Source organism: Mercenaria mercenaria, chromosome 19 (genome assembly GCF_021730395.1).
Source record: "Mercenaria mercenaria strain notata chromosome 19, MADL_Memer_1, whole genome shotgun sequence".
Classification (NCBI taxonomy): domain Eukaryota; kingdom Metazoa; phylum Mollusca; class Bivalvia; order Venerida; family Veneridae; genus Mercenaria; species Mercenaria mercenaria.
Window position 1 is genome coordinate 36,636,650 of NC_069379.1, and position 72,089 is coordinate 36,708,738.

The window sequence follows — 72,089 nt, forward strand, 5'->3', positions numbered from 1 at the left end:
CCCCAACCACGAAATCAGCGGAAAGTAGTCCACAACCCACAATGGTTGAATATACAATACAACCCTTAAGTAAGGGTCAGTTTAAGTTCCTGGCCATATATTATGCTATAAAATGGATATAAAATCAAAGGACAGTAGGTTCCGAGGGGCGGCTTCACATACATGGAATAGCGCGTGTACTGAATAAGGAATATTCAGTGTTGGTTAATGGCCTTTCATTTTACAAAGAAAGAGTAGTCAGACAATCTGGCGAGTCAAAAATATACAAACGCCTTAAATCGAACACTTTTCTTGTTATTTTATTTACATTGATTACATTTCAATATCAAACATCTAGCGAAATTAAAAAAAGGAAAAACACATATACAACCATGTAAAGATATAAAAATGTAAACGGGTAAATAATAATAAGTGGAGGTGTAAAAACAACATAATCGCCAGTTATTATATATCTAGATAGTCATTGATGTAACGTTGGCTTACGAATGGGTAGGACTCTCAATTGTCTCATAAAATGAAATGATACATTCCAGTCTGTGTCTAACCGAGACATGCCGAATTCACGTTTTACATTTATATCAGAATACATAATTAAATCCTTTTAAACTACAATTTTTTAATGATTCACATCAAATTCGAATAATATTATTTTCAAAATTAATGAAGTGCCCTCCCCTGATAAAACCTAAGCTGAAGTATATGCCAATCGAATGTTTCTAAAACTTTGAAATGTCTTTAATGCAGTACTGCATAGCTGGTTCAGTCCATGGAATGTTGACCTATATATTGTAAAAAAAGCTGTAAATAAATTTGCATATGTTGTAAGTATTTTATTGCACATCAGTTGAGGATGGAATAGATTGCATATGCGATAGGTACATTTTTTCACATCTGTTGAAGTGTAAAAATGGTGAAATAAAATTCCACATGCTTTAAATATTTTATTTCGAATCAAAACGTAAATCTGTGTTATTCGTCATTGTTCAGCATTCAGTCTTTTTCATATGTATCTTGTCACAATTAAAATATTTATATATGTGAACTTTTGTCACAACTATTATATTCATATATGAGAAATTTTGTTCACAACTTGTTCATTTTTGAGAAATCTTGTCAAATTTGAAATATTCATACATGAGAGACAGTTCTCATCTAAAATTTCCAAAGTGAGAATTTTTTTCACAACTAACAAATTCATATCTGTATATCCTATTCACAACTAAATTTGTGTGAAATCGTGTCCACAACTAACATATTCATATCTGAGAAATTTTATTCACAACAAAAATATTCATATGTGAGAAATCTTGTTCACGTCTGGCATATTCAAATGGGAGAAATCTTGTTCACAACTAAAATATTCATATGTGAGAAATCCTGTCAAAACTAAGACATTCATATCTTAGAAATCTTATCAAAAGTAAATCACAGAACAATCATATATTTGTGAAGTCTGATTCATTCAATGGTGAATGATTGTGAACTCACATTTATCTATAAATTCATCGTTCTGATGATCCCGATTATATCTACTGATCTTAATTGACCAACAATTCTTCTGAAAAGAAAGTAAAAATAGACCTCGACATAATATTGCACTTTGAATACACTTCAAAAATGGAGATAACTAAGCAGTAGAAAGCAAACTTTCTTAGGTAAAACAGTTATATAACATGGCTTAATGTAGTTGCCGGCAAATCAACTATTATTCGGCATTTTACCGGTTTGTGCGCGTTAAGCTGTTTTACATCCGAAGCATGCCGAATTGCACAGCCAGAATACGTAATTTTACGTAAATTGCCGAGTGTCTTTAGGAATATGACACATATATACCTTAACTTGGACTCGATAGCGTGTTTTGCAATTATAGAAATGTGAATTATATAAAGACAAAATACACACACATGTATTCACACACAATATGTAAAATATGTAAAATAACTAAAACATAACTCTCACAATCATGGGTCGTTAAGAAAGTGTTTTACAACGATTAACTAATTTTATACCATCAATCTAAAGTTGTATATTCACCACATTTTGGTAGCTGATAGCAAAAATATTATAGAATTAAACATTTTCACGTGATTTTTATTTCATGTTTTGACACTGTTTGTGAAAATGTTGCTAAATATATAATTTACAGGTGGTTCGATTTCGAATTTCAAATCGTGGAAATAAAACGATTTTAAAGGTCAGCGAACAGCTTACCAATGATAAAATGTTGCTTAAATGCATGCTCTTAGTGATCTTAATTTTTAGCCCCAGTTCTCATTAAAAAATACATTTAAAAGCTTGCGGTATGTTGGCATGGAAGGTGGTCAATTAGTATATTTTATTTAAATCCTTGAAAAAAAAACCTTGTGGCTAAAAGCTCAGCCTGAAGTTTACTTTAACGAAATGCCAGACAGCTTTCTGTTACAAATGCTTCTTTTCTGTACTACAAAGACTTTTTCTTTAATTTAATATTTGCTTAGAATAATCAGTATTTGTATTCTTCGTCCACTGTAAACATACTTCGGTAAAGAGAACTTTGTGTTTGGTAATGCTCGAGATATTATTCCCTCGTTAATCAAAGATTTTAGCAAAAACATAATACAAGTACTCCTCTACCCGCATTTATAAAGCATCTTAGTAGACATTGGTATAATGTTAAATTTCGTTTTGGAAACCGTTCCTATAGATTATTTATTCGGTTTGTTATTCTGCAGTAAACTTGAATCTATATCAAATCAATAGTAGTTCGATAGAAAATGTATTTAAACAATAGAAAATGTACGAATTTCGATGAAAATGTTTTAAGAATATCAGCCCAAATAATGCCCCAATGTGCCTAGATATACCCAACAATGGACTAAGACATGACCTCATGTTTTTCCTTTTACACTTTTCACAACGTTGTGAACATAAGATTCCGTTTCTGTGGTGTGAAAAAGCCAAAACAAATACCAAACTCTTAAAATGGGTTTAAGTCAGAAAATGTATGCTTACTGAAAAGCAGGCGTAAGTTAAAGGCTCGATTCATTTTTTGTTTTGTCAAAATGTTTTAAAAACATGATGTAAAATCCAGATAAAAAATAAAGCTGTTACAACGTAGACTATCATTGCACTATAAAGTGTCACAACATTAACAAATACAAAATAATTAATATAAAACTTACAAACAATTTGAAAGAAAAGTTGAAAATTCATAAGATAAAATATCAAATCTTTGCAAACAAGAAACAACAGTATGAACGCTGTATGGCCGGATTCTAGTTTATTGATAATCTTATATTGGTCCAAAGAGAGAGTTTCCGGGCAAGGACTGATCATCCGAAGTAAGGTATTCTTTCCAAAGTTTAGCAAAGTCGTCACGTGTTATACCGTTACTCTGTCCCTGTCCCTACAATATATAGCAACAAAAGCAACAATTACAACATAGTACAATTTATACAGTGTCACACATTCTTTTTGGTTTTATGAAGAATCTTATACAATCTTATACATCGTAAGGACGGTGTACGACATATAAATACAATGTACTGTAAATGGTTTCCGTTGAAATACTTGAATTTCCCTCTTAAGTTAATTAACAAAACGTGAACATGCACTATTATTTGTTTCAGTTGCAATACTTGAATGTCCCTCTTAAGAAACCGGAACATGACTGTTAATTTCTTAAATGAAATACTTGTTTGTCCCTCTTAAGCTTAGTGAATACTGGTTTAACTGAAATACTTGAATGTCCCTCTTAAGCTTACGAAACCGGAACTTGTTAATTACTTGTATGTCCCTCTTAAGCTAAGTAAATACGAAACTGGAACATGAAAAGAAATATGCACTGCAATATTTTTAATTGAAATACTTGAATGCCCCTCTAAAGCTTACCGGAACATGAAATAATATATATATTGTTTAATACTTTTATGTGCCTCTTAAGCTTAGTGAATACTGGTTTAATTGAAATAATTGAACGTCCCACTTAAGTTTATGAAACCGGAACATGAAATAATATATGCTCTGTTAATTAATTGTATGTCCCTCTTTAGCTTAGTAAATACGAAACTGGAACATGAAATGATATATGCATAGCAAATTGGTTTCATTTTAATACTAGAATGTTCCTTTTAAGCTAACGAAACTGAAACTTGACATTGATATCTGCATTGTAAATTTCTTCACTTAAAATAGTTGAATATCTCTCTTAACCTTAGGCTGCTGGCGGCTAGTAATTTTACCTTTGCGACCAGTGCGGACTAAGATCAACCTTTTCAGTGAACAACCCTTTGATTGATAAATTTTACTGTTCAAACTGAATAATGGACCATTCCATTTTAGAAATATAGCAGGGTAGAGGTTAAGCAAACGCTAGTGGGACATTGCAATAGTATATTCAGAATGAATAAGTATTTTTTTTTTACTGAAAAGATTTCTAATGAATAAAATCTAGAAAGTAGATCCCTCCCAGGGAAGCACCGAGAACAAGACAAACAGTGAAAATTGCAGACTCGGTTTGATTGAGTCTGTTCATGAGCAGTAATGGAAAAATGCAACACTGCCCACGCCCCCTAGCACCGGCTTTAGCAGTATTCAATCTTCAAATCTAAATGAGTTGAAATCAATGCTCCCGAAGGACCAGAAAATATAACTACACTGAGATGAAGTCGGGCGACTTTTTACGGCCGCCACACAGCACTTAACACTTCGTCCACTAAGAACGTGAAACAGTGTCACACATTCTTTGCATGTATTTGAGAGTCTACAACTTGGATGTTTTCCTAAAGAAGCACTCAAAGGGTCATATGCCTTTTTTTAAAATGTGGCTGCCATATATTTTCACTGTGGAGAATCACATGATCAAAATAATCTCTAAATCAAAATTATATTTTGAAGAACATGAATAAATTTCCTGCCATGATAAGGTATGAAATTTAAACATAGCCTAACATACGACTAATGAAAATTGTTAAATTAGTATGTAGTTAACAATAATGGTAGACAGTCTGTAATTACAAACACTAAGGAAAATAAGAAATCCCAGTTTTATTTAAGTATTCCAGATAACCAGAAGGTAATTGTGATTGAAATCTATGTAGTTTTAGGACACATCTATGTTGCCATATGATAGGTTATTTAAGATTTACAGCAAATATTTCTTCAATATCATCCCATATTACATAAATTCATTTTAGTTTAGAGATTATTTTGATCATGTGATTCCCATCAGTGTAGTTTAATATTAGTATCATGGTAAATCCTATCTTCAATAACTTTTAACACATATATTTTTGAAAGGTCTGAATATTTCATTAGCATAATAGAACGTATTATTAAAGCCATTGTTTTGATTTACGGCTCGGACTGTCAGATTCAGATTTTTTTCTAAGTATTTAATAAGGCATATTTTCTACTTGTACAACTACATCCTTTGTCTCCGAAATGAAATTAAATGTCTAATTGAACTTTAATTGTTTCCATACAGACGTATTGTCTAAACAATATCATGTTAAAATATCTTACCCCAGCAGAAATTTTATCAAATGCAGCTTTGCATTCACTTTCCTTTATAAAGTGCTTCATGAATGTTGTGTATTCGGATTGGTCTATGCAATCGTCTCCTACAATATAAAAGAAATAATATTATGGTATATCCTGCATTCTAATATGCTTGTTTCTTTTAAAACACGCTTGAACTAAAGTGACGTCACTTTAATGTGCAATGACGTCAATATATTTGTTGCGACAAAGAAAGAGCGCTGCTATATTTTATCTACTGCTTTAGATTAAGGACATATTAGAATCAATGTATTGCAAAATAGTGTTTTACCTAGTAAATTAATACACTCAAAATCGGTTATTCGTCGCCGGAATAATTCACTCTGACTTCGCTTTCGTGCAATTATTCTGCGGACGTATAACCTCTTTCCGTGTATTAATAATGTTAAAACACGTTTTTTTTCTACATATTATTTCTTAAATATAAACGTAAGGCTTCGGCGCGTTCTACGCAACCATGTAAAATATGAAGGTAATGTTTTGGCTGCACTTTGCAATAATCTCATATTGCATAGAGAGAGCACGTTATTGCCGATCTATCTATAGATATAAATGTAACGTAAATAATGACCATACAGTGTAACGTTATGAATGCGTAATTAGTCCATATGGTATAATGATCTTGTTCTGATTGGTCTACTCGACCATCTCCTACAATATAAATGTTAAGGGTCTGCGTATTCACCTCCTTTGTCACCTACGTTTTTTTTAAAGAATTTGCAATATTGTTTTAAGAAGGAAGGGCTTTGCTACCTCATACAGCACTTTACTGGTTTCAGTAAACACTTGTTTCAAGTTCCTTTTCGGCTTATTATTTCTTAATCACAATGACTGTATAACAATGCACATATATTATCCACCAGATCTAATGGAAGCTAATTACAGATTGGTACGTAATATCTCTCCAATCTTAAAGAAATGTAATATATTCTTTATAGACAAGGACTTTCAATCTCCAGTCTTAAAGAAATGTAATATATTCTTTATAGACAAGGACTTTCAATCTCCAGTATTAAAGAAATGTAATATATTCTTTATAGACAAGGACTTTCAATCTCCAATCTTAAAGAAATGTAATATATTCTTTATAGACTAGGACTTTCAATCTCCAGCCTTAAAGATATATCTAAAAGTAGAATAAAAAGTAATTGTAACAGATTGGTACATGACTTGTCAATGAATAAAGAGTTATTCTAACAGATTGGTACCTGACTTGTAATTGAATAAAGAGTTATTCTAACAGATTTGTACTTGACATGTCATTGAATAAAGAGTTATTCTAACAGATTGGTACCTGACTTGTAATTGAATAAAGAGTTATTCTAACAGATTTGTACCCGACATGTTATTGAATAAAGAGTTATTCTAACAGATTTGTACCTGACTTGTCATTGACATCAAACATAAAATCCATGTATTTTTTCTGCCAGTCCGGGAATTGCCCTTTCTTTACCTCTTCTATGCAGCCTCCCCACATCGTCTCCCATTCAACTATGGTTATTTTTGCATCCTTAAAAAGCAAATGTAAAAAGTTTTTTTTAACCCTTTACCTGCTAAATTTCTAAAATGGACTGCTCAATTTAGGCAATATGAATTTTTATTAGAAGGGGTGTTCACTGAAAGTTTACTTGATAGCGAACAGCGCAAAAAATGACCAGGCTTCACAGACGTGCAGGCTGATCTCGGTCTGCATTTGTGGCAAAGGCAGAATCAATTGCCGCGAGCTATTTAGAAATTTAGTAAGGTAAAGGTTAAAAACATGCAGAAGAGGACTTTCGCAGTATGCATAATAATTTGCCTGATTTCTAATATGGGAAGATCTATATTTTTTCCCCTCAGACTGCTGGGTTAATGTAAAAAAAACATGAACAATTAACTGCAAAGAATCATTTTTGACGTCGTATATTAAAACAACTTTCCACTGACACTAGTTGAGACTACAAAATCTGAGATACGTTTTGTCGCCATAAATAATTGGTACTAGGAGTAACTTGTCTTATTCCTGTTTAAGAAAAAAATAAAAAAGTGTTATATGTATATACTGTTTAACGTTTATCATGCTGGACATGAATAACTCTGCCTTTGCATCCAGTGTAGATCATGATCGGTCTAGTTTGATCATGATCTGCACTGTTCGCCATTCAGTCAGTATCCTTTTGGTAACCATTCCTTTTATCAGTTAATAGTACTGTTCAAATTGAAAGACGGACAAGTTCATTACAGAAATTTAGCGTGGTAAGGGTTTAATAACAGAAATCAAATATCCAATGTATAATCGTAACAGCCGTTTTCTTGCAAAACACTTTTAAAATTAGAAATAGAAATTGTCACGCAGAGCGTAAAAATCGTACCATTTACTAATCCCATGTCAATCAGTAGCATCATAAAAAGCATGTTTAATTCGTAGCGGTGTCTTTAAGAGTCTTCAGTTCCTAATACTTTACCGAGCAAAGAACCTTAAGTCCCTAACACTTAGAATGGCATTATAATCATTAACATCTACATTCAATTTGTAGTTTTGATATACACTGAAAAAGGCGAACAACATTGGTGCAAATATGTTGGTGCAAAAGTGTAGCCCTTAAAGCTAGACTGCATGCGCGATCTGACGTCATTCGCAAAAGAAACTAATAAAATGATGTCGCTCAAAAACATCTTTCAAAATTGGAAATCAACGTTAAATAGTAGTTATAACTTTTTTTTTCTGACGGTAGAGATCAAAATTGTCTATATGACTATACGATGATTTATTTGATTTAGAGATACTTTTTAATAAAATCAGGATTAAGAACTATTTTTATCGGAGGGTTGGTATTTTTGCTGTACTACTAAAGGTTAAACAGATCGATATTCTGTCATTCATTTTGATAATCTGATGCTCATAGAAAGTAAACCATTTATTTTTGTATCAAGCTATTGCATAAATGTAAATAAAACGGTTGAAAAACAACATATGTTTGCGTTTTGACGTGTGTAAACTACATCGGGACTTCTTGCAAATAGACCAAGAATCGCTAATGCGATTCATGGATTAGCAGCAAGTCAGAAAGTGGTTCATACGCGTCTAAACGCGCAAAGTGTTTATTACTTACACTGTCAAAATCAGCTACTTTTACGAGTCCGTCCCAGACAAGTTGTAGCGTGCTCTCGGCGTTTTTATATTTAGGACTATTCTTTTCCCAGCCTAATATGCTTTGTATTTTCTGAAATAATATAAAATTACCGTGTTGTTACATGTATGTTGGGTTTTATGTCACACCGACACAACTGTAGGACAACTGGCAACTTTACCAACATAAGGACTATCCACAGTCCAAAGAGAACAAGTATTCACTGCGAGCATGTTAACAGGCTATGTCAAGTTAATGGACATATTGCTATTGCAGGACATTAAAATATATCGGGTAAATGTGGTAATAATCGAAAGTATACACATTCAAAAGAATCCACACAATCATTATTTGCATATTAATAATACGAAATGTCAGGGTAATGAGCATTGCATTGCTATTTCAGGACATTAGTATTAAAATTTGCAAAGTTCAAGACTATAATCGTTTCAGAGGCATCATGTTTACTTATATAGATTAAAATTAGCATTTTGATAAGAATGAAATGAAAACACTGCAACAATCATACACTTTGCAAAATGCCTAATTTGTCACCTCTTATTAACGCATATATTTCATGTTTCTACGGTTAAGGTAGAATTCTTCCAGGATGCAATCCAACTGGTTTCACCCAGGGTCCCGCCAATACTTTAAGTAATTCTTGAAAGTCGCCATACGACCTATAACTTTCTCGGTGTAACCTAAATCTGAATTGTCCGATCAGACAGTTAGAACATGGAACGTTTAAATTACAACAGTCGTATGGTGTGCAACCTAGTCTTAAAAAGTCATAAAGACACCCGCTGTTCGCATTGCAAAGGCTAGGGGTACGCTGTTTAACAGTTAAACATTTTCTAGTGCCATCGACACAAATTGCAAATAAGCGCGTGTAAGACATGTTTACTTGGTATTCAACCCACTAAGGATGTCTTGAGGCGAGGAATTGTACTCTGTTTTATAGCAGACACACACGTAAGGTTATTTTCTCATTAGAAATTATTACTTAAAACATGTGTTGATGGGCAATGCATATGATGCACTTTTTTCTTGCATTATTATGTCGTATGTTGTTCAGTCGACTACATATAAAATAAGACGAAAAATGTATGTATCAATGAAGTATTATTGTAACATACATTTTTTAAAGTCATTAACGTGTCGCCCATATTATGTGTTAATAACAATGTGCTATACCTATAAAAAGTGACAGTTTGAAACCCTTATCTATTAATAGAGACAACAGAAGGGTTGAATTTCACATCTGGACATCTACGTATGTAGTAGGATTTTTCATAATTAATGACGATAAACATCGTCGCTGTTCGATTTAGAACGTTGCACTTCGAACGAACACTCAATAAAATCTGTAAAATGATCCTTTGGAAGCATAGAATGCAACCAAGCAGAATAATAGCAGACTCGGTTTGATTGAGTCTGTTAATGAGAGGTAATGAAATATGCAACACCTCTTACGCCCGTAGCCCCGGCTTAAGCGGAACTCTATTACACATATATTGAACGAACTCCATGATCCCGAAGGACCAGGAAATATAACACTTGTACAGGAATGTACACACGTTTTGGAATGATCTCGACAACCTGTCAAACATTATTTTAATATATATATTTTTAAACGGCTTTGATTAGTCGCCGGTTTCTACCGGCGACTATATTTGATTCCCTTTAGTATTCTGCAGCTGGTAGGAGAAGTTATTAAAATATGACAATGAAAAAAATGATATTGTAAGTGAGAGAAAAATAAGGCAGTTAATGAAAGACTCACATAAAGGAATTAGGAGCCTAAAATTGCTTAAGATTTTTATTATTTCAAAAGATAGCTTTTTAGGAAAATAGAAAACATGTTTAAAGAACTTATCCATATACTCCGTATCAATAGCTCTATCACGTGAAACAGGTTAACATTCTCACTACACTGCAGAGAGAATGCCTTTACAATGGGTTTACAACCATGTCTGATTAATAACCACAGTTAGACACTCAACATACACAGAACCCTAATTTAATCCCAGTCTTTATAAACATTCTACAGATAATTTCAGAAATGGCCTCTAGTAGTTCTTGGAATTGGAGTAAAAAATTAAATGGAATTCTAAAATATTGCTGATTGCATAAAAGAAAGAGGAAATAAAACAGAGTCTTTAAAAAAGGATACATTTTTTATTGAAAGTTATGTACACGATGCGTGTATTTGTAAAACAAACAATAAATTCCTTCTAAAAGCAAAATGTTGTCGAAGTCAGAGGAAAAATGAATTACCACATACATTGTCTAAAAGAACCAAACGTTCTTGACGGACAATGCAGTTATATTGCTGGGTAAATGAAAAAAAATGTGTACTTTCATTTAAACAATTGAAACTTCATTAAATTTTTGTGTGTTATTTATTTAAGATAATACTAATTAATCTTTGCAATGTGTACATGTGGTATGTATATAAACACACTGGCTGGGAAACTCTCTGTTTACCTGTTTCGGATCACGTGATAAATTTTGTCGATATGGAGTATATGTATATAATTAAATTTCGTGATCATTTTACTTTATTGTAAATTCAGTTCTCCGGCGATTTGATGCTCTGCATCAAAATTTTACTTGTTTATTATGATGTATATCATAAAATAAATGATACAATTGTAATAATACATAAGACAAAACTTACACCCAATAAAATGTCAAAATCTTCTTTCTCAATAACTCCATCGCCATTGCTATCTACAAAACAGAAAGATAAAACATAAAACCCGTTCTATTTTATCATCACAGCAGTGTTGTTTGTGCCGTCTGGCGGCCGTACAATGTCTACGTAACCTCAGATCCCCTTTGTTTAGTTTGTCCATTGTTTTCACGTTTAGGGCAAGCCCATTATTTTAACTGGGGACCATATGCCTCTTTTCATGGTTATTACACGGAAATGTATCATTGAAGGTTCCATGTGCACCGCCGTATTAACACATCTGTGGATGTCTCTAAATTGTTTTTGTTACTTGCAGGGATGTGCCTAATTATAATTGTAATTTAATTAATTATAATTAATTACAAATTTTGATCTAATTGAAAATAATGAATAATTAAGCACAAACTAAATTAAAGTAATTGAAATTAATTAATTACTGACTTAGATTTGGTTGTATTTGTCAATTAAATCTAATTACTTTCAATTACCTTGGCTTTTTTACTGATCAAAGGGCGTGTGAAATGTTCACAGTGACAGCAAATAGCTGACAGGTATTGTTGTATCAACAATCAGGTGTTAGAGGTGTTAATCCCTATTCAGTTCTGTGAAGTGTGATCACTGGGTGAACATTTTAGTCACTAAACCTAATAATTAGGAATGTACAGAAAAACTGATATTGAAGCTTGTCATTCTGTCGTGGTATTACACATAGTGCACATCATGAATTCATCAGCTCTCAAACATTTTATCCTTCCAAATATGTTTTCTTGCTGACATTTGCTGATATTAACATGCATGTGTTAAGTAAATGATTGAATTTGCTGCTTTTATGCACATTTTTTTTTCAAAAAAGCTTTGAATTGTAAATAATTATGTTGAATAATAAAAATTGTTTTGCAAATGACTGAATTGTTAGAGATAAAATAATTATTTATAATTAATTATTTTGGGCAAAATAATTGTAATTAATTAATTACTTTGGGCAAAATGGTTGTAATTAATATAATTTAATTAGCAATTTTCTCAATGTAATTGGAATTAATTAATTATTTTTGAAAATAATTGGGCACATCCCTGGGTACTTGTAAAATGTGTAAATATTGAGGTCTTCTCAACCCGGGGCTAGAGGGTGTGGACGGTAGCATGCATTTCCACTACCGTCCATGAACAGGCTCAAAAGCAAATTTGTATCAGTAATATAAGGAATAACAGCGAATTCGCATGAATAAAACGAAACGCAAATTATGCACTCGTTTTTTCGCGGAATAGTATTGCGCTCCAAGTCGCGCAATATCTCTAATGGATAACTCGTGCAAACTGCTGACGTATAACTGTTGTCTTTTAGCGAGGTTCATCTTTTGATTGACAACAGCTAATAGTTAAAAAGTTACTGTATATGGCGTCACCTTTTATGACGTCAGAACATTATGACGCCAGTTCTAAAGATTGATATTTGTTTTCGATGTAACTCATTGCAGAGTTGGACCGGTCTTCTGCGCATGCCCGAAAGTGATTATCAATTGTAGCGCACGGCAAACATATGCATATTTTTGCATGTCCGCACGCATTTAGTGTATCATATGCATAATATACTGGCTAAAGGTTAGGGTTAGTATCACCGTGGTTACAAAATATATACATTTAAGACATTTTTCGTCCAAATTTAATTAATCCGATATATACCGGAGTCTGTAATTTATACCGGCGCTCCAAGTCTGCATTGAGTCACACTCATTCGTTTTTGACTAAAGCGTGGAAAAGTACGATAACTCTTCAGATATGTGGGAGAACTGTGCACAGAGATTTTACAACATGAAAAATACACTGCATTATTATGTTTCAAAATATGTTATATCGAAATAAAACGTTCAGATAGTCAGAGAACATTTTTCTTATTTATTCAACATTGATGACAGGTAAAGAAGAAGAAATATATATATTATATTATACCAGATTTATATAGCGCCCTTTTCATGATAAACACGTTCAAAGGCGCTTTACATAGCAACTGCAGCCACACAGGGCGCGAAATCATCCTCTACTAGCGCAGACACAGAGCGATCTGACCAGAGAGACAGAGTGAGATAAAGCCCCCAGAACAAACAGAGAGAACTTTTCAGATACAGACGTGTCCGGCTAACTTAGCCTAGCTCTTTTCGAATAGACAGTCTGGTTCTTTAACGTGCCCGGTGTATAGCACCGATACACGCGAAGCCGTATTTCCTGGGAAGAACCAGTACAGGCCTCTAGTTAGGTGGGAGACACTCAAGAGCATCTCAGAAATTTCCAGTGTCTGGACCGTATCAAGTATTTCATATTGTAAATTCTTAGGTGTAATGTATATATATTAAACTAAGAATGTAACATCGTTCTTACAGTACATGTATATCTTTACGTACCATATAACATACTGAAAACTTTTTCAAATTTCTTTTTCTGGAATGTTGTTAAACCTGCCATCGTTGTGTTTCAGCTGAAAAAGACAAAAACGAACAGTTGGTTTATGGAGTGGTTATTAGTCTGCCATTGCAGTGCTTTTTCTGAAAAATATAACGTGGCCGAGTGGTTAAGGTCGCTGACTTCAAATCACTTGCCCCTCATCGATGTGGGTTCGAGCCTCACTCGGGGCGTTGAATTCTTCATGTGAGGAAGCCATCCAGCTGGCTTACGGAAGGTCGATGGTTCTACCCAGGTGCCCGCTCGTGATGAAATAATGCACGGAGGGGCGCCTGGGGTCTTCCTCCACCATTAAAGCTGGAAAGTCGCCATATGACCTATCATGTGTCGGTGCAACGTTAAATCAAAAAAAAAAAAAAAAAAAAAAAAAAAAAATAGGTTAAAGACTGCTGTTTTATATTTCATTGTTGTGCTTCAAATGAAAAATATAAAAACGTGAAAATACATATTTCAAGAAGGCAGTTGTAAAGGACTTGAAAATGTCTTCGAGATAACCGCAATTTCGAAATGACAGTTTCAACTCTATTTTATCTTGTTTTGTTAACGTTTGCAGCCTCGCATCAACATTTTAATACGAAACTGTTTTTTCAGTATTCTATTGACAGCTCGTTAAGCCTTCTTCTAACAAAACTGGACATAAACAGGAAAGGAAACAAACAGTGTAACGACGTACATCTTGAGTGATTGTTGATAGTGAAAACAGATCTGATATGTTATTTGCAATAACATGTTACCATCGCTCTTTAGTTGGGTCTGAGAGTGTATATTGTACTTATAACATATAGCTGCGGACTTAAAGCAATCAGAGTTAATCATAAGAGTGCCGCAGGGCAAACTTCAACGTTAGGGCTCTGCAACAAGTTTGGCGGATCTGTATGATCAACCTGCACATCAATACAGTCTGGATCTATACTCTTCGCTTATTAGTTGCGAACAAGTGCTGAAAATGATAAACGAGCAGTATGGGTGTGCGGATAAACCGCAATAATCTAAATCCTTTCTGGTCGCAAAAACCTAAATTTTGTGTTCAAAACAGCACTCATTCATTCATCTATTAACTTCTTTTAAAGATGCAAATGATGTTCCTTAAGGTGTGTGCGTGTGTGCATGTGTGTGTGTGTTCGGGTTTAACGTCTTTTTCAACAATTTTTCAGTCATATAAACGACCGTGTCTACTTGTAGCAGTGAGCACAATGCCCAACTTTATAGTGCTGCCTCACTGGAATATCACGCCGTAGACACGAGGCATGATACCCCACCCAGTCACATTATACTGACACTATCCTCTTAATGCTGAGCGCCAAGCGAGGAAGCTACTAGTACCATTTTTTAGGTCTTTGGTATGACGCGGCCGGGGATCGAACCCACGACCTCCCGCACTCGAAGCGGATGCTCTACCACTAGGCTACCGAGGCGGTATGTTCCTTAAGGCAGGTATAAAGTAAACCGTGTGCACCAGTATCTACCAAAACGACTTATGTTTTTAACAGAGCTGAACTGGACCTGTTCAGTTCGATGTTGAACCTGTTAGGTTCGATGTAAATATCTTGCGTTTAAGTAAAAATGATTATAATTGCAGTTGGACTTTTGTACCGGATGGAAATGCTTGATTTTAGTAATATTGATTATAAGTACAGTTGGCTAATGTAAATGTTCTTTTAATTTGTTTTCTCTTCAGCTATTTGGTTCATTCGTATACGTACGCCAAGACAATTATTCTAATATAATAATGAATTCTTCGAATACTGTATATTTCATATTTGTGCCACAGTTTTTTTTGCTGAATTAGATTGACAAAAGAAGTTGCCTAGTCACATATTTAAATATGCTGTTCTGGACATTTGAGCGGTTTCAATGTTAAGAAAAACTGAGAAAGACATCAGAAACAAATTACAAAATGAAGGAACGCAAGAAAAGCTCAAGATATTTGACGCGAGGCTATGACCATTTCTATTTCTAATTGAAAACAATATACTTGAAGCAACCATTATACATGTATTTCGTGCTCAAACTTTATTAATAAATCAACTGATAAACAGGTTTTTAGTATCATATTGGCTTCATCAACAGAACATTGACCCAGTTAAAGACATCTGCCCTATTAAAAGGGCACGTGACAGTGCTTAAAATTATCTTGAACAAGCCGCGGCCTTAATACAATGGGATTTGTTTTAATAGTTATGAATGTTATCAGTTGATCAAATAAACCCATTTGCGAGATATTACACGAAACCTTAAGGCCTCGATGTTAGTGATTGTTTTAATTCCCTTGATGAAACTGAGGTTAGCTACAAAGCTAAGTTAATGACATACTACGAGGGGTGAATGCGTAAAAAATCTAGGTGCATATAGATAAAGTAGAACATGAACAGGCTCAATCAAACCCAGCCTGTAACATTTTCGTTTTTGTCGTGCTGCCCGACTTGTGGCGTTCCCACTTTTCTATTCTCTTGCATTCACCCATTATCTAATTAATTAGAGCCTATCATCCGTGTTTCTGTAGTGATTTTGTGTTGCCCTTTTCTAATCTAATGACTAATATCCAGCTCTGTTAACACTTAAACAGAGGCATATCACAAATTGAATCTGTGTTTTGTAATGTTTGTTATCTAACGATGTACATGTTGTACAAGTTAATAAAGAATATGTTCTGTTCTGTTCTGTTCTGTTCTGTTCACACATTATCTAATGATATGTCATTACAGAATGGAACTCTGCCCTGTAAACTTGCAATGTGCATGAAGAATTAGATGAATATTTATGAAGAATTAGAGTTTTATAAGGAAGAACTCTCTTGACAAACGTGATGTAATTCCGTTTTATTAAGACGTAAAACATTGTTTGTTTTCGGTATCCTGATCTACCCTAAATTTTTGGCCCGAACCTAAATGTTTAATAGCCTTGGAAAATATTTTGTTTTACATCTGTTTTATAAAAAATTGCAAAACTGCTTTAAACATGGTCAATGATGTTACAAATCTGCGCTATTAAGTGTAACCACCTTATTTGTATTCATTTTTGACACAAAAATATGTTCCGAAAAATCTCAATTAATAATAAAAAAAAATCCGACCTACCTACCCTATTTTTTAGCATGTTACCAGAAGCAAAGAATTCTTTTAGGCCTAAACTAGTTTGTAAGAGATTTTGGTGTAAAGATGTTTTGTCTTTGAACAAATTTGTAGCTCAATAGTATAGTGTGTTAGGTTAAGAACAATACTAACATAAGAAACTTTAAAATAACCAGCCACATACTTAAATATAACCACTGTAAAAGTGGCAGATCTGATTACTATTGACTGTTACTATATGGCAAAAACTGCATATGTCTTTTTTTTCATTACAAAAAGTCAACACTAAAAATGATTTAAAACAACAGAGCTTAATGAAATGATCAATTAAAGGTGCTTTACTAGATTATACTTAATTTCCCATAAACAGTGTAACATCAAGATTTTGGCTAAAATATAATAATGTGTGTAATCATATTTCTTTGTCTCGAAAGAGTAATATCTTGTTATGATATATCCATAAACAGAAATAATTATGTCTTAATTTGTCTTATTACATTACATCGCAGTACAGTGGCAGGAAGGGTTTCTTGGACTGAACTAAATGAATTTCATCACGGAAATAAATGGACAATACCCATTAAATAATTTTGTTTTTATAATGTCTATTCTAAGAGTCGCTTAATTAGTTCTTGTGATTGTTGTAATAAATGTTTACAATGTAACAATATTATGTATTCTTTTTAGTAAAAGATTCACATATACTCGTATTTCCAAAGTCACGAGAGAAAAATAAGATCTGTTGCTCATATGTTCATTTTACTCTGTCAATAATTCATTTAGAAACATGCAATGATGAAAATTTGTACTTTGTATAATTCTTTTGATCACAATGGTAAGTGTCATAAGAACTGATGATGGAATGATGGATTAGACAGAGATAGAATATTTCGTCAATTTTCCAGGCAAAAGCCTTAAGATTACGGTACAATTTTCCTAAAAAATACTTTCTCCAAAGAATCGATTCAATTTGATCATTGCTACATATCGCAGTGGTAAATTAAATAATTTTTATCAGTTCATTTAGTTATTGCTCCGGGTCTGTCGAACTTTGATATATTACGTAGACTTTAAAATATCGTTAAATCTAAATGTTTTTTTCTTGACTAACACTTTTCACTTTGATTTGCGCAATAATCTCCTTAGACAATTTAGACAATTATGGCATAGACTGCATACAGTCGCTGTAAAATATAAAAGGGTTGCAAAATGATCAAAGAATTAGGTAATCTGCTCTAGTTCAAAGGGTATTTTACTGCCAGTTGATTAATTGCTAGCCTGATAACAATGTTTCCGGGTAACTATGATAGTGCAGTTGTAAGTATGATTTGTATGCTTTTATATTAGACAAAAAATTAAATTTGTGAAAATATACGTTTGAAGCTTAGAGCGTAGTCAAGAGACGGCGTAAAACTAAAATTTAATAGACATGTTTGTCACAAATAACTGAGTGCTGAAATTGATCTTATATATAATATATTTATTGATACCGATTTATCTCAAAGTGTTTCAGGCGCTAGACTATTCGACAGTAAATTAACACTGTTTATATTCCATGAGAACACATTGACTTTGCAATAACACGTTGTGCAAGACAACGTAAATTTTCTGATTGTATTTGATTGTTCTGTTAGGCTAAGATATACCCCAACTTCTTGAGTGCTTAAGATCCGTGGAATCAAATTGTCCCATATCGCTGTTATTTCTAAACACAAGTTGGAGGTAGAATTCCTTGATGTAATAATGCTACCAGAGAGACTTGCTGAAGTTCTTCTTGACTCATCTTAGTGTAAAATTCACAGTATAACATTCACTCTGAACTTTGACTATATAGCAATCGCATATCGCGCAAAAATCTTATCTTGGAATAAACGCATCGCACTGTAAGTCTTAGAGCATATACCTCAAAACCGTTCGATAGATATTTAATGAGGCGGGCCTCTTTAAGAAAGTAATATTGACAAGTCTTGCATGCTGCCAACTTGATAATACAATAAATTCCATTTTGGTTGGATAAAAAGGATATGTAGTCATTATCTTTATCAAAATAAACGATAGATGAAACAATTGGTCTGCAGAACCAAGACAGCTCCTTTTGCAAATGACTTAAGTAAGGGTTTGACTGTATTTTTTTTTTTATATAATTTTACACAGTTATAAATGATATGTCAGTCTTCCTTAGCAGAAACATGGTCATCACTGCGGAATTGATGTATTTCTGTCAATCATTTAAACAATAGGTATATACGTTTTGCAGGTATTAGGTAATACGATTTATTGTTTATTTCCCAATTTTTGACGTTGTCAATGAGCTTTTGTAAAATGTAATCGCAAATCTTGTATTTCCTGAGACTTAATTATCCGTGTGACATCTTTTATACACATTTTTTTACTGCCATTCGATAACCCTTTCTTATCTATCAACAATGCTACCGCGAATAAATGAACAGATCACATTTCAGTAATTAATTAGTGTGATTGATTAACCATAGTTATTGAAGACAACCCTTCTGATACATTTTCCATATTTGATACATATACTACAAAATTAATCACATCAACTACTGAATAGACAATAACAGGTTTTAATTTTATCAGACGAGGTTGTTTGAAAGGCGAGTCTTGTCGACTGCTATTTAGAAATGATATGCAATTTTAGCAATTGTAAAAAAAAAGACAAACATAATGTAAGGGTATACATGTAAATGCTGTACAGACAATTTCATTGTGTATTGAAAATTTTGATTTATTTGGCGTTGATGCGGAGGGCTGCTGCGAACAAATATCCCAATTGCTTCTTATTTAGGAAAATATTTAGGAAATTCTAAAGACAAAAGAAGCAAAAAATGCCGATACATTTTGCTCAACTGCATGCCCTACATGATTAAAGGAGTATTTGAATATATAATGATCTGTATGTTGTAAAACAGCCATTTCGGTTTTCGGTTGATAATGCAATTCTATATATTGAGCTTTCTTTACTAGTATCATGATATTAAAATATTCAACACGAGCTTAACAAACGGATGAGTCTGTGACCCTGGCTGTGTTTCTTGCTCTCCTTTATTTTCAACATGTAGGAGTTTTAATGCCGTACAGATTTTCTTTTTAAACACTGTTATTTGTCCGACGTTCATCTGGAGGCCTTCTTGGAACTCATATCTTATGGGGTATGTAACAATATATTACTCAGCTAGTGTTTGATGATGAGGTAGATATCCAGCTTTCTGAACCTGGCAAATGTGATATACATTCAGACCAACAGGTCAAGGTGAACATCACCTTGGTTCGGTTCATACACTTGGATATTCACTAATATTATCATACAGTATTTCATTTTATGACTACTTAGAAAGAAGTTAGGGAAGGTTCTAAAACAAAATTGTCAGCTTTTTCATAATTAAAAAAATCTGTAGCAAAAGAGTGCTTTAAAACTATTTATACTCGATGAGTGGCTGTACGTCGGGCGTAATAATTTCACGAGGGTGCAGCCCAAGTGAAATTATTTGTACGACGTATTACCACTCGAGTGTATAAAACAGTGTTAAAACACGGTGTACTATAAATTATTTCGATTTTAATATGCCTTTAATCTAAAACAGTAGATAAGATATAGAGGCGCTCTTTCTTGGTCGCAACAAAAACATTGACGTCACCGCACGTTAATGTGACGTGATTCTAGCTTAAGAGTATTGTAACAGAGACAAGCATATTAGAATAAACAGTACTTTAAGACAGTCAAGCCTATTCTATTAAAACGCCAACAATGAAGTACTACACTTGCAAAATAATATTGTCAAAAAATTATATCTCGCTAACAAATGCTTTTTGATCCTGTACAATGTAATTTTCATGAGATATGATAAAGAGCGTTGGTTTGTTTTCAAGAATATCACGTTTTTTTTTGCGAAAATATCACTTCCTGTTGATCTTCATGTGTCCAATAATTTACGAATTATAAAATAAAACTCTTTGTGATGGTATAATCTGTAGCCGTATATGAGAACGCATTCACATTAAACTGTTCAAACGACCCTATAATCCTATTATCATCCTATTGTCAGATTTTTAGCCCGCCCGCTTAGCTCAGTAGGGAGAGCGTCGGACTACGGATCGACGGGTCGCGAGTTCGATCCCCGGGCGGGGCGTATGTTCTCCGTGACGAATTGATAAAAGACATCGTGTCTGAAATCATTCGTCCTCCACCTCTGATAATTCATGTGGGGAAGTTGGCAGTTACTTGCGGAGAACAGGTTTGTACTGGTACAGAATCCAGGAACACTGGTTAGGTTAACTGCCCGCCGTTACATGACTGAAATACTGTTGAAAAACGGCGTTAAACCCAAAACAAACAAAAAATATTGTCAGATTTTGTGGCTGTAATATTCCACTAAATTAAAAAATCCCAACAAACAGATAAAGTTTCCATTTATTTCATCTTTAACAGTTGATTTCCGGAAATTCATATCCCAACGAAAACGCCTTCTTATCCAACACATCCAAACGTTATGCCAACAAAATCAAATTATTTCACAGAATACGCGTCAAAACACTAATATGTCTAAAGATATTTGAACAATTGTCACTCAAACTGTTCAAGGTAATGAAATGTCAGGCAGGAAAATAATGATAAGAAAAGATGAAAAGGTAATTGCAACTTGAATGAACCTCTATAACTGTTATAAGCGACGTAACTAATGATATAGTATATTGTCAATATACTGTCAGTAAATTGCCTGTATCTTTTGATAGATTATACCGTGATTGGTTGATTTTTCCAATCTTCCACGATAATGCCTGTTCAATCAGTTGAAGATTGTCTCTAAATCAGTCATTCAAAGGATCTTTGCTCTTATATCATCCAATCATTGCATAATCAGTCACATAAGACTGACAATGTACCGAAAATACTTTTTAGTAAACAGACGTTTAAAAGACTGTACCATCAATATACAATATCGAAACTTGTACAAAATATAAGGCCAGAAAAGAAAGAATTAGACAAATTACCACTTTTGTGTTGTAAAACAAGAAAATTTGATTTAAGTTTGATATTTGACGAAAATAGTATTCATAAATTCGACAGCATCTCCACAGTGTCTCCATATAGTTAATATTCTCTTTTCGGATCATTAACTTTTTCAAACCAGGAGGAGGCCGTATTAATAAATAAAAATAAAATTGTTTTATTCCAGAATTTGATTTAGTTTTCATGTCAATGAATTAAATAAATAAAAACAAAACAACAACAAAAAAAGAAAACAAAAAAAAAAAAAAAAAAAAAAATAACAAAAAAAAAAAACATTTTAAACGAAGAAAAATGTCGACAACTTAACAACAACTACAATCATGTTGCGATTAAAATGCCCAATATATTTTCTACTCATGTTATCGGTTTCATGTAATACAACCGCATATCCAAGTGTTCTCTTCGCACAGTAATAACATATACCACAAAACCGTTAGGCGTACGTCTTTTAGAAAATCATATTGAAAAGCCTTGCATGCTGGCAACTTGAAAACAAAATTAACTATATTAGGAAAAAGGAAATGCAGTTATTTACTTTATCAAAATTCACGATAGATGAAACAAATGGTCTCTAGAGCGAAGACGACTCCTTTTGCAGTTGTCTTAAGCAATGGCTTGAATATGTTTGATATAATGGTACACAGTAAACTTTTAGAAAGAAGATGTCGGTTTTCCGTAGCAAAACATGTTCATCACTCTAGAAATTATATAACTCGCCCAATAAATGAAAAATAGGTATATAATCCTTGCAGACATTAGGAAATATGATTTATTGATTTTTTCCCCATTTTCACCCCAGATTATTGAATTCAAAGCAGCGTTCATGGTTTTAACATTTTTATGAGCTTTATAGGAAATGTGATTGCAAATACTGAGACTTGGTCATCGGTGTGATATCTTTTATCAAAATACTTTTCACTGTCATTCCATAATCTTTTCCAATCTATCAACAATGATATTGCGAATAAATGAACAGAATATATTTCTTAAATAAATTTACTGTGATTGATTAACCATAGTTATTGAAGACAATCCTGCTGATATATTTTCCGTATTTGATACATATACTACATATATCAACTGCTGAATAGACAATACCAGGTTTAAATGTTATCAGGCGAGGTTAAGTTTGAAAGGCGAGTCTTGCCGATTGGTATTTAGAAAGGATATGCAATTTTAGCAATTGTAAAATATAACAATGTAAGGGTATAAATCTAAATGCTGTACAGACAGTTTCATTGTGTTTTGAACTTTTGATTTATATGTCGTTGATCCGGAGGGCTGCTTCGAAAAAATATCCCAACTGTTTCTTATTAAGGAAATTCTAAAGAAAAAAGCAAAAATGCCGGTACATTTTGCACAACTGCATGCCTCACATGATTAAAAGAGTATATGAATATTATGAATTGTATGTTGTATATACATCAACTTTGGTTTTCGGACGATAAAATTCTTTATATTGAGCTCTCCTTAAAATCATAATACCGATATTAAGATATTCAACCCGAGATATACAAATGGCTTCTTGGAACTCATATTTTATGAAGGTATGTAATAAAATATTACTCAGCTAATGTTTGATGATGAGGTGAATATCCAGCTTTCTAAACCTGGCCAATGTGATATACACTCAGACCAAGGTGAACATCACCTCGGTCAGGGTCATACACTTGGGTTTTCACCGATATTATCGTACAGTATTATTTCATTTTATAACTATACAGAAAAAAAAGAGCAATTAATAGGTTCTAATAAAAACGTGCCAGCTTTTTTCATAAAAAATAATGTTTGCAGACAGTCAACCCTATTCTATTACAACGCCAGTGAAGTACTAGACATGCAAATTAATATTGTCAAAGAGTTATATCGCCCGCTAATAAATGTCTTTTGATCCTGTACAATGTAATTTCCATGAGGAATGATAAACAGCGTTGGTTTGGTTTTAAGAATATCACTTTTATAGCGGAGAATACCACTTCCTGTTGATCTTCATGTGACCAATAATTTACGAATTATAAAATAAAACCCTTTATGATGGCATAATCTGTAGCCGTATATGAGAACGCATTCACATTAAACTGTTCAAACGACCCTATAATCCTATTATACAGCTGAAACTGTCGTTTAATATATGCTAGTACAAATAATAAAATAATCCATCCGGTGAATGTTGTTTTGATCGATCAGGCCAAGCTAGTTTCAGCCGGAAAAGCATTTCAAACATTAATATTGCTTTGATCAAATGCAGTATGTTATGTTAACAATAGATCCAGCTATGGAGAGGAAGTAGCATCATTTTACATGTCAGAATATGTTCTTCATTGCCTGCACTGAGTAATGTGGAAACAAATATTGCTGTAGACCTAAATTCACAGACTTCATGGGTGCATTAACACGTGAAAATAAAAATTACGTTTCCATTTATTTTATCTTTAACGGTTGATGTCCACAAATCCTCATCCCCATGAAAAAGCCCCTTATCAAAAACCTGCAAACGATATGCCAACAAAACCAAATGGTTTCGAAGAACACACGTCAAAACACTAATAAGTCTATAGATGTTTGAACAACTGTCACTTAAACAGTTAAAGATAATGAAATGTCAGGCTGGAAAATAATGAAAAGATGAAAAGATGGAAAGATAATTGCAACTTGAATGAATCTCTATAACTGTTTCAAGCAACCCAACTAATGATATTAGTATATTGTCAATATATTGTCAGTATATTGCCAGTATCTTTTGATGGATTATACCATGATTGGATGATTTTTCCAATCTTCCGGGATAATACCTGTTCAATCAGTAGAAGTTGTCTCTTAAATCAATCATTCAAAGGATAGGTTTAGCCTTCTGCACAGTTTCTTGTCAAATTCATTTGGACATTGCTTAGGTTAGGCAATATATGTACATTCATCAAATCTTCACTTGCTTTCTCTGCTCTTATATCATCTAGCTATTGCATAATCCATCACATAATACTGACAATATACCGAAAATACGCTCCTGAAATCAAACATACTTAAAGAAAATAAACCATCAATACAATATCGAAACTTGTACAAATTATAAGGACAGAAAAGACAAATTAGACAAATTTCCACGGTTGAGTTGTCAAAGAAGAAAATTCAATTTCTGTCTGATATTTGACCAAAATATTATTATATTATTTATAAGATCGACAGCACCTCCATACTGTCTCCTTATAGCAGACATTCTATTTTCGGATCACTAAAGTTTTCAAACCGTTAAATAAAAAAAATGTATTATCGCATGATTGGATTAAGTTTACATTTCAATGAATTAAAAAAAAAAACGTTATAAACGAATATATTTACTCAAAGATGTTTTAAAGATACATGTATTTACAAAAATGTCGACAACTAAACAACAGCAACAATTGTGTTGCGATTGAAAGCTCTATAATCTTCTACTCTGATGCTATCGGTTTAACATGTTTAATGTGAAACAACTGCATACCCAAATTTTCTCTTCGCACTGTAATAACATATACCGCAAAGCGGTTCGATAGATACAGAAGCGTACCTCTTTAAGAAAATCATATTGAAAAGCCTTGTATGTTGACAACTGGATAACAATATTAATTCCATTCCATTTTGATTGGAAAAAAGGTAATGCAGTTATTAACTTTATCAAAATTCACGGTAGATGAAACAAATAGTCTCTAGAGCCAAGACGGCTAATTTCGCAGAAATCTTAAGCCAGGGTTTGACTGTATATTATAATTATACTGTTACACAGTTAAAAAAGAAAATATCAGTCACCCGTAGCAAAAACATGATCAGCACTGTGGAATATATGTATTTCTTTAATAATTGAAACAATAGATGTATAATTCTTGCTGCTATTAGGTAAAATGTTTAATTGAATTTTTACCATTTTTAAAATTCGAAGCAGGGTTTTAACGTTATTAATAAGTTTTTAGGAAAAATGTAATTGCAAATATTTTGATTATCGGTGTGACATCTTTTATACAAATACTTTTCACTGCATTTCCATAACCCTTTCCAATCTATCAACAATGTTACTGCGAATAAATGAACAGAACACGTTTCTTCAATGAATTCACTGTGATTGATTAAACATACTTATTGAAGACACTCCTGCTGATATATTTTCAGTATTTGATACATATACTACATATATCAATTGCTGAATAGACAATAACAGAGTAAAACTTTATCAGGCTAGGTAAAGATTCAAAGGCGAGTCTTGCCGATTGGTATTTAGAAAGGATATGCAATTCTAAAAATTGTAAAAAAATAACAGTGTAAGGATATAAATCTAAATGCTGTAAAACTTTAAGACAGTTTCATGTATTCTAAAATGTTTGATTCCTCTGTCGTTTATGCGGAGGGTGGTTCTTAACTCAAAACCCAACTGCATGCTACTTAAGAAACCCTAGTGAAGAAAGCAAAATTACCGATACATTTTGCACAACTGCATGCCTAACAAGATTAAATGTGTATATGCTGTATATTGTAAATACATCAACTTTGGTTTTCGGATGATATTGCAATTCTATATATTGAGTTGTACTTAAGTTTATAACATAGTATCGAAATATTTAACCTGAGTTATAAAAATGTATGAGTCTGGAACCCTGGTTGTATTTCTTATTCGCCTTTGTTTTTGATATATACGAGCGTTAATGCTTTAAAAACCTCTTCATTTTAAGTAGTTTGATATGTCTGACGTCCATTTGGAGTCCTTCTTGGAACTCTCATTTTATGAAGATATGTAACAAAATACTACTCTGCTAATTGTTGACGATGAGCTGGAAATCCAGCTTACTGAACCTGGCCAATGTGATATACATTCAGACCAACAGGTCAAGGTGAACACACCTTGAGCAGGTTCATACACTTGGATATTCACCGATATTACTTGTATCATACAGTTGTTTTTTAATTACGGCTACACAGAAAAAAGAGCTGTGTGGATAGGTTCTAATACAAATTATGCTAGTTTTATCGTAAGAAACAGTGTCTGAAGTCAGTCCACCCTATTCTGTAGAAACGCCAGTGAAGTACTAGATATACAAAAAATATTGTCAGAAAGTTATATCCCTCGCTGACAAATGTCTTTTGACCCTGTACAATGTGATTTTCATGAGAAATAATAACGAGCGTCGGTTTGTTTTCAAGAATATCACTTTTGTGCGGAACATACCATTTCCAGTTTATCTCCATGTGTCCAATAATATACGTATGGTAAAATTAAACCCTTTGTAATGGTAAATATGTAGCCGTACATGAGAACGCATTCACATTAAACAGTTCAAACGGCACTATAATCCTATTAAACAGCTGGTACAAATAATAGGTGAACGTTGTTTTGATCGATCAGGCCAAAATTAATCTTGTGTTGTTGAAATGGAGTATGTTAATAATAGGTCGATGAATGCTATAGAGATGAACATGTCTAAATGATTTCGTTTTTGCCTGTATTGAATAATGCGAAAACATGTTACCATGGCTGTATTAATCCACAAAATGAAAAGTCCCAAGAAAAAAAAGTTTCATTTATTTTATCTTCAACAGTTGTTTTCAACGAATTTATATCCCCACGAAAAGGACCCTTATCCAAAACCTCGAAATTAAATGCCAGCAAATCCAAATGATTTCACAGAAAGCACGTCTTAAACACTAATCAGTCTATAGATATATGAACAACTGTCACTCAAACTGTTTAAGATAATGAAATGTCATACAGGAAGATAATGAGTATGAAAAGATAATTGCAACTTGAATGAATCTCTATAACTGTTTCGAGTGACCCAACTAATGATTCAAGTATATTGTCAATATATTGTCAGTATATTGCCAGTTTCTTTTGATGAATTATACCATGATTGGATGTCTTTTCCAATCTTCCGGGATAATGCCTATTCAATCAGTTGAAGATTGTCTCTAAATCAATCATTCAAAGGATATAGGTTTAGCCTTCTGCACAGTTTCTTGTCAAGAGGAATACTGTTTTTTATGTCCAATTTATTTGGACATTGCTTAGGATAGGCAATATAATGTAATCTCGTCAAATCTTGTAACACAACACTTGATTTTCTTTGTTCTTATATCATCCAGTCATTGCACAGTCAATCACATAATACTGACAATATACCGAAAATACGTTTTTGAAATCAAACACACTTAAAGAAAATAAACCATCAGTACAATATCGAAACTTGTACAAAATATAAAGACAGAAAAGACGAATTAGACAAATTACCACTGTTGAGTTGTCAAAAAAGAAAATTTAATTTCTGTCTGATATTTGACAAAAATATTAAATAACTTAAAAATTAGACAGCATCTCCACCAGATACAGAAAATACGCATTTGAAATCAAAGACACTGAAGACAAATATACCATCAGTACAATGCCTAAACTTGCAGAAAATATTAAGACAGAAAGGACGAATTAGACAAATTACCATTGTTGTGTCGTCAAAGAAGAAAGCTTAATTTCTACCTAATATTTGACCAAAAAATTATAATACTATTTTTTTTTATAAAATAGGCAGCATCTCCGCCATGTCTCCTTATAATTGATATTCTCTGTTCGGAACATTAACTTTGAAAAACAATATTTTCAAAGATATATGACCTTTTTCTTGCTTCAAATCTTGTAGATTTTATTGAGTATAAAAGAGCTTGAACCCGAAAAGCTTGTTTTAGTACATATTTCTTTTACGTTTATCATGTTGCATATCTTTGTCTATCTATTACTATATTTAGAGCTTTGCTATATTAACAATATCTGTCATGTGTTTACGAATCGGATAGAAATATCCGTCCCGAGGGCACCTGCACATTGGGCGGTAATGGTTTTGCCGGCATGGGTAAAATCACCGGAAACGCCAGTCTGATGTGCAAGAAAGAAAATTCTAACGAGGTACCTGGCATTGCTTGAAATAAGCCCCGGTCTTTCTCCTCCATTTAACCAGAAAGTCGCAATACGACATGATTCATGATGGTACGTCATAATTTTTCATTACATTTCATTACCTCTCATAAACAGACTCAATCAAACCGGTTCATTTTACTTGGTTGCATTCTGTGCTTCCAGTAGTTCTTATTACAGATTGTATTTACACAACAGAAGTCTTTAAGTGCCTTGTGGCGGCTGTAAAATGTCTCCCCATACTTGGATTTAGTGTTGTTTTATATTTTGATCTTTTGGGATCATGGAGTCTATTCAATTTTACTATTACTATAACCTAATTCCGTTTAAGCCGGTCTCAGGGGGCGTGAGGGGTGTTTTTTTTAATTACATCCCTTGAACAGACTCAGTCAAACCAAGTCTGCAATTATTTTCCTTGGTTTCGTTTAATGCTTCTAAAGGCTCTTTTTAGATATTTTATTAATTACAAAACAAAATAGAAAAATACAATGGTCAGTAATTACTCTTGAATGTTTTATTATCGTTAGAACAGCTGTAAGTAATAAGTTGACCTATTTCAATAATTGTTTTGTCTACAACAAGACATATTACTTCATCATTTCATATACTATATAGTTATGATGAAAAAAATGAGACAAATAGCGTGAAATATATCATACGAACCAATGATAAATTAGTATACATTTTGGAAATTCTGGCAAGTGATTATTCCATTGAATACGACTGTATTGTTTGCAAAGATAACAGGTTGTCATCTAATTGCACTTAAATAACGTTACTTCATAGAAATGACTAACAAATTTCGCTGACTGCATAAAAAGAACAAATTCAGGCGTAACATTCATCAATTACAAACAATCCGCTAAATATAAGCAAAATTATAACTTAATTTTCATAGGGCTTCCGTGGGCGATTGGGTAAGGTTGCTGGCCCATCATGATCACCGATGTTGGTTCAAGCCGCTCTCGGCGTGTTTAAATTTTTATATCAGGAAGCCTTCCAGCTGGCTTAAGAATGGCTGGTGGTTCAGACTAGGTACCCGCCCGTGATGAAATAATGGACGGAGGGGTAACTGAGGTCTTCATCTACCATCAAAGCTGGAAAGTCCCCATACGATCTATAATGTTGTCAGTCCGACGTTAAACCCAACAAAAATGATAATCATAGGTATTGTCCAAATAGAAACGTTGTCAGCAGACTCATTGCCTGTATTTCATTATAACAAGATGTTGCTATTGAACTAATTTTCTCAGATTTCATGAGCGTATTAATCCACAAAATGAAAAATCCCAACAAACAAATTAAGTTTCCATTCATTTTTTCTCAAACAGTTGATATCAACGAATTTATATCCCCACGAAAAAGTCCCTTATCCAAAACCTCGAAACGATATGCCAACAAAACCAAATGATTTCACAGAATACACAAGAACACACTTATAAATCTGTCGATATTTGAACAACTGTCACTCAAACTAGTAAAGATAACGAAATGTCAGGCTGGAAAATAATGATAATGAAAAGATGGAAAGACAATTGCAACTTGAATTAACTAATGATATCAGTATATTGCCAATATATTGTCAGTATATTACCTGTATATTTTGATGGATTATACCATGATTGAATGATCCAATCTTTAGCGATAATGCTTGTTCAATCAGTTAAAGATTGTCTCTAAGTCGATCATTCAAAGGATAGGTTTAACCTTCTACACGGTTGCTTGTCAAGAGGAATACTGTTTTTCGTCCGATTTATTAGGACATTGCTTAGGATAGGCAATATAATGTACTCTCATCAAATCTTGTAACACCGCACTTGGTTTTCTCTCTCTTATATCATCCAATCGTTGCATAATCAATCACATAATACTGACAATATACCGAAAGTACGTTGAGTTGTCAAAGAGGAAAATTTAATTTCTGTCTGATATATGAATATTATATTACTTATAAAATAAACAGCATCTCCACCATGTCTCCTTATAATTGATTTTCTCTTTTTGGACCATTAACTCTTAAAAACCGAAATGAGGCCGGTAATGTGAAAAATACTATAGGATTGCATGACTTGATTTTGTTCACGTTTCAATTTATTACAAAAACATTATCAAGGGAAGTAAAAATAAAAAAGTAATATTTACTCAAAGTTATCTTAAAGATAAAAAAATGAACAATAGCAATTGAGGATTTGTGCAGTTCAATTAGTTTAACCCAACAGGTAAATGCCAATAAATTAAACAGAGAATAATTCCTAATATTTTCCCTATTCTCTAACATTCTAACGAAACTTTTCAGTTATCTTAAAATTATATGAACATTTTTATTATTCCAAACCTTGTACATTTTTATTTTGTATAAAATGTTTCAAGCCGAAAAACTTGCTTTAGTCCCAATTTCATTTACAGTTATTCTTTTACATATCTTTTGAATCTATTTAGTACATTTAGAGCTTGATATATAGAAGATTCTACCGAGGCACCAGTAATTGCTTGAAATAAGTCCCGAGGTACCATGTGGGGTTATTCTCCTCCATTTAAAAAGAAAGCCATAATAGTAATATGACATAATATATGTTGGTGCAACGTAATTTTTCATTAAATTTCATTATTTCTCATGAACAAACTCTATAAAACCGAGTTTTGCATCATTTTTATTGAATGCGTTTTATGCTTCCAAAAGATCCTCTTACAGACTTTATTTGCTATGGCAACAGCGGTCTTCAAGTGCCGTGCAGGGGATGTAGAAATTCTCCCTTTTATTTTTCTAGATTTTCTAGAGCAAAGACAGCTCCTTTTGCAGATGTCTTAAGCAAGGGTTTGACTGTATTTGATATAATGTAACTCAGTTAGAAAATATCAGTCTTCCGTAGCAAAACCATGTCATCACTGAGAAACAATAGGCGTATAACTATTGCAGGTATTAGGTAATAGGTAAAATGAATAACTGAGTTTCCCCATCTTTGCTTCAGATCATTGAATTCGAAGCAGCGTTAAGGGTTTTAACGTTATTAATACTGTGATCGCAAATCTTTAGGTAAAATGAATAACTGAGTTCCCCCATCTTTGCTTCAGATCATTGAATTCGAAGCGGCATTAAGAGTTTTAACGTTATTAATACTGTGATTGCAAATCTTTTATTTCCTGAGACTTGATTATCGGTGTGACATTTATAATAAATAATTTTCATTGCCATTCCATAGCCCTTTCCAATCTATCAACAATGTTACTGCGAATAAATAAACAGATCACATTTCTTTAATGAATTTACTGTGATTGATTAAGCATAGTTATTGAAGACACTCCTGCTGATCAATTTTCCGTACTTGATACATATACTACAAATATCAACAATTGATAGACAATAACAGGTTTAAATTTCATCAGGCGAGGTTGAGTTTGAGAGGCCAGTCTTTCCGTTTGGTATTAAGAAAAGATATGCAATTTTAGCAATTGTAAAACAATAACGACGTAAGGGTATAAATCTAAATGCTGTAAAAACAGCTTCATGTATTTTAAAACGTTTGATTTATCTGACGTTGATGCAGAGGGCGGCTCTAAACTCAAAATCCAACTGCTGTTACTTAAGAAATCCTAATGATAAAATTAAAGCCAAATAACTGATACATTTTGCATATCTGCGTGCCTCACAATATTAAAGGTGTATATGAATATATTGTGATCTGTATGTTGTAAACACATTAATTTTGGTATTCGGATGATATTGCAATTCTATTTATTGAGTAGCAGTTTATTACATATTAAATATTTACCTGAGTTATAATAAAATATGATACTGTGACCTTTGCTGTGTTTCTTGATCTCCTTTTGTTGTTAATATATATGAGTCTGAAGCTCCCCATTGGTGTTTTTGCCACTGACCGTTCCAAGGCGATGTCCCACTGTATTCCTTTGTTTGTTCGTTTTGTCCTCTTGTGTAGGCTTTGTGTGTGTGCGCGTGTATGTGTGTGTGTTCCTTTGTTTGTTCGTTTTGTCCTCGTGTGTTTGCTTTGTGTGTGTGCACGTGTATGTGTGTGTGTGATTGTGGTGTGCACGCCTGCGTGCTGTAGGTTTCGTTTTTGGGAGGCTGTGATTTTGGTACTGGCATTCCCTGTTTGATATTTGTCTTTGTTTTAATGTTGTACAGATTTTCATTTTAAACACTGTGATTTGTCCGACGTTCATCTGGGGGCCTTCTTGGAACTCATATCTTATGAAGGTATATATCAAAAAATTACTCAGCTAATGTTTGATGACGGGGTGGATATCCAGCTTAGTGAACCTGGCCAATGTGATATACTAGTATCTTCAGCCAACAGGTAAAGGTGTACATCACCTTGCCAGGTCAGGTTCAAATTGGATATTCACCGATATTATCATACAGTATTTCATTTTATGACTACATAGAAAAAAGAACAGTTAAGGAAGGTTTTAATAAAAATAATGCCAGCTTTTTCATAATAAATGATATTTTCAGAAAGTCAAGCCTATTCTATTAAAACGCCAATGAAGTACTGCAAAATAACATTGTCAAAAAATTATATCTCGCTAACAAATGCCTTTTGATCCTGTACAATATAATGTTCTTGAGAAATGATAAAGAGTGCTGGTTTGTTTTCAAGAATATCACGTTTTTTTTTTGCGAAAATATCATTTCCTGTTGATCTTCATGCGACCAATAATTTACGAATTATAAAATAAACCCTTTTGTGATGGTATTATCTGTAGCCGTATATGAGAACGCATTCACATTAAACTGTTCAAACGACCCTATAATCCTATTATACAGCTAAAAAGCCGTTTGATATATGCTGGTATAAATCATAAAAATATCGATTCGGTGAATGTTGTTTTGATCGATCAGGCCAAGCTCGTTTCAGCCGGAAAAGCATTTCAAAATTAATCTTGTTTTGATGAAATGGAGTATGCTAACAATAGGTCGATGAATGCTATGGAGGTGAACATGTCTAAATGATTTCGTTTTTGCCTGTATTGAATAATGCCAAAAAATGTTATCATGGAACTAATTTTCTTACATTTCGCGAAGGTATTAAACCACAAAATGAAAAGTCCGAAGAAAAAAAAACAAAGTTTTCATTTATTTAATCTTCAACAGTTGTTATCTACGAATTCATATCCCCACAAAAAGCCTTCTTATCCAAAACTCGAAACGTTATACCAACAAAATCAAATGATTTCACAGAATACACGTAAAAAGACTAATCAGTCTATCTTAGATATTTAGAGAGAAAAGTGGAAACTTCACAGGTCGCTCAACACGACAAAAACGAAAATGTTGCAGGCTCGGTTTGATTAAGCCTGTTCATGGACGGTAGTGGAAATGCATGCTACCCTCCACGCCCTCTAGCCCCGGGTTGAGCAGAACTCAACAGTCACTCAAACTGTTCAAAATAATGAAACGTAAGGCAAGAAAATAATGATAATGAAAAGATGAAAAGATAATTGCAACTTGAATGAATCTCTATAACTGTTTCAAGCAAACCAACTAATGATATTAGTATATTGTCAATGTATTGTCAGTAGATTGGCAGTATCTTTTGATGGATTATACCGTGATTGGTTGATTTTTCCATCTTCCGGGAAAATGCCTGTTCAATCAGTTGAAGATTGTCTCTAAAACAATCATTCAAAGGATAGGTTTAGCCTTCTGCACAGTTTCTTGTCAAGAGGAATACTGTTTTTTTTGTCCAATTTATTTGGTTTATTTGGACACTTCTTTAGGATAGGCAAATTTTGTAACACAACACTTGATTTTCTTTGTTCTTATATCATCCAATAATTGCATAGTCAATCACATAATACTGACAATATACCGAAAATACATTTTTGAAATCAAACACACTTAAATAAAATGAACAATATCGAAGCTTGTACAAAATATGAGGACAGAAAAGATCAATTAGACAAATTACCATTGTTGAGTTGTCAAAGAAGAAAATTTTATTTTTGTCTGATATTTGAATATTATATCACTTTGAAATAGACAGCATCCCCACCACGTCTCACCATATAATTTACTTTCTCTTTTTGAATCATTAACTCTTAAAAGCCGAGATGAGGCCGTTTATGTGAGAAAATAAAATTGCATGATTTGATTTTGTTCACATTTCAATGCATTTCAAAAATATTATAAACGGACGCAAAAAACTTAAAAAAAACATATTTGCTAGTTATTTTAAAGATGTTTACAAAAAAAAAAAAAAAAAAAAAAAAAAAAAAAAATGAACAATTGTGATAGTGGATTTGTAGAGAACAATTAGTTTGACCCCTGAGTAAATGTTAATAAATTAAACTGAGAATCATTCCTAATATTTCTCAAATTTTCTAACGAAAAATTTCAGTCACTTTAAAGATGTAGAAACTTTTTTATGATTCCAAACCTTGCCGGTGGTTCTACAGAAGCACCTGTCATTGCTTGAAATAAGCCCGAGGTACCATGTGGGGTCTTTCTCCTCCATTTAACTAGAAAGTAGCAATATGACATTACCTATGTTGGTGCGACATATATTTTCATCATCTCTCATGAACCAACTCAATTAAAAAATAAAAGGTAAGGGTAGATTTCCCGGAAGCACAGAACACCCTGTGCAGCCACAGAGCTATGCACACGCAACAAATAGAAGCTGTAACGGAAAAATATAGCAGATGGGTTGCTTCTTAAATCCAGAAACAAGTGCATTTAAACTACATGCAAAATATAAAAAATGAATAAGGGTTAGATAGAATGGTGGGGGTGTTCGAGGAACAGAGTCTGTTAGCTATTATTGTTCTTTGCTGCGTTTTGTGCTTGCAAAAGATCTTCCTAAAGATTTTAGTTACTAGCACAACAGAAGACTTTAAGTGCCGTGTGGCGGCTGTAAAAGCTATTCCTATACTCGGATTCAGTGTTGCTATATATATTGTCTGATCCTTTGGGATCATAGAGTCCACTCAGTTTCACTATAATAGAATTCCGCTTGAGTCGGTGCTAGGGGGCGTGAGTAGTATTATATTTTATTACCTCTCATGAACAGACTCTGCTATTATTTTCCTTGGTTGCGTTCTATGCCTCTAAAGGATCTTCTTACAGATTTTATTAACACGAAACAAAATAGAAAAAGAAAATTGTCCGTCATTCCTACCGTGGAAGAACAGCTATAAATCATAAGTTGACGTGTTTCAATTATTGATTTTTTTTTGTCTACAACAAGGCATATTATTTCATCATTTCATAACCTATATAGTTATGATGAAAAAATAGAGACAAATAGCGTTAAATATATCAAACGAACCAATGGCGAATTTGTCTATATTTTGAAAATTCTGGCAAGTGATTAATCTTTTGAATACGACTGTATTGTCTGTAAAATATAACAGTTTGTCATCTGTTTGCACTTAATCAACGATACTTCATAGAAATGACTAACAAATTTCGCTGACTGCATAACAAGAACAAACTCAGACATAACAGCCATCAGTTACAAACAAATGGCCTCTAAATATCAGCAGAATTGTATATAAACGTCATACACATAGTATTACAAACTTAATTTTCATTGGGCCTCCATGGGCGATCGGTTAAGGTTGCTGGCCCCTCACCAATGCTGGTTCAAGCCTCACTCGGCGAGTTGAATTCTTCATGTCCAGAAGCCATCCAACTGGCTTAAGGATGGCCGTTGGCTCAGACCAGGTGCCCGCCTGTGATAAAATAATGCACGGAGGGGCAACTGAGGTCTACCTTCATCATCAAAGCACGACCTATAATTGTGTCGGTGCGACGTAAAACCCAACAAAAACTTGATAATCATAAGTATTTTCCAAATAGAAATGTCAGCCGACAACTATTACATTTATAGCAAATATAAAGCTATTCGGCAGTCCGTACTTTACCGTCTGACAAAACTCAATATAATTTCATAATACTGTGAGATTATTTCTAATCTTGGGAAATTAATTTTCGTGGGTTTTGTGGTTGCGCCAATGTACGAAAATAAATCTCCCCGACCAAAGAAACTACCTCTTCATTTTATCTTCAAAATCTGACATTCAAGAATTGAAATCTCCACGAAAATAACTTTTTTCTTTCCAAAACCGCGAAATTTCAACCCCTAGAAATTTTAGGATTCAACAATATCTTTTGTTTTTATTCTATATTGTAACAAAGAGACATCTTTGATGATTTGAAAACCAATATAGCTGCATTATTTATAAACATCATAGTGCATTTAGTTATGAGTCAGCCGTTATGCGGAACAGTTGATCTCTGATTATTGTTAGATACTTAGTATTCTTGCAGACATACCAACGTTTCTCTGTTTTTGCTGATCTGACATAACACTAAATAATCTAATATGACTGCCCATTTTGAACACGATGTATACAGTCCCGCCTATATGACAATGGATACGCTCAGACACATACATCACAATATGATGGATGCATATGAGAAATCGTGCAATTATATTTTTTATGGTAGAAGAACCTGTTCTATTTTATAACGAAAATACGCTCCATACAATGTGAAATAATGAACGGAAAAGACCGTGAGCTTTGTCCAAATATAAGTAATTATTTTACCAGTTTTGAGGGGATTTCAATTGATGGGAAATTACAGTTACAAACTAAATACCTTTCTGCAACACATGAAGTCATTAGTATTCACTGTCAATCGGTATTATGACTAAGATCGAGTGTCAATCATACATTTCAAAGATTATAGACAGAGTCTATTGTTTACATTTTTATCGTAGCCAGTGCATTTGTAAAGATCACTTTAGTTTGAAAAATCAAAGTATGCGAAGAGCTATGGTAGGTCTCTACTATATGTAAAGCGTGTTTATCATGAAAAGGGCGATATGTAAATCTGTTATAATAATAATAATAACAGTAGTAGTAAACAATTCCAAAAATACGATTTCACCGCAGGCTGAAGTCTTATTTTTCATCTATCTTAGGAGATTTGCCGAGTTAATAATATTCTTGCCCACCCAGATGTTTAGGTAGTATATCACCTTTCCTTGCGTACCTAGTGGGGAAAGAAATGGTATCACCTGATCTCCTTAGAGAAAAATAAGCTACACGTGCGCATATTGACGTCATTACTCGACGTCATATTATGACGTCATAGTGTATAAGCGATATTTTTACAATAATAATATTTGAAAATGTTGCAGTGATATGAACGGTTGGCAATTGATCTAAATGTCTGCCTGAGTTAGGAAGGCGATTTCCAACCCTCGGGACAGCGTGAAAAAAAAACAACCTCACTTGCGCTCTGTTAATAAATTAGCTATTCGTGCAAAAATAGAGCATCTAGATTCTATATGTAATAAATAATTCGAACAAAAGATATTTAGTATCAGTATTCTCCAATGCAACCTAAAGATTATGTTTAACCCTTCCCTGAGTACAGTTATACTCTGCAAAATGCACTTAATCAAAAACAGATAAATGCCAGCATTGCATTGTTGGCGTTCAGTAACATGATATTCACTGTTGTGATTGCTTTTAATGATTATTTCAACGTACAATAATCTTTCTAGCGTCATCTTCATCATACAAAAGGAATTAGATACTAGTAGTAGTGCGTCGTAAATTTGATGCATATTAGGGCAAAAAGATTGCTAATGGAGAAAATTGCGTTGTCGGTTCTGATAGAAGTATGAAGCAAAAAAATCAACATTTAAGATACCAAGTGAAACGGAAAAGAATGAAATTTCATAACTTTTTCAAAAAGTCCTTAAAAGCAGTTTTAATTCTTTTGTTATTGGCTGTGACTAAATACAGAGTTGGTGCGACTGTGATATATTACAGACTCCGGTAAATACCGGATTAACTAAATTTGAACGAAATATCTTAAATGTATATATTTTGTTACCATGGTGATACTAACCCTAACCTTTAGTCAGAATATTATGCATATTATACACTAAATGCGTGTGGACATGCAAAAAAATGAGAATTTTTGCCGTGCGCGCCAATCAATAATAATGCCGCGCATGCGCAGAACGGTTGCACCAACTCTGCAATGAGAACCATTCTTTGTTATTTTGCTACGCCATACATTTGTTTCTTCTTCATTATAATGTAAAGGTGTTTGGGAAATAACATTCATTTCATCTATGATTGAACAAGTTGTAGATAGGTATCAACAAAAACACTCCGACGCCAATCATCCAACCAGAAAGCTTCGTCTAGATCAATGAAGGTTTCGTCTAGATCAATTCCAAGAGAAATTTTGACAGTGTTAGACAGACCAAACCGTCAGGAAATGAACTGTCGGTACTTCAGACAGCAATATAAGCTTTGCATTATCCATTGACATTTTTACTGTCGACTGAAGACAAAGAAATGTTTCTAAAGCTGCGATACCTTTTCGATAACTTCGAAAACGAACTGTGATATTACATGAGTGTCTTTTAATATTGATGAGTTGAATAAAATAATAAAATGCGAGGCTCTGTCGAGTATTTTATCACTTTTATTCAACGAGTTTGATAAATTCAATGAGGAAAGTCAAACATGTAATATTCTTTTTATCACATGTTAGCCTTTCCTGCCGAAACATAAAAAAATTCTACTTTCTTTAACTATTAAAAACAAGTCAATTTGATCAACGTATCCTATACTATAAACGACGTGGACGTCAAAGCTTTATTACACCAGTGTACGTATTATCAATTTTATTTCACAACCGCGACGTCAAACACGTGACAAAATGCCGGTTTTCTTTAAGGCTTTAATTTAATGATATTTTCATATATTACCTTTAGTTGCACATTGTATTGAACTTTCTGTCACAGCTTTGTTTGCCAAAATCTCATTGTATTTTAAGAGTGCTTGATACCATGAAAATGTCTCCGAAAACGCAATGCGGTGATTAAACTTACATCATGGCTTTCCGCTTATATCGGTGGCCGCTCCGAAAAGCCTAAACATGTTCTACATCAATATGGTATAGGACCGAACAGCGTTCCGTGTCACGTGACGGCGGAAATTCAGGTCTTGGTTCATATGTTATGATAGTATGTGCTTAAAAGGGCTGTGTACTACAGCAGGACAGCGTACTATTTCATTTCATTGACAACAATTAAGACGACTATTCTAAAGTTTTAGAACAATGTTCGGAGCAGACTACGGAATATGAAATTTTACACAGACATTCAAAGTTTACCTCTGTTTGTACAAACAACATAAAAAACCATGTTTTAAGATTTTCATAAGTATTGATCATTACTTATCAATAAAACACGGAATAAAAAATGTTATATTTTTTTAAAAGATTTCTAGCACAAATGTTCATATAGTTTTCATCTCTAAGCGACATAAACAGTAATGGAAGCTTCCATAATTGCTTTCATCTTAGGTTTGTGGTTAGGACAATTATGCGTTTACATATTTTTAACTGTACTTCAATCATATTTTAAAATTCTGTATACTTTGACATATTATGAAGATTTCAAGTGCTTAGGGAATATAGGATTCAATCAAATGTCCCCGTATGATAAATCGCGTGTTGAGATTACAGTATTTAACTACATTTTAATCTAGTTTTAATATTCTGTATACTTCGACGTATTTCGCAGATTAGATTTCAAGAGGTTAGGGAACATTCCCTGTATGAGAAATTGCATGTTGAGTATTCACAGTTCATATTAACCCTTATCTTGCTGGATACTGGTGCTGCCTTTGCGGCCAGTGTAGATTATGATCAGCCTGCACATCCGTGCAGTCTGATAAAGTTCTGCACTGTTCGTCATTCAGTCAGTATATGTTTGGCAAGCACCCCTTTTTAACAGTTAATGGTACTGCCCCAATTGAAAGATCGACAAGTTCGTTATAGAAATTTAGCAGGATTTGGAGTTAATATATTTTCACAGTCAGCAATGTTCAGTGCCGTTAGGTTGTTCAGAGCAATGACTCTGTAAGTTGATAAAGAGATATTGTTGGCACTTATTCAATGCAATCATCTGTCCCGACATAGAAAACAAATTAAAGATTCAAGCGATGTCAATAGTATTTTCTTTTTATTTGGTTCTAGTAAAATCGATGGCACCATTGCAGCAAAATCTTTGTCAATACCTTACTCAAAAGGGAACATATTTCCATTTGTATGAATATATTGTAACAGTAGCACAACCGATAAATGAGCCGTGCCATGAGAAAACCAACATAGTGGGCTTGCGACCAGAATAGATCCAGACAGCTGCGCTATCGCGCAGTCTGGTTCAGATCCATGCTGTTCGCTAACATTTCTCCACTTCAAATAGCTTTAAAGCGAACAGCTGGATTTCCTGACAGACTGCGCGGATGCGCAGCTGGTCTGGATCCATGCTGGTCGCAAAACCCTATGTTGGTTTCTCATGGCACGGCTCAAATGTAGATTGGTTTGAAAGTTTTTTTGTTGTTTAGGTGCTATTCGCCAAAATACTGTTCAATTTTCATGCCTAGGCATGAAATATACACTAAACTTGTAAGCATTGTTCATTTAAGGAATGGATCTCTGTCATCGTGGATGAAATACCAAAAAATCTCTATGGAAATTACTTAAAATAGCGTTTTTTTATTAATTTTTATATTTACGGTTTTGTTTTCTCTTTCGTCTTATCCCATGTTGCAAACTTATGAATTAAAAATCAAAGGCCATCTCTTTATTAGAATTTTGAATACGAATAAGTATTGAAATACAGTTTTCACTTTGATATTTTACATGATTACTGTTTTAAAAATACAAAGAAGAATCTTTAAAAAATAATTGCCGTAGGTTTTGACTTGGTTTATCTGATGCCTTTTGAACAGGTTGTGCTAAACTTTTGCTGATAAAAATAACTGTTCAAAAAGATTTATCTTTGAGAATTATGACCACAAAACTATAAAAAAAATGTCATATATAGGCATAAATTATATATTTATAATATATAGATTATTTTCATTGGCTATAAAGACCTTTTCAAACACCTACAGATTCATTTTCGTTGATTATTAACTGATCACAGCCAAACAACTACCTTAAAATAAAGGCAAATTATTTAATAAAAAAAAAAACAAAACAAAAAAAAAAAAAACAAATGCATAATTAAGTAGTTTCATACGTTTCAAGCCAAATTCTTTCACGACATGTACGCGGAAACTGCATCTTCTGGGTCAGATTATTATCCTAGAAACAGAAAAATCTAATGAAATTAATTAAGACAGATAAAATTGTAATAAAAAAAGAAGATTACACGGCACTCAATGAGTTCTCTGATAAGAGCACGTAACTCTCGTGCTCAACAGACTGGACTGTAATTAGGAAAATAAGATAAAAGGACTATTACTTTTGACAAGATTGTCCTTAATGCAGATATATACCAGATGTAAACCTATTATATCTTTTATCACGGTATCTACTATCTACGGTGTCTCCTTAGCGCCATCGTAGAATGGTTAAGGCGATATAGCGATGCGAATACGCTGTCAAATCTCGATGACACGATAATACGATGCAACAGCAGAAAGAGCACTATATGAATGTCGCGCACTCGGGTCGTGTTCTCACGTCTTCCTATCGTTTCATCATGTAAACGCCCCCTTCGACATAAGGTGATTTACCATATTTTGATCAACGGCAATTCTTACGAGCCGCCGTACTTTTTTTCCGGAAAATAAATGTATAGACGGAGTTATTTATATGATAAATACTGATAAAAATTAAGGAAAGATGACAATAGAACTGTTCACGTAATGACCCATTTGGAAGCAAATTAAAAGTTAAGAACTAATTTCTCGGAAGCACAGCAAACACAGCTGCAAAGATGGCCTGCCACAAAAAAAAAAACTATAGTGGAAAGATATAGCATACCTACCTTGAACCATTGTCCAACAAATGAGCCGCACCATGAGTTATCTGGTCAGGATCCATGCTGTTAGCGCAGTCTGGTCAGGATCCATGCTGTTAGCTAACATTTTCCCTAATTGCAATAGGCTTTGAAAGCGAACAGCATGGATCATGACCAGACTGCGCGGATCCATAGATCTGGTCGCAAACGCACTATGTTGGTTTTCTCATGGTGCGGCTCAAATATCAGATTCTTGGGCGAAGTATATACTAACCTAAAGTATTATAAGTATTATCTCTCCATAATATTGTAATTTTGTTTAGAAACTGTGGTATATTTTAATTCTTATGTTCATATACACGTGAAAACATACTGCAATAAAAAACACACGGTCATGAGACCGAACCCTTTATACAAAAATGTCTTTTGTGTAATATCCATGTGCATTTATGTACGAAAAAAAAAGAAGAACATTTATAAGTAATGAAAGGATCTATTATCATTGGATGAAAAGCTTTTTATGTAACGATAAGAAATGAAAATATCTTATATTATTGGATGAAAAAGCTTTTTAGATAACGAAGATTCAGCATGGGTATTTCCCTAGTATCATATTAAATATAAAACATGCAATATTGCATGTGTGTATCTAGTTCACTGACATGCTCATAATAACAAAATTATCCTGTAGGGATTTGACAGATTCGAAATTTCTATAAAAAGGTTTAAACAAGTCTATATATGGAACATTAATCAAGTTTAATATTCTGTGGGAGTCTGATTATTAACCCTTACCATGCTGGACACGATTGCTTCTGCCTTTGCGAACAGCGTAGATCATGATCAGCCTGCACATCCGTGCAGTCTGATCATGATCTGCACTGTTGGCTATTCAGTCAGTATCTTTTTTGGTAAGCACCCCTTTTAACAGTTAATGGTACTGTCCAGATGGAAAAGTTCATTATAGAAATTTAGCAAGGTAAGGATTACAATGTAATACAGTCAGGTAATCATGTGGTACTTCACGTATTCTCGCATTCCTTTCGAAGAACGAGCGACCGTTAAATCCCCGATGAAATGTTTTAGTATGCCGCCCTGTCATTGGTCATTTTCAGATATAGCGTTTTAGAAACAGCCAATTATATGACTGAGTTGTTGCATGAGATGTTTGAGCTGTAAGAGATGTTGAGATTTTGATTTGTTGCATGAGATGTTGAGTTGTTGCACCAGGTGCTTGAGTGGTTGCATGAGACGTTGAGTGGTTGTATGAGATGTAGAGCTGTTGCATTAGATGATTGAATGGTTGCATGAGAGTTGAGTTGTTGCATGAGATGACTGAGTTGTTGCATGAGATGATTGAATGGTTGCATGAGATGCTTGAGTAGTTGCATTAGATGTTGAGTTGTTTCATGAGATGTAGAGTTGTTGCATGAGATGATTGAGTGGTTGCATGAGATGCATGAGTGGTTGCATGAGATGTAGAGATTTTGCATGAGATGCATGAGTGGTTGCATGAGATGTAGAGTTTTTGCATGAGATGCATGAGTGGTTGCATGAGATGTAGAGTTTTTGCATGAGATGCTTGAGTGGTTGCATGAGATGTAGAGTTGTTGTATGAGATGCTTGAGTGGTTTCATGAGATGTAGAGTTGTTGTATGAGATGCTTGAGTGGTTGCATGAGATGTAGAGTTTTTGCATGAGATGCATGAGTGGTTGCAAGAGATGTAGAGCTGTTGTATGAGATGCTTGTGTGGTTGCATGAGATGTAGAGTGGTTGCATGAAATGCTTGAAAAGTTGCATGAGACGTTGCATTGTTATTGCATAAAATGCTCAAGTGGTTGCACAGGTTTCATCCTATTTGCCCTGGAATTTTGACAAAAACTTGGATAAGTCGAATAGTTCAAGCCTGTCCATAACAGTTTTCGCTCGGGTGAATGTGTAGTTGAAATATTGTGCTTATCATTACGTTTATTTCTGTGACATCATGTCAAAGAGTTTGAACTGAACATACTAATCTTGTCTTGTTCAGTTTGTAGGTTACAGATTTGTTTTTCGTGTACACACGTAAGTATAAATGAGCTGCACCATGAGAAAACCAACATAGTGGGTTTGCGACCAGCATGGATCCAGACCAGCCTGCGCATCCGCGCAGTCTGGTCTGGATCCATGCTGTTCGCTTTTTAAGTCTATTGGGATTGGTGATACCGTTAGCGAACAGCATGGATCCTGACCAGACTGCGCGGATGCGCAGGCTGGTCTGGATCCATGCTGGTCGCAAACCCACTATGTTGGTTTTCTCATGGCACGGCTCAAATAATGATAATAGTTTCGTTTAAGATGAAAAGGTTCAAATACTAAAGCATTTAAAATCAGGCAGTAATGCCTCGATGAGGAAGCATAAATATCATGAAAACATCCGATGGTAGATTCAGTTAATAACTTCCGAAATGTTTGTCTATGTCTTTGATAAATACTGATTATTTCTGAATGAACTGATATTGATCACCTAGAAGTTGGATAGCGACTGTAAATATTTCTTGATATGGAACGACGAAGCTGTCTAGACACGCTTGAATTTCACATCCTTTATTTTCCGATTTGCAAAGTTTTTCTTAATCAAAACTTATGAATACAGATATTCACGTGAGTCCGATTATCTCATGGCTGTTATTTTTCATGAGTTTATGAACGTACAGACATTGGAACATACTCACAAGAACAACGTAACAGTGGGGAATCACATGATCAAAATAATCTCTAAATCAAAATAAATGTAGGAATAATATGGGATAATATTGAAACAGCTTTTGCTGTAAATCTAAAATATAGCCTATCATATGGCCACTTAGATGTATCCTAAAACTACATAGATTTCAATCACAATCTCCTTCTGATTATCTTGAACACTTCAAGAAACTGAGATTTCTTATTTTCCTTAGTGTTTGTTATTATTGTCAACTACATAATAATATAACAGTATTCATTAGTCATATGTCAGGCTATGTTTCAATTTCATGTCTTATCAAGGTAGGAAATTTATTCATGTTCTTTAAAATATAACTTTGCTTTAGAGATTATTTTGATCTGTGATTCCCAAAAGTAACGTAAGGTAAAACGGAGTTTTGTTTCACTGTCCGTCAATTATTTTTCTTTGTGCTTAAGCATCATTCTCATATATGCAGTTCAAGAAATCTCTTAAATATTTTGTTCCATACACGTTACTCTGCAGATTCAAAAGTTAAGATTTAAATCTTACGGGTTAAATGCGTATTACTAGGTTTTGACATCTAAGAAACGCTATTGAAATAAGAAATGAAATGCTGTAATGGTATGAAACTGAAAACTCTCTAATGTTCAACAAATTGATTATCAACTTCAATGGAAGTAGAATGTACGCGAGTCATTTAAGACGCTATTGTATGTACGAATAATCATTACGCAAGGAAAATACAACTTTAATATTGTTTTAGACGAAATTATAATTACATAGCATGATTAAGGAGCTCGCCGCGGCAAACGAATCTTTTTAGAAAATGCCTGTCAGACAACCCTATACCAAATACAGCAAGTCATACGTGAATCACAATTTAACGTTTTATTAACTCAGTGTGGCCGTACGACGTGATCAAACGGGCACGATCACACAAAAATCGACCTTGATTCAAGTATGGTATTTTTCTCGATTTCTCAGCTTATATAGGACCGATTTTGTTTAGATAAAGTGCAAAGTACCTGGTATTGTAATAGCCAATGGTTGATACAGATTTAAAAAATGTCCCTGTGATTTTGAGATTATTCGTGCATATGGGAACATGTGACACTAAGCAAACGCATGGAGTAAAAGTTGCAGTTTCTGGTGTATTTTTCTATTTTTTGCTCGTCAGTCCCATAACAAAAACTTGTTTTTTTTTTTTTTCATCTTGTGACTGTAGCATAAGTGATGAGCTGGTACTTTCACTGATTTGACTCGCTTTAAAAGTTATGCGGAAATGGTACGGAACACGTGGATTGAAAAAAATACGGAACACATGTTTCTTTTCCAAACAAGCTCGAATCAATATGTTAAATTAAATGTATTTTAATAACATCTAAAATATTTGTATTCACTGACATTCTTTTCATATAAGTCCTTAAAGTTGGTTAATCGGGGTCAGGTGATGGATGTGTTCAAAAACTGATCATTTACACCTATTTGCGTTCATTCAGTATTTAATACACATTAAATTTTCACAGAATGCAATTTTTTAAATTTAATGTTCCTATCCTTGTTGGACAACCCAGAAAGAGTTTTTTTTAGCATAAGTATAAATTTATTAAACATACATTGCGTTAATGTACTATATTTGTCAAAATTTTGCATTGAAAATTATACATTTAGCAGAAATTCGTATAAAATACAAGTTTGTTTAATGTTTTATTATCTCCCTTTTCCTATCTTGGTTTCGCGACCATGATACACTTGAAATAAATTAATTAGGAAGCTACTGGCTATTTTTTTTAACAATGTTTTTTATTTTCGTTCATGTTGTTTATATATCACATTAGCCATCAAACGCAAATGTTAAATAAGAAATTATATTGGAATCAAAAGAAATAAATACTTTTAAAATACTTTAAAGAGGTTAGTTACAATCTGAAAAAAGAATGAAATGAAATAATAAAAAGATAAAAAAAAAATAAATACAAATAAAAAAAAAGTCAGAATATACGATAATCGAAATATTTATAATGTGATAAATGGTGTTTAAGTGTGACTGACCACCTTTAACTTTACTATTGTTTACTAAAGAAAATAATCGGCCCCGAAGGCATAAATTTAGTACATTTGTATTGTGTGTTATTTAAATACCCGCGGTCAAGCACGGCCATGTGTTGAATTAGACCGCCTTAAAACGCTGTTAATATTTCGATATAATTTTCTTTGTGTAAGGTGCACAATACATAAAATATGTTATTTAAAGTGTCAGTAATTGTACAGATCTATGTTTTTAACGGAATAGTGTTATAACTGAAACGATTTAAAAACTAAGTTACAAATTTTAGAGTCAATGCAAGAAATGATGATTACGAAATCAGAGGTTTAATACAAAGTGCAAACAATTTGAAGCAGAGCATTCGAAAATGGCGTCATGTATGGTAGTTGTGATAGAGGTATTGTGCATATTTGGACTAGTATCGTCTCAGATTGTGACTTTAGGGACATGTCCCCAAGTCAAGGTTCAGGAAAACTTTGACCTTAATAAGGTAAGTATAAGACAATATTAGTTTCCGCAGCAACACAGGCGCTTAGTTCAATACTAGGTTGATTTGAATAAAACGTTTCAAAACAGTTTTGCTTACAAATTACGTGTAAGGAACAATTAAAATATTTTTATTTTTTTTTAATTCTAGATTAAAATTGATACAAGTTTATATCATGGCTTTATTAGTTATATTTTGTATAACTAACACTTTTAAGTATGTGCGAGTTATTAACATGGCTTTGCACGTGTCGGAAGATCCAGACATATTCAAATCAGTAATAACAATATTTTTAAGATCTTATTTTTTATTCTTAGTAAAATAAAGTACAGAAACTATTGTAAAATGTTAATATACATTTAAAATCTGCTTGGTTATGCTTAAAAATCTGTTTAAAGTACTTGTTTTGTTTAGTACTTAGGGAAATGGTACGAAAACCGCCGCTATGCAAACTGGTTCTCGTTGTTCTCAAACTGTGTTACGGCCGAGTACAGCAAGCTGTCAGAAACTAGCGTTAAAGTAAACAATACTGGATGGCTGTATTTGTAAGTAACTGTTCTTATTTGTATGTAGTTGTATATTATCACAAATTTTGACTAGTTTTCAATTCAAGGATTTTAGCACTGAACTCAATTGAATATGTGCTTTCTGAGACTGGCTACGAAAAAACCTTGAATTTAATAAAACTGAGCCCTATTGAACCGGCGCTAACTGAGACTGATCTCTAAACGAAAGTCTTATAGTGTTGAACTTTCCACTACCTTTCAAGAACCGAGACTACTATCATTTTGCTTGCTTTTCCAAAGGATCCTCATACAGATTGATTGTATTATACCCTTGTACTTAGTTGAAATAGCGTTCTCTTAAAGCACCAAATGCCGCATGTAAAGGCAATTTTTAGAACATCAGGTACGAGTTTTATTGAATACAGAAGTCAGTTCAGACAAAAAAATATTATATATGTACCATAAAAAGCACGAACCCCTCAGTTTCATAATAGAAACTCCTTATTTACAGGTAAATGGCCACTGTGGGATATGTTTACAACAGGTTAAATAATTTGACATTATGGTATCTGCAAATAAAATGATTTAATTCATAACACTTAAATTACGCGCAGTGATCATTGCAACTATATTTAGATATGTATTTGACGATGTTTTTTTTGGGAAATATCAATCGTATTCCGGACCTTTATAAGGGCTTTAAACATGTCTCCAAGCTGATTTTTAGCAATTACCCTGCTAAATTTCTATAATAAACTTGTCCATCTTTCAATTTGGACAGTACCATTCACTACTAAAAGGGGTGCCTACCAAAATGATACTAACTGAATGGCGAACAGTGCATACCATGGTCAGACTGCACGGATGTGCAGGCTGATCATGATCTACACTGGCCGCAAAGGCAAACTAAATCGTATCAAGCATGATAAGGGTTAAACTAAATTGTTGTAGCACTGAACTTTATTAAATTACCGTGATGAAACACCAACAAACGCTTTAAAACAGAACATTTTTTCTTACAGGTCTAATGAAATTAGCACAGCCATTGGAAATGCTGTTGTGCAAGATGGGGCAAAGCTTGGAGTCCGATTTTCCGAGTGTAAGTGTTTCACTGTGTTTACTTGGATTAGTGTACCATGATTGATTAAATATCGTTATCCATTTTAATAATCCATAAAATAACATCATTCGAAAGTAAAATCGTACTTGCATGTATGAATTAAGATTTGCCAACGTAATAATGAAAACTGTTTGGTTATTTAAGTATGTATGTTTATTTTTCACCTGTGTTTTAACTGTGTATGTTAGACATGAGATATTTTCAATATAAAAAAATCAAGAACAAATTAGGACTTATTCATGTGGGGAGGGTTGGGAAAACAACATATTATGTTTAAAAATAAAAATATCCATACAACTTTGTTAAATTTCTCAAATGTTGCATTCTGAAACTGGTTTTAAAATTCAGTTTTTTAAAAGTTTGCCATTCTTATCAACTAACGATACCTTTTTAGTCTGTACTGAGATAAAACAAATCACACTGTACAATTTTTCTTGTTTACAGTTGCACCATTTGGTGCATATTGGGTGCTATCAACAGATTACACTTCGCACTCTATAGTATGGTCCTGTGAGGAGTCACCGAAAGGCGCAATACAGTTCAATTCACGTAATTATTTACTTTGTTCCTTCCAGTTTTTAGCTCGACTTTTCGAAGAAAAAGTAGAGCTATTGCACTCGCCCCGGCGTTGGCGTCGCCGTCGCCGTTGGTTAAAGTTTTTGATAGAGTCAAATATCTCTGTTACTGTCAAAGCTATTGACTTGAAACTTAAAATAGTTATTTACTATCAAAGTCTACACCAGAAGAAACAATCCCCATAACTCTGATTTGAATTTTGACAGAATTATGCCCCTTTTTAACTTAGAATATTTGGTTAAAGTTTTTGATAAAGTCAAATATCTCTGTTACTATCATAGCTATTGACTTGAAACTTAAAATACTTATTTACATTCAAAGTCTACACTAAAAGAAACAATCGCCATAACTATGATTTGAATTTTGACAGAATTATGCCCCTTTTTAACTTTCTGTTACTATTAAAGCTTTTGACTTGAAACTCAAAATAGTTATATACAATCAAAGTCTGCACCAAGAAACACACTTCCCATAACTCTGGTTTGAATTTGGACAGAATTATGCCCCTTTTTAACTTAGAATTTTTGGTTAAAGTTTTTGATAAAGTCAAATATCTCTGTTACTATCAAAGCTTTTGACTTGAAACTTAAAATATTTATTTACCATCAAAGTCTACACCAGGAGAAACAATATTCATAACTCTGATTTGAATTTTGACAGAATTATGCCCCTTTTTAACTTAGAACTTTTTGTTAAAAAGTAAAAAGTTAAAATATCTCTGTTATTGTTAAAGCTTTTGACTTGAAACTCAAAATAGTTATTTACTATCAAAGTCTACACCATTCCCATATCGGTGATTTGAATTTTGACAGAGTTATGTCCCTTTTTAACTTGGATATTTTTACTGGCAAAGCTGTAATTCAGAGTCAAGCACTGAGAAAAGTCGAGTGCGCTGTCTTACCGACAGCTCTTGTTAACATTTCAGTTATTTTTGTCCGGTTTGCTATTACTGAATTCGGCCTAAATAACAATACGAGGGGTAATTCGGTAATATTATTCGTGGCAGTCATAACATGTGTACAGCTAAATCTTGTAAACTTATTTTTTGTTTTCTTGGAATTTTCAATTATTTTTAGAATCGAAATCCGATTTCGGCTTGAGTCTAACATACATATTTACTAGCGGATTTTATTTCTTCAGTTATTTTTCATGTAAATTACCTATTTATTCTAAATTTGGTGAATTTGACGATGTCAAAAGATGATGTTTAGTATGAATCAGTTACTTAATATGCATGTATTGAATTTCAGAATATCTATGGATTTTGACTAGGTCGCCAAAGGGCGTGTCAGAGACTGAAATGGACAGGTTATTTGATATTCTTCACGGATACGGCATCAATACGGACATACGCAAACTGAAGCCAACGAAACAGACAAATTGTTTTGGGAGAAACATGAAAATGTAAAACAAAATCTAAAATAAATCAAATTCGTAAAATATTGGAAATGAAGCAATTCTTTGGAGACATGAATACTGAAATACAAAAACCAAAGCCAACAAAACACACCAATGGCTTTGGAAGAAACATCAAAATGTAAACAACTAAATAAATCAAGTTCGTGGAATATTGAAATTGCAGCGACTTTTTGAAGGCAGAACAACTGAACTGATAAAAACCGAAGACAACGAAACACTCCAATGGCTTTGGAAAGAGCATGAACATGTAAAACGTCTAAACATAAATCAAGTTCGTGAAATATTGGAAATGCGGCTACTCTTTGAAGACTGATTTACACAAACTGAAGACAAAAGAATTCCAGAACTCACAAATTACAAATTGGAAGAAATATGAAAATGTAAAACATCTAACAATGATCAAGTTTATAAAACATTGGAAATGCGGCAACACTGTATCAAATGTATATGATTTTGCTAAATGTGAAAGAAAACTGTATTTAGGGCTGCAACCACAATTAAATCCGTGACATGATATATGTTTTATGCATTTGTTAGTGTGTATTTTTCACACCTTATACATGTAATAATTATGTGTACACACAAATAAGTGAATTTATGTGTACATAGGTACTGTATTTTAATTGTATATACTATATCCAGATATAAAAAGGGTTTCATTATTTTTAAACACTTTTGTATGAGCTTTGATTCAAAAGGGCAAGGGTATTGTGTGTGAGGAGTAATTGGAAGGTAACTATTTCGTATAGAAAACCAATACGTCCGTTAATAAACCCTTTGTAAAAGTTGTCGGAAAAACGTGTAATCATTTTGTTCGCAGCACGCTGATCTGCACGTTCAAAACTTCAAATTAAGCTTTAATATGTAAATTTTAAACGTGCACTGCTAGATTATATGTTATGAGTACTGACACCTCCGATGCTTATTGAAACAAGGCATGATATGCTTCATGTGCCCGTAACGGTACAAGTATGTAATAAAACGCCCCTAATGTTCAACACAAGTGATAATTACCTTCATGGATTAGTATATTAAGACCGCTGTTGCATGTGTGAAATATCATTACGTACATACAGTAATTCAAACGAAATCGGATATGAGTTGTACATAAAAACAGATGAGAAATATTGGATAAAATTAGTCATGATTAAGCGATCCGCAATGGCATTCTTTGAAAAAAAAGCCCTATGAGACAACCCTATACCAAATAGTATAAAGTTCGCGATTGCATTTACATAATGTTGTTTAAATGGTAATTTGTATTGTATTGTTTGTATCATGTTGTGAGTTGTGATACCTTTTGTATCGACCCAGCCCAAATATTCCTTATTTATTACAATGTACCTATCTTTACCATTTCCTCCAAAATACGGCTCCATTTTCGGAACGTGGCTTTTCCTGTAGGATATTTATCCTTGTGCTTTTTAACATAACACAGTGATATAACACCATACGATAATTTGATTTATACTGAGTGTGCAACAAAAACAAAAGTTATCAGAAACCTATCAAAGGAAATCCAGTTTCGGGATAAAATACCGAAATATTAGAACAGCAGTATTTCGTAAACACATGGAGCAAGCAAATCGCATATTTAAAGAAGAACTGGAAAGAAGACACCGAATCTTCGATGAGGTTTAATGTATAAATGCTTTAACTTTACCTCTGCTCGCTACAATCAATACAGGCCTCAAGAGTTTATAGTTAGTGCATTTGTACTATGTATTATTTACATACCCGACCAGCCAAGCATGGTCATATGTTATAAAAGAACGCTTTTAAAAGCAGTTGATATCGATAACATTTTCATTGTGTAGAATAGAATTGTGTTAATACTATCTACATGGTCAATAATTGTGTACAAATCTATGCTTTAAACGGAATATTGTTGACTATATTTTCCGTATTTTATAACAATTTATAAATAGAAAAAGATATTTGGGTCAATGCAAATGATGTTGATTGCGAAATCAAAGGTTTAATATATAGTACAAAAAACTTTCGAACCGGAACATTCGAAAAAATGGCGTCATATACGGTAACTGCGTTGGGAATTTTGTGCACGTTTGGACTAGTATCGTGTCAATTTGTTTCTTTAGGGAGCTGCCCCGAAGTCAAGTTGCAGGAAAACTTTGACCTTGATAGAGTAAGTATAAACTTTCAATCGTCTCCGAGGCATCATAAGCTTTCAGTTCATAAGTAGGTGTATTTGAATAAGCAGTTGCAAACCAGTTTGAGTGTGCACTTGTACACATTACTTGTACACATTACGTGTAGCAAACATTTTAGCCATTAGCCTGCTAAATTTCTAAAATGGACTTGTCCATCATTGAATTTGGGCAGTACCATTTATCATTCGAAGGGGTGTTCACTGAAAATTTACTGACTGATGGATGTGCAGGCTGATCTTGGTCTGCACTGGTCGCAAAGGCAAAATCACTTGCCGCTAGCAAGCTAAAGGTTAAGATACCTCTTAGAAGCTGTTCATTCCAAATTAAAGTTGATAAATCGTGTATGATTTTTAGTGAAACTGTATATTGTTAATACTTTTATGAAGTTGCATCTTAATCAGTTAAGATCAAGTTTTGAATGATTCAAAACACATTTAAACTGGTGATAACATAGTTTTAAAGATATTTCCTTTATTTTTACGCAAATTAACAATACAGAAATTATTCTAAATAAACAGATGAACATTACAATTTGTTTTTTTTTACTGATAGAAATTAGATATTTGATATCAAAAATGATATCAAAGAATTGTTTAATCACTCTATATTTTCTTTTTATTGCAATTGCCAAGTAATGAAAGCATTTTCTAAATTTTGAAAAAAAAGTGATATAAAACTAAAAGCATGCAGCTTTAAAATTTGTTTAAAGTACTTGTTTTGTTTAGTACTTAGGAAAATGGTATGAAAACCGCCGCTATGCAAACTGGTTCTCGTTGTTCTCAAACTGTGTTACGGCTGAGTACACAAAGCTGTCAGAAACCAGCGTAAAAGTAAACAATACTGGATGGCTGTATTTGTAAGTAACTGTCTAAGAGATTTTGTTATTTTTTTGTGCCATTGAATCTTTTCTTGTTATTGTTTGCAAAACGTTGATACAAAAAAAAAAAAACAAAACAAAAAAAACAAAAAAAAAAAAACTACAGCATGTAATGGGGTTCTCCTAACAGTTTCATTGCTTATAGTGACGGACCGATGTTTTGGTTTTTACTTTAGAGGTTCGATTGTGCACTAATAAAACTAATCTGCCATGTTATAATAATAAAACCTATTTTTTCCATTCGATGTTTATGTGTTCATAAAGTAAAAAAAGATTGTAAAATGGACTTATGTTACATTACAAAATATCTGAAGTTGGGGTTTGGCACTGTAGCTGAGTTGAAGGCACTTTCAAGATTCAAGATAATATACTTGACAATGTAAAATAATTTCATTCACTACAAGACTGTTGATGAATATTTGGCTAAATTCTTTGGTTATTGACGGGCTTAAGTAACTCGCATGCTTTATACTATGCATACATGTTAAATATAGAATGACAGCTAGAGGTCATCCCTAAGCAGTGGGGAGGGGTGGGGGCGATTGTTGACTGGTATACAGATTCCAGGTTTCTTTCACCCAGAACTCGGGTGAAATTAAACGCTACCTGAGACTGGTTACTAACTAAAATTTTGATAAATTTCATCCATGTTGAACTGACGTTATATTAAACTTGTCTTCAGACACCAAAAAACGTGATCGAAGTCGAAATTGTGTTATCTTAGACATGTCTCCAAATTTCAGTTGTTAACCTTTAATCCAGTTAAACTGGCATTATCCAAGACATAACTCCGAATTCAAAATATTCAGCGTTTTATCTAAATAAATTAGCGTTGTCTTAGACATTGGCACTATCCAAGACATGTCTCCGAACTTTTAATCCAGTTTAAATGGCTGTATTTTAATTTAGACATGTCTCCAAATTCAAGTAATTCAACGTTTAATCCAATTAGATTGGCGTTATCTTAGAAATGTTCCCAAATTCAAGTTCTATATTTACCTTTAAAGTGGAAATGGCGCGATCTTACACATGTCTCCAAATTAAAGTTATATAACCGTTAAACCAGTAAAATTGGCACAACCTTACTGTTGTCTCCAAAATCAAGTTTTCAAACTTTAATCCAGTTATTAAACTGGTGTTATCTTAGAAATGTCACCAACCTCAAGTTTTATAACATTCAATCCAGTTAAATAGGCGCTATCTTAGATATACAATGTATCACCAAATTCAAATTGTATACCATTTTATCCAGTTAAAATAGCGTTCAATGCGACTTGTCTTTAAACTCAAGTTTTATAGACTTGAAGTCACATGATCAAACAGCAGCAAACGCCTTAAAGTAGTTCACTTTTCTTGCAGGTCTAATGAATCTGACACAGCCATTGGAAATGCTATTGTGCAAGAGGGGGCAAAGCTTGGAGTCCGATTTTCCGAGTGTAAGTTTTAAACAATCCTATCTGGATTAAGATTAATAACTATGATTGATTTGAAATATTTAACCAATATCATAACATTTAGATTAATATTATTTTAAAAGAAAATCGTACTTCTATGAATACATTAAATGTAAAATCATTTAATTTCGAGGGTATGAAACTTCGTGGTTTTGGCTATTTCATGGTGATAGATATGAACTCGTGGAGATAAAATCAATACTATTTTATTTGTTTGTTAGGATTTTATTTCGTGGATTTTCAAAACCACGAAATCCACAAAAATTAGTTCCACCGAATATTAAAAATTTTACAGTAATGTAAAGCTTTATTGATGTAAAGAATAAGTGCTTAGTTATTAAATTTATATGTTGACTTTCAGCCTGTTCGCAAACTTTGTGAATTTTAGACAAGGGATATTGGCACTATTTTTTCACCAAAACATGCATGTCAAATGCAAGCTATTGTATGAAGCAACCGTAGTTTATATTGACAATATCAAAGTTATTTAAAAGCAGCAATTCCAATAATATGAATGTTGGCAATTTTATGGAAAAACAAACTGAATATACAATATGATTATATGATATCCGAATACATTATTTTAAATATAAGTTCTGATTTTCTCAGCCTTTTTACAGTACATTGCCAGCCTGAATAGTATATTTCTTTCATTACTTTGTTTCAGTTCTAAAACCGTTCAGTCTGGTATAGTAATGCTACTTAATACAATGTTTTCCTACATCTTTATAACAATCAAACAAAATGATAAAATGAAATTCATCTTCTATACAATTTTCATTACAAAATTGACAATAGCGTTCATTTCTTTGTAATCTATTTCTTGCACATCTTCCAGTATTTATTCAAAAGACAAATTAGAGGTGTGTTTCTAAATACAGTTTGTAATGATAAGAAAGAAAAGCAAATCCATAACCTGATTGGTTGTTATTCATGTTTATATTCACTCACAAATGACCAGGTTTCATAGTTAACATTATTTCAAAATTGAGTTTAATAAGTACAAAATATATTATTATCATTAAAAGATACATTCAAAAGATAAGGTTTATCAGTGTCCGTCATGAACTAGAATCATCTTTATTATGGACGCTGTGTCCATGGTAACTAGAATCAAATGATTCACCTTCTGTTATTTTTCTTGTTTAAGTTTCACCATATGGCAACTATTGGGTCCTATCAACAGATTACACTTCTCACTCTATAGTATGGTCCTGTGAGGAGTCGCCAAAGGGAGCAATACAGTTCAATTCACGTAATTATTAACATTGTTATTTCCAATGGTCGGTTGTTTTCGTTCTATAGCATTTCTGTTATTTTTATCCGTTGATCTTACATAGATGATTTTGGACTAAACAGCATTACTTGGGATAATGCGGTGGAGGGGAGAGGTGGGGGCAGTTATAACATGTGCACAGCTATTATCTTCTAAACGTATTTTGTGTTTTTTTGTTGTAGTTTCGATCAGTTTTTACAAATGAAGCCCAATATAGGCCTGAGTAATAAGTAAATGTGTAATAACGACTTTTACTTCTATAGTTATAATTCATGTGAAATATGTATTTACATTTATCTTTGTGAACATAATGATATAAAATCATGACTTCTGTCTGTCTGTGAATCGGTCAACTAATATGCATGTATTAAATTTCAGAATTACTGTGGATTTTGTCTAGATCACCGGAGGGTTTGTCAGAGACAGAGCTGGACAGATTATTTGACATTCTTCATGGGTACGGCATCAATACAGACATACGCAAACTGAAGCCGACGAAACAGACCAACTGCTTTGGAAGAAGCATCAATATGTAAAACATGAATCAAGTTAATGAAACATTTTAAATGCAGCATGTCTTTGAACATTTCAGTTCTATCAAGTTTGTAAAACATAAGAGTTAGAACAATTTAAGCAACTATTAATGATGAAACAAGTGTGTGAATATTCTTTCAAAATACTAGTACTTACATCGACATATGATTACATTAAAATTGTGAGTTATTTGAAATAGATCATTTTAGGATTTTTAACATTTGACAATAAGTAACAGTTGAATTTTAAACTTTTTAAGTAACATTTTGTTATGAAATATTCAGACTGTAGCAAGTCTGTGAACATTTGAAATTAAACTTTTAAGGTGCTGTCCTAAAATCATGCTGGAGCATATTATGGCAAAATATCATAACTAACCATTTGATCATTTCGACTCAGTGTGTGCCAACAGGTACCAGCTGATACATGTATCATGCAAACAGTTAGATCAGTCAGTTTGTATGTTTACTGTAGAGCTCGCAGCAAAACAGTTGAAAATGATGCACCAAAATACATGTTAGATACATTTACCGTGCATTTTTCCCATTTCTGGAAGAAATAATATTAGTTTCGTTTCAAAAATTAAACACATAGTACCATAATATTTGAATCTGACATTTTCCTGTATATAGATATACTATTTGTTTCTTTCAATTGTATTTTTGCTACACATCTACTGTTGTTAATATTTTTCTACGTGCAATTCAGAGTCTTCCTATAATAAAAGTCGCTTACAAGTTTTTGTTTTGTTATGTTTTCACCAGTTTTTTATTTTTTATCATCTATAGGTACTGTATATAAAGATAACTGAATTGATATTGCACCATTGTCTAGATTTCAAGCTCATTTTTTACTAGTCACCTTTAGACGGAGTTCGGATTTTAATTCTTTAGCTGCACCACACGCTGGTTTAACCAACAGCTGAGTAACCAGAGTCTAGAAAAAGTAACTTGTACATGCCCTTCGAAAGTTCAGTTAACAGACAGTTACAAACATTTTCTAAAGGAGTTGCTTTTAGTTTTGAAAAGAAACGATATTTAATTTGAACTTTAAACTCCGCTGCAACTAAAATGCCCGACATTTGCGGCTTATTCTCCTCGTGGTACTAATTGCATCTAAGATATTTTACATTAGACTTCCATTTAATTCATTATTTTGATATGGCTTCATAAATACAGACATTTCATTGATCAGCTATGCGTGACATATGTATAGTGGTATTGATGCTATATTAAGATACATATGAAAATTGAGGAGTGTGTTGGTTACAAAATATCACATGAATGCCGATGTTGAAATTGCAGGTTTAAAATATAGGGTAAAATCTTTTGAACCGTGACATTTGAAGTGTGTAGCATGTTTGTAAAGTCCATTCAATATTTATCTATTGTCGGTAAAATTTAAGCGCATCAAAGCATACCAAAACAGGTGAAAGAAAACTTTGACCTCTATTAAAGTACAACATTAAGAGGCGTTCATTTTTTAAAATACATTTTAAATACATATACGTGTTTCTTGTTTTGTTTGTTTCGTAATGAGGTTTATTTAACAAACAAACTGGTTGTTAGCCATAGATAAAATACATTATTGTCTTTTATCCAGAAAAATAAGATCTCCTTTTAAGTAAAACTGTTTTAATTGCTGTGACTTACATTTTATATCGTAAGCATTGTTAGACGTTTTCCTTTGATACCTATTTAGATATATCTATAACATGGAGCTAAATCTGCTTTAAATCAATGATTACTTGATAAAATTTCAATGTATCTTAACTTTGCCACCTAAATAGACGAAACTAAGTTACTAATATTTTAATGCTACATTTTGATTTATATATGAAATTTTCAATGAAAATATCTTACAATTTAATAAAGTCGGAAGTTTTTTTTTATAAATCAAACAGATTGCAGATTGTTTTACTTGGTCACACTGTGCGCTTCCACAGGATCGTCTAACAGATTTTATTCCCTATCACACAGCAGCCTTTAAGGGCCGTATGGCGGCTGCGAAATATCACCCTGTATTTCGACTCAGTGTGGTTATATTTACGTGTCCTTTTTGATCATGGAGAACATTCTGTTTAACTCTTTTATTATGAACTCGTGTACAGAACTACATTGTATGATATTGTTGTTAGTATTAAGTTAGTAATATTCCAGTACCTTAGTGTTCAAGTTAAGATCTTATTGTCAGACTTCCTTATTCTGGCGCTCTCCAGTTTTTTTGTGTGCTAATCATCGCGTAATTTACAACTGTTTCTGTTTTTGCCAAACAGATTGCAGATTGTTTTACTTGGTTGCGCTATGTGCTTCAAAGGATCTTCTAACAGATTTTATTCCCTATCACACAGCAGCAGCCTTTAAGGGCCGTATAGCGACTGTTTAATGTCTCCCTGTATCAGGACGCACTGTTGTTATACTTACTGGTCCTTCGGGACTATGGAGAACATTCAATTTTACTCTTTTATTATGAACTCGTGTACAGAGCTACATTGTATGATATTGTTGTTAGTATTAAGTTAGTAATATTCAAACATTTTGGAAAAAAGTACCTTTAAAGTTAGTGTTCAAGTTAAGATCCGTATTCTTGCGCCGCTCTCTAGTTTTTTGTGTGCTAATCATCGCGTAATTTACAACTGTTTCTGTTTTTGCCAGGAAAAATTGATACAGTAGCCGATTTAAGGCCACATGGGGAATTTTAGTCAAACATTTTCTCGGAAAAAATACTGAAAATCAACTAGGCAAATTCTAAACTGTGAATATAACGTGACAGAATCAATATTTATTGAACACTTTCATGAATTGTCTAGACTAAACTTTAGGTTATCTTTGGATTTATTCTTGGGCATATTTGAAGATGTACTTCTCAGAAAAGTGGAACAAAATTGAAAGTATTACCAGCATATATATGTCTAGACATTAAGGTGTCATCCAAATTATTGAATAGTATTTTTAGATTACATAAAACCCGTTCAATATGTCAGCTGCATAGTGTGGCAAGCACGTATTGTTCAGTACAGGGATGTTGTCGGCGTAGCTATCCGGAGTAAGCTCTTCCGTTTAATATTTTGTGAATATCTAAAAACTGTAATCTAAAAGTGTAATCTAAAACTGTAATCCATGCACTTGAACTGTACGGAAGATTGAAATACTTTAATTTCGATATACGGAGGCAATTTTTTTTTGCCTCCTATCTTGAGAAAGGCTGCTCTAGTAACTGATTCGACTCCAAAACTACATGTGGGTACTTGTACTTGACTGTTTATGAACCGATATTCAAACACAGATTTCCATGTAACAGTAGCAAATTAAATTTGAAATCTTCTGTAACTGACTAGTTTCTTGTGTGATTTTGCAGAGAACTAAAATACATTGAACGGCATTTTTATTCTAGATAGTTTGAAAACTTTACACAAAGACTTCCAGTGTAATACACTAAAAAGGAATGTCTTGGCTATATTTCGTGGAGATATTGACAAACGATACCGGCTGTTAATCATATTATCGCAGTGACCATGGTAATTTGGTCTGACATATTCTTGTCCCATGGGAATTCCGTCACACACAGGATATATTGCTCAAATGGTCAAAATTATCCAACAACTGACGCAATGGTCCGGTGGTAACACTGACTACAAAGTCAGGAGTTTGAGCCCCATCTCCTCCAATAAAATGAAATGTTTCGGGTATTGGTGCTGTACTACCGGCAAGCTAAAGAACCAGGGTAGTTTCCATAGTGAGAGCAGTTTCTGCATCTTCACTATCCAACAACTAAAATTATACTTACAATCTATTGGAGGTATTGTCTATATTTATGGGCTATCGGCGATCTTGAATAATCACAAACATTAAATGTCACCGAGAACACCCTTGCAAATGATTGTTAGTTTGACCGGACAATAACCTTAAGGGTCACAAACAGAAGGTTTAAAGTTATACATAGAAGTGAACATCCGGATATTTGGACAACAACATCTTGATCTTTTGGTTTTAAAGAAAACCCTTATTTGTGTGTACGTTATTTTATACTCATTTGATATAATCATGATGAAAGTGGGTCTATGCGAAAGCATGCTGAAACAAGACTCAAATTAACAAGTTTTTATATCATGTTTATCTACCGCTTTGTCCGACCTCCGTCTTAGTATTTCCAAGCAAATCTAGAAAAGTGAATGGGATAAAGACATCTGAACTAGCTATTACATTTAAAAGTCTGTGAAGTGTTTGCCACTCTTCCATACCCTTTTCCAAATACAACCGTAACATCAATAGGAAGGTTGATTTTTCGCGTGCTAGATTTGAAATATGTAGCGGTAGATAATTGACTTCTGAATTATTTAATCTAGGCGCTTGTCGCACATTATACTACAAATAATGGTTTGCAGAGAGAATAAAAACGCTCCAATGAAGATAGCAAAAGTGTGCATACGTAGATAGGAAACACTTTGATAAAGAATAAATAGAATCTTTGACAAGTATGCCCACGGGCAGAATGTCGAGCCCGCCACCTGTCAAGTGTGACCTTGACCTTGGACCTAGGGATCTGGTTCTTGCGCATGACACTCCGTCTTATTATGGTGAACATTTATGCCAAGTTACATCAAAATCCCATCATTCATGAAGACGAAATGCTCCGGACAAACTTCAATTTGACCTTTGACCTCCAACTGTGACCTTGACCTTTGAGATAGGAAATGAGGTTTGCGCATGACATGCCTTTTCATTGAGGTAAACATTCATGCCAAATATAAACAAGATTGGTCGATGCATGTCAAAGTAATGGTCCGAACAAAATCGGACGGACGGCCGCACGCACGGACGGACGCAGTCAAGCACATACAAAGTGACGACTATATCGAGTTCGCCGCAAGCGGGCTCGACAAAAAATATTGAACGGCTTTTGAGAAGGAGCAAAAAGTCCGAATATTTTCCAACCGTATGTAATCGTCACCATAGAAATTCAATCTTAATTTCTCTACCGATTACAAAAAAATCACACTAAATATACACTACGGGAATATCCTGTATTCTATCACCTAAGACGCTTATTGAAATAAAAAGTGCAATTCTTCATCTACCCGTATCATATGTATTAAATCATTCGTGCCTAGTCTTCATAAAAATATATACATGTTAAAGTATCTACACTCCAAAGCAGACGACAAGAACGAAACAGAATCCTGCAAAAAAACCTTTATATCAAGAAATAGAATTGTCAACCTGGAAGTCGGACGATCCCAATGTAAAACTCTAGGTATAAATGAGCTAATTCTACTAACTACAAGAAATCTAACTCAGTCGAATCATTTACAGCAATAAATGTAAACCCCTTAAGATATTTCCTCTTCCAAAAACAATTTACAGGCAACATAGCGCGTCATTTAATGATTATGGGACCATTATTGTTTTTCCCTGGCTGATGCAGAGATAGGAAATCGGGATATTCTACTTGATGTGATGAATGCTCTCTCTACAGAACACTGACAGATCTAATGTACTGTACTGTTGAATTTTGGCGTGAATAAAAAAGCAGTAGTTATAAAGTCTGTATCACTTGTGCTGCTTTACTGCAAATGCAAAATCTATACCAAAAGGGACAATAATTGCCATTTTTTATTTGGCCACCGAATAAAAGCATGAAAATTGCGTGCATTTTGTTACCTCTCATAAACAAACTCAGTCAAATCGAGTCTGCTGTGTTTAGTTTTGCTTGGTTACGTCCTATGCGTCTGAAAGATTATCTACAGATTTTATTTGTTCTGCTTTGCAATGTTTTGCAATGTTTTGAAAACATTTTTTTCATATTTCAGAGACTGGGTAAAGAATTGAATGATACCATATATACTGGCAATAAGTCTTGAACATACTGGGAGAACGAACATCTGCCCTTAGGCTAAAATTATACAATTTTAACCTCGGCATGTAATGCCTAACCATTTACGGTGTCACCAACACACCAGCATCCAACGATTTAAAAAGCATCCTGTAGTACGGTATCTAATACCAGCAAATTTTGCTGTGCTGCAAAAATTAATTTCCTGCTGTAAAGGAAGCAAACGTACGAAAGTCAATGAAATGCAATACAGTAATCATTTATTGATATGTCATATGAGGCAATTATAATCCTGTATAATTGAAACATAGCGTGATACTGTCTAGTTTAGCTATTACAAAGCGTGTTTAATATGATGAAATTGAACAGCATTCTTTGCCATGCATGTCGGGTCCCTTTAGTGGTCTGTATAAACTTTATGGCTACAATTCAGCTATACAAAAAGCTGTATTTTAGTGTTCCATCATGTATTGGTATCTATAACTTTATAGTTATTTCGAGTTATTTTAAGTTTATCAATTTTCTGTGAAATTAAAATCATGCATTATCTGAAGAGACACTTTCATGCTTGTAGACAATTCTTATACTTCAACTCACGCAAAAAAACCAACAACAATTATGTTATTATTATATACGTATAGACTATACATATAATGTATATTTTATTATTTAAAGAAAAGTTTTTGCAAAAACTGACAAGTAAATGTCAGAGAATATAAAGACGATTCTTTGTTCGCCATTCAGTTGGCGTAATACTTTTACAAATTGAAAAGTTGTTTATTCAAACCAAGTTTGTCGTATTACATTCGTGTTCTTAAGTATTGAAAAAGAAGGTTTTTTCTTACTCTCTGAAAGCTCCTTTGTTTGCATTGTTCTAAACTATAATTGCAGACATAATTCTCTTGCGAATGAAGAATGCCAGTACATTGGTAATACTTGGCGAAGGAGATGTTGAGGTTTTCAAGAAATGCATCCAATACTGCTACATTTACAGAATGTGAACAAGCATCTCTTAACATCCGAATGACAATTTTTTTCTACATGAATAGTTTTCAAAGTGTTTTGTTTCTCTCGAGTACACTCCTCTGTTATCCAGCGGAACCTATGGCGAAAATACCTCTCAATTTTGAAACAAAAAAAAAACAGAAAAATAAATAAATACAAAGGACTGCACTTTGTTACTGTTACTTCAACTCGTGCAATATCTTCACCAATCAAAAAACAAGAGAGTCAGGAAAAATGCACGATAGATATACAGAAAACAAAACCCTTTCGTGAAAAATTCACGACGATTACAAGTATACAAAAACCCTTTCGTAACATTAATATGGAATAATTAAACAAGCTTAAGAAATATATATTATACAGATGCAACGCTATATAGCTATGAACATGGTCCAATACACGAAAGTTGTGAAATGGCACAATACATGAAAGATATGAAATACATGTAGCAATGCTTTGATTTATTTTAACACGGACAACAAGGCAAGTCAAAGTCTTGCTTCTATGACAGCTAAATGAGGTGCAAATAGGACCGCACATGTAGCAATGTCTGAAATCAGTGGCGAAATCTATTCAGTGCAGGAACTCTACTCATTTCAAAAAGCAGACAAACAAATTGAAGATGAACCCCCGCAATAAACGCCTACACAATGATATACTTTAAGCCTATGCTGGGTATGTTAATACCCTGAAACGAGATATCCCCCCCCCACTTCCTATTTATTCAATTTGAAACAAAATCCTCTCCACCCAAGCCATATCTATTACGTGGTGTTTGATGGCAGACAACCCAACTATGCGGCAAACATAATTTCCGGAATCAGAGGAAAAGGAAGTAAGGAAGTCAATGGATCTAACAGTAAAAGACATACACATTTTATGAGCTATATGCTATTTGATCTGGAAGAATCGGTTTATACAGTCATTTATAATTGCAATATATCGTGACTCTTTCTTTTGTATCTAAGGAAAAAAGAATAATATGACATTTTCATCTCTGTACCATCGGCAGACATCTGCAAGGCAAATGATTGATATCTACAAACAACAATTTACTTTGCTATTATCTCTGCGGCACCTGTGGCAAAATTGCCTCTCCTATTTGAAAATTAATACTGCATCAAATTAATTTGATACCGGTATTAACAATAGCCCAAACATTAGCGAAACGGAACTGCACGCATTATTAAAATACTTTTGTCCGAGACAAATTGATATAAGGTGTTTAAAGTATCGTTTACTCTGCTCTGTTCTGTTTATTCTGTCTCGATTTAGGTACACATGTACTCTTGTAGGTGCACATGTTCGCTTATTATATAAACAAATAGAACGCAAAACTTAATTTCGTTAATCAACATTTCTTGTTAGAAAAGGAATCAATGTTCTATACATTTTAAGCCAAATATTTGGTATGCTGATGCCTTAAACATCCCCTATTACTTTTTATTTATGCTTCGAAACAAAAACAAACGGTCTAGACATATTCATATATTCGGTCTTTGATGGCCGACAATTGAATTGAGCTATTAAGCATTAATTTCCTAAAGTACAGGAAATGAAGTACGGAAATCTATGAATATGACAGAAAAGATCATACAAATTTGTATGTGATGTATCCTTCATGATATGAAGCACTATGCCTGTACCATCAGCTATAATTGCAACATAGCGTGCCTATTTGTATTGTATCTAAGGAATAGGAACAACATTTAATTTACTTCTACACTGTAGACGATCATAACATGGCTAATTAACTTGTACAAACGTCAATCACCTGTTTTTGTAAATCACATTCCATCATAGCTATGCATTTTTGTTGCAAATTGATCGTCGGAATTGAATGATATCCATGAAATGTGTTTGTTTACTCACATAATTGACATGCTGATAGAACATTTCCGTATTTTTTCGACCAGTTTACAAAACACAGCGGTAGAAGAACAATATGATAGAATGAGTCAAAAGTAACTGACGCATATTAAAAGCCAGCCTATTGCAAAAATTTGTAAGGCACCTATGCACAATTTTCGAAGTATTTTGTGTATTGGATCATACAAAAGTTTTGTGGCGTGCGAATAATCCAGTAACCACTGGAACGTGATGAGAGCGTAAATTAGAACGTTTTAGATATTTATAATCTGTTGACGCATATGGTGACAAGGCACCCCGGCTGACTGAACAGTATCAACACAACATGAAATGAGACACGAAATGTATCATTGACTCACGATATATGTTATTTCACGTATTGTATTACCGACAGCAAATCATACTCCAATATGACAAAAAGCATAATCTAAAACTGATGTTACTGGAAGCATAAGTCTCATGATTTTTGTTTAACGGGTATACCTTTTGTGTATATAGCATACACATTCAAACAAATTCAATCATCATGTGTTTGGATGTGGTATTGGATGAATAACGACAATTGCCAACGTTTGAAGCAACAATTAAACATGTTTTAAACAAAGTAACTGAAAACTATCAACATTACCTTTTTGCCTAACCTAAATGTATTCTAGTCTTGTTTGAAATCTATTTCATCATGTAAACGATGATTTTGTTTATAAAGGGAAAATCGAGTAAAATATGCTTTTGAGATTCAAAACCTATGTATTCTCATAACGATATTGTTTTCATGTCTGTATGTTTGCAGTACTGGATTCACGTGCATGAATATTAATTTAACGAATTACATCATCGATCATATTTGAATATACAGTTGAATTTCGTTCACTCGAACTCGGTTAACTGGAACACCACTCTTCGCTCAAACTCATCGTCAGGTCCCAGCAAAATTCATCTATTATGTAATATTGTCCGATGGCTCGAACTACCGATAACCCGAACACATCTTGCCGCTCCCGTTGAGTTTGAGCGAACGAAGTCCGATTATATGTCATTTTCCATGCAGCTGTTTATCTTGTCTATCAAATGATGTGCTTCACAAACCGTATATAATATCATAGAGAAAATTCTTAATTTAATGTTAATGGGTAAATACGTAGATATAACGCCGTTTTAGTATACTAGAATTAATCAGAATTATTTAGTTCTTACAATTACTGAGACGCAGATGTAAGGCTTGATGGACAACTTATAACGATAGCTTACCTGTTAATTCTGTTTCCAGTTTTGTATTAATTCTGTCTGAAGTAATGCACCTGGACAGTCGACTGAAAGAGAGATATTAATAACGTTAGTCAGAAATCCTTACATAGCGGTTGAAACAGAAATCAGAAATCGTAAAACATATATGACAAAGGACATAAATTACAATAGCACGTTACGTGGCACAATGGAGTCAAATAATTGTTTTGTCATTTCATTTTGCATGTATACGCACAAAGAATTTTGTCCTCAGAACATAGGTATAGGGTATTCTTATTTAGCAAAAACCGTAGCTTTCGAAGTAAGTGATAATGCACAAGTGTCATATTTAGCTCGTCTGATTTTTGAAAAAAAAATGAGGTATTGTTGTCACTTGATCTTGAATTCTACAACAGCGATAGCTTTTAAACTTTGCACAGTTGTTTACTATCATTGGATTACATGTAGTAAGAAGGTTTAGAACGATGATTCTCTCTCTCTTGAATTTTGTCAGAATTATGGGCATTTTAACTTAGAAAGTCAGTATTTCCTGGTTGTGTTTTGTTTAAGTTCACTTTTCTTGAATACTTACTATAGTTTTGAAAGTTCTTACATTTTTTGTCATCAATTAAGATGAGTAAGAACGCAAAGAACAATAAGTATTTTCTTGCATATTGTCCAGCACTTACACACGGACGATGGCACCCGCAGTCGGTACTCTTGTGTATTTTATTTTAACCAGCTCGAAAAGTTATAATACTACACTGCAATAATACACATAACCACGTTAGTAAATTTAAAACTTATATATAATTCATCACGTCTACTTATCTGATAATAACATCTGATATGTAAAACTAAAATGTTAACTTACTAATTGACTTTGTTCAGGTTAGTGTTATAATGAAATACTTCAGAAGGATTATAAAAATTATATTTAACCCTTCCTATACAGATCAATATGTTGAGAAACACAAGTGAACGTTGATTGTCAAGCCTTGAGTTATTTCGACCTTCACATTGGCGTTTTTTTCACAATGATTCAATGGACCGTGTGAATCTATACCGGCTATATATGATGGCGTTTACATTCCTCATGTCTGATATAATTTTGTTAAACGTATTCCTGTCCCCTGGGCAATCACAAGTCTGCAAGACCGTCTATCATATAACATTCTAATTATTTTTCCTTCAATGATTCCGTTTATATCAATAAACAGGGGTCTGTTTCTCGAATGTCCTTTAGTTTCAAAGTTCTCTTTTCTGTGGACTTTTCAGTTATATTTTCCCTAGGATTGAATATTCAGTGTTATGACATAATAATGAGATCATCAGCTCTAACGCTGTGCTGTTGTGTTTACCGAAGTTACACTAACATCAGCTCTGAACACTTTACTGTTGGTTTGTCCGTATCTACATTTTTATTACAGACTCGTTTCTATATTCCCCGTTAAGTTACACTGGTACCGGAAACGTCAATATTTTTCCATACACTGACGCCTGAATTTCATATCGGGTGCGTGACGTAATTCAGTGTGTGTTGTTGCACTATTTTTTCTATTTAGTTCAGTATTGTCAATCCTATTCAGGCTATTGAACATATTTATGATATTTACATAATATTTATATATGTAGATGCGTATGTAATAAAAAGGTTATTATCTTTGCATCGGAAAATATGCACTCGTTCTTCAGCGGAAGAATATTGCGCTCCTGAAGTCGCGCAATATTTCCGCTGAAGAACGAGTGCATATTTCCCGATACAAAGCTAATAACCTATAAATATTAGCTCTGAACGAATCCAATAATACAATTCCGATCAAAATACGAATTCGCCGAAAGCCAATACGTCTCCGAGAAACTATTAACAGAAAATTATCGTATACAAACAAAGCACATCATTTAATAAATATTAGACCATTACTGATACGAAATTGGACAAAACCTATAATAAACGAATTACCGAACACAATAACTATAGGACTGTCACAAAAAACTGAAATTGGTACGAGTGCAATTTGAATACCGTCTATTTGTAGATATGCAGTTTAGAAGAAACCAACATGCAGCTTTAAAACCGTTCATTTAAAACGATCATACAAAATTATTGTCGTCGATTTTGGTAACCAAAATTTACATGACATCCCGTTTAGCCATACCTATGTTCACCATAAATAACTAAGTGATGGGGGACCTCCGTGGCCGAGTGGTTAAGATCGTTGACTTCAAATCACTTTCTACTCATCGATGTGGGCTCGAGCCTCACTCGGGGCGTTGAATTCTTCATGTGAGAAAGCCATGCAGCTGGCTTACGGAAGGTCGGTGGTTCTACTCAGGTGCCCGATCGTGATGAAATAATGCACGTAGGGGCATCTTGGGTCTTCCTCCACCATCAGATCTGGAAAGTCGCCATATGAACTATAATTGTGTCGGTGCGACGTTAAATTCGACCAAATAGATAAATAAATACTAAGTGATGATTTATTATCGAAGTGTGAATAGTTTTTTCTCTAAGTAAACTTTAAAGTGACAAAATTTATAGACAGTCGAATATATCCTCATTGGTGTTCTTGTGAAAGCAATTTATTATGGCTAAAGCTGTTTTCATTTTTTCCCCAAGTTGTTTAGTGCAAGCAATCTCTTTGTTAGTAAGTACCAGTTAAATACATGTACTGAGGCATGAGTTGTCATATGATACAAAATGTCTCAAAACTTCATGTATTATAATTATTGTATTATTATCATCTATTATAAAAGACAGTTTCACATTTCTGTACTTATCTTTGTCAAATCAATTTCATCGTTAAATTTCGTGTGTTTTATCTTTGAAAAAGTATGATTCTAACTATGTATACCTAAATGCTCAGTCAGCATAAGCATTCTATCAATTATCTATTCATGCAATTGAGACAAACGGTTATTTAGTTTATCAAATCAGTTTGTCTGAGGGAATCTCAAATTCTACAGAAATAGTATCAGTAAGTGTTAAAGTCAATTATTTTGACACTTGAATGTCTGAATCGTGGTAGATATTGCTTAGGGCAGTATATACAATTAATATTCCAACAGCATGACTAGAAGAATAAAGCAGACTGAAATGATTCAGACAAATAAACAAATCATTTAGAAATCTTGTGTTCTACCTATAAAAGCAGCAGTGAATTTTATCCGCTTTATGATCAAGCAATGTATGATAGTTTTATCTTTCACAATGACTTTCTCGCGTACAATTTCCCAAACACTTTTCTATTCGTGCTAAAGCAGATGTAAAAAAAGAACCTATAATATGCAGCTTTACAGACAATTTTCTTGAAATATCTTAGAAATGATCATGTTCGCGACTGCCAATCGAGAATAACTTCGTTTTAAGCATCAAACTATCAATCATGTTAAAACAAGAACGTGCAATAGGTGTTTAATTGTTACATTAAGTCGAGAAACCTATAATTTTCGTGGAAATACAAGATGAAAACATTACATCATCCAAAGCTGAGATATGTCTGTATTGTAAAGAATTTGCTCTGGGCTGAACATAGACGACATTTGTCTTTTCATCAATGTAAGATCACAACATCTTTCACAAAGTGAACACGAGATGTAGTATTTTCACAATAAGCATAGTGAAAATTTAAATTCTGATATTCACTAGTAAATATATATTTAGATCTTTCACGTAAAACAATTACATTTTTCTTTTTCTTTCATTGTCATTTCAATGGGTCTAACAAAAGTACATCAGTTTTACAGTTTAAAGTCGCACAAATTTGGCAATGTCACATAGAACATCTTGACGTATGAATGTTGATGTCAAAGAAAAAATTCTTGAAGAACTTTAGATTGTGTTTACATTTTGATGCGGTGGAGCGCATAATTATATCTACGTTTTGTAGGTATTTTTATACATTTTAGCTCGTCTGATATTTGAAAAAATTCTTCGATGTATTGTCGTCACTTGGTCGTCGGCGTTGGTTAAAATAATTTTTGTTTAGGTCCACTCCTTGTCACAAACTATAGGAGCTAATGTGCACACTTGTTTAATACCATTAAGTGACTGTGTAGACCAAGAACGTAACTTAACTCTGATATGCATTTTATCAGAATTATGGCCCTTTCTGTACTTAGAAAAATTCAGTTTCTTGGTTAAAATGTTTTGTTTAGGTCCACTTTTTCTCAAAAGCTATTTGAAACTTTGCAAACTCGTTTACCATCAATAAGTAACACCATGTAGGCCAAGAACCATAACTCTGATATACATTTTGTCACAATTATGGCCATTTTTGTACATACAAATTCTGAACTATAACTCTTTTCTTACATATTGTCAAGCACCTGCAAACGAGCAATG

General features: G+C 33.4%; 3 protein-coding genes across 3 annotated transcripts; 2 read left to right on the forward strand and 1 right to left on the reverse strand.

Annotated features, from left to right (window-relative positions):
* Positions 1-278: 278 nt before the first annotated feature.
* LOC123541699 (calexcitin-2-like) lies at positions 279-13,840 on the reverse strand. The gene is made up of 6 exons (XM_053531391.1): positions 13,743-13,840; positions 11,329-11,381; positions 8,631-8,741; positions 6,919-7,048; positions 5,503-5,600; positions 279-3,385 (listed from the first exon to the last, which is right to left on the reverse strand). Exons 1-6 carry the CDS (start codon positions 13,801-13,803, stop codon positions 3,272-3,274), a joined length of 567 nt encoding a protein of 188 aa, XP_053387366.1. The 5' UTR covers positions 13,804-13,840; the 3' UTR covers positions 279-3,271.
* Positions 13,841-47,271: 33,431 nt separating this feature from the next.
* Positions 47,272-52,018, forward strand: LOC123541700 (apolipoprotein D-like). The gene is made up of 5 exons (XM_045327230.2): positions 47,272-47,884; positions 48,296-48,426; positions 49,410-49,486; positions 49,952-50,056; positions 51,334-52,018. Exons 1-5 carry the CDS (start codon positions 47,762-47,764, stop codon positions 51,489-51,491), a joined length of 594 nt encoding a protein of 197 aa, XP_045183165.2. The 5' UTR covers positions 47,272-47,761; the 3' UTR covers positions 51,492-52,018.
* Positions 52,019-53,252: 1,234 nt separating this feature from the next.
* On the forward strand, positions 53,253-58,551 carry LOC123541698 (apolipoprotein D-like). The gene is made up of 5 exons (XM_045327228.2): positions 53,253-53,648; positions 54,399-54,529; positions 55,910-55,986; positions 57,155-57,259; positions 57,659-58,551. The coding sequence occupies exons 1-5, from the start codon at positions 53,526-53,528 to the stop codon at positions 57,814-57,816; spliced, it is 594 nt and encodes a 197-aa protein (XP_045183163.2). The 5' UTR covers positions 53,253-53,525; the 3' UTR covers positions 57,817-58,551.
* The last annotated feature ends 13,538 nt before the right edge of the window (positions 58,552-72,089 follow it).

Bases quoted from the DNA above. Each gene is read 5' to 3' on its own strand.
- LOC123541699 (XM_053531391.1), bottom strand. From the start codon at position 13,803: ATGGCAGGTTTAACAACATTCCAGAAAAAGAAATTTGAAAAAGTTTTC. The intron at 8,742-11,328 runs GTAAGTTTTGTC...ATATTATTTCAG, and splicing joins ATTTTGACATTTTATTGGGT to AAAATACAAAGCATATTAGG. The intron at 5,601-6,918 runs GTACAAATCTGT...TTTATATTGTAG, and splicing joins TGATGTCAATGACAAGTCAG to GAGACGATTGCATAGACCAA.
- LOC123541700 (XM_045327230.2), top strand. From the start codon at position 47,762: ATGGCGTCATGTATGGTAGTTGTGATAGAGGTATTGTGCATATTTGGA. The intron at 48,427-49,409 runs GTAAGTAACTGT...TTTTTCTTACAG, and splicing joins AATACTGGATGGCTGTATTT to GTCTAATGAAATTAGCACAG. The intron at 49,487-49,951 runs GTAAGTGTTTCA...TCTTGTTTACAG, and splicing joins TGGAGTCCGATTTTCCGAGT to TTGCACCATTTGGTGCATAT.
- LOC123541698 (XM_045327228.2), top strand. From the start codon at position 53,526: ATGGCGTCATATACGGTAACTGCGTTGGGAATTTTGTGCACGTTTGGA. The intron at 53,649-54,398 runs GTAAGTATAAAC...TGTTTTGTTTAG, and splicing joins AAAACTTTGACCTTGATAGA to TACTTAGGAAAATGGTATGA. The intron at 55,987-57,154 runs GTAAGTTTTAAA...TTCTTGTTTAAG, and splicing joins TGGAGTCCGATTTTCCGAGT to TTTCACCATATGGCAACTAT.